This window comes from Saccostrea echinata, unplaced genomic scaffold (assembly GCF_033153115.1).
Source record: "Saccostrea echinata isolate AGI-Se365-2 ecotype Australia unplaced genomic scaffold, CSIRO_AGI_Sech_v1 ptg000016l, whole genome shotgun sequence".
Taxonomy (NCBI): Eukaryota; Metazoa; Mollusca; class Bivalvia; order Ostreida; family Ostreidae; genus Saccostrea; species Saccostrea echinata.
The window spans coordinates 18,181,123-18,253,211 of record NW_026889765.1 but is presented as its reverse complement, the minus strand read 5'-3'; the positions used below and the strand labels follow the sequence as shown (position 1 = coordinate 18,253,211).

The 72,089-nt window shown below is 32.5% G+C and overlaps 1 long non-coding RNA gene across 2 annotated transcripts; it reads left to right on the top strand.

Moving 5' to 3' along the window:
- Positions 1-34,487: 34,487 nt before the first annotated feature.
- Positions 34,488-49,337, top strand: LOC133188973 (uncharacterized). 2 transcript variants are annotated; one of them, XR_009721362.1, is made up of 4 exons: positions 34,488-34,743; positions 35,272-35,345; positions 41,066-41,479; positions 48,756-49,337. It is a non-coding gene; the product is annotated as an uncharacterized LOC133188973 (long non-coding RNA). The 2 variants fall into 2 exon arrangements; XR_009721363.1 differs by lacking the exons at positions 34,488-34,743; positions 35,272-35,345 and adding an exon at positions 37,925-38,005.
- Positions 49,338-72,089: the final 22,752 nt, after the last annotated feature.

Below are 72,089 nucleotides of genomic sequence, written 5' to 3'. Positions count from 1 at the left end.
TATTTCCTTAAAGTTTAGTGTCCAGCAGTTGAATACATGCAATGGGATTTTCCAAATAGATCTTTGAACAAAATAAATGATTTTTCCTTATTTTGAACGCCTCTTCAAGAAAATTGATATTTTGTTCTAGGTTACACATTTTTGCCAACAATCGATTTTAAAATTTGACTGAAAAACTGTTTAAAAACAGTCTGGCTGTTTTTAATTTTTTTTTTTAAATTTTAGAACAATTGAATTACAGATGAAATATAAATGCCCCAGCACCAACTGTTTCAAAAAGGTAAGGGCAAGGATAAAGTTTTCAAAAATACCTTAAATTCCAAGGTCAAGTTCATAACGTTAGAAGTGTGAAATATTGGTGTTCATGAAAAGGTCTTGTCACAAGAAATGCACACGTAAATCAAGAAAGCCCATGCTCCTACCATTTAAAAGTTATTGGTAAGGTTAAAGTTTTTGCGGACAAACAGAAGGACAGAATAAAAGCTACATTCCACGAATCTTTGATTTATACGGGGGCATAAAGATGCATAATAATGAAAGCGACAATAGTGACGAAGGTCTAGAAATTAAAACTGCATAGTTCTAACCAAATCTAAAGGTAAATGTACATTTATACACAAACATGAAATGAAGATAACAAACTTGTTCATGTCCTACATTTTCTGAAGGTTAATGAATGTTTTGACATTAAAAACATGTTTTGCTTCAGAAAAATTGGATAGCAAATTAAAAAAATTTAACATATTCATATTGTATCAACTAAGATCAGACACGTCTTTTCAACTAAAGATCGTTCTTGCTAATCATAAAATGTCTTCATAGCATTGTTACAATTTATAGATAATTAAATTATACGTACATTTATTAAATGTTAAAAATGATTGGATACGTCCGTCAATGATATTCATTTGAAATTTCCTGAATGTTAAACAATTATAGTTTAGAGAAAAATATCTTTTTTTTAATTAGTAAAAGATAAATAATTTTTTTTCTGCTTAATTGCGCTCATAATTTTTTATAACCTAAAGACTCCCTGTGAGTTGCCGACATATTTTTTTTTTTCAAAAACAAGAAAAGTTTGAGAAACATATATGCTTCTTGTATGGCAATATTAAAAAGGGGACAACTTTAAATTTTGAATGTATGTAATGATAGTAAAAACAATTGGTCATCTACTTGCAAGGGACAAAAATAATACTTAGTTTGATTTCTATAAGACAACATCCTTTAGGGGTAATTTTATTTTTGGAGGATATCAAAATTGATGTCTGTAAAGCAGATACTTCTCAAGAAACTGAGCTGACAATATTCTTATGTCTAGTGTCCATGTTCTTTGACCCTTTGACCCTTGACATTTGACCTTGTGACATCAAAGTTAGCAGGGGTCATCTCCTTGCCGGGTGGAACCATTGTTCCATGTTTTAGATCTGTCATGCAAAGGGTTCTAAAGATGAAATATGAAGATAACGAACAGTATTCAATCTCGAAAGTCCACTGAAACGATACTAATTTGGAGCAGAGCAAACACGGACCTCAAAAAACAGAGGTGGGATCAGGTGCCATACAGGAGTGAACATCCCCTGCAGACCGGTCACACCCGCCATGCACTCCTTGTCATGATCGAAAAAAAAAACCGGAAAAATCCATAGACAGTTCAGTGTATAAATAATGGCCTAACAATTAGTATGAAAAAAGTCAGTCAGCATTTGCCTCAATGATGGGTTGTATGTGCTGTCAAGGTCAATGTATTAACCATAAAACTTGCAAAATGATGACTCCAAACGAGACTGTTGATATCCTTGTTTCATCAAGTTGTTTGTCAATAGCTTGCCTCCTTTAGAAATTGTCCGTACGTAGAGCATGTTCTTGCGTATCGAATCAACTGAAAGACATAAACCCCATATGCAGGTGATAAGGTATATTGCTACATAAGTAAGGGAAGTTGACGATTGAAAAGTTGAAGTCATCACGTTTATCATAAAGCTTTGTTGTTAGGTTACCATTAACGTTTTTTTTTTCTAGTAAAATATCTAAATATGAAAAGGATGTGTCAGACTCTGTGGTATCTTTTATTTCAAGCTCACTGGGATATATCGAGTTGACATATGAATGGAAGTAATTTTGTTAATTGATAATACCTCCTCGACATATCGAAATGTTGAGTTGAAGGCCGCAGCAATTGTTTTCTTCTCGTGAAGAAGTTTTTGAATAAATTCTGCTTCATATATATATACAAATTAGGTCTGATAAGAGGGCACAATTGGTACCCATGGGAATTCCATCAGACCTTATCTCCAAAAAACACATGGATATTGTAAATCAAAAACTCAAGTCTCTTTAATATCAACTTCAGAGTACCTGTGTGTACAATCAGAATGTTTTTTTTACAAAAATAATCTTTCAAATGACCAGTGACAAGTAAGTATACATGTATTTATGAGTTCCATTTTTATTGAAAAAGCAGCTGTCTAAAACGTCAAAAAGTCTGGGGTCCGTTTTACAAAAGAACTTATGACTAAGACCAACAACTTAAGTTGATTGTAAAATTCTGCAAAATTAATGATTCTAAAATTGCTAGCGTAAAAATAACTCACTACATTCCTTTTAAAAAGATTAAAACCACTTTTAATATAATGTAAATTAGAAAGTTATAAGCAGAATTAAATTTTGGTCCTAGTCGTAAGTTTTGTTTTTTTTTTTTTTTTTTTTTTTTTTTTTGTAAAACAGACCTCTGGACTTCAATTTATTGTGGGAAATGATTGTGTAGTGTTGAAAAGTCGTACGTTTTGATGTTATTGATTTTAGTATAATTTTGCGATTTCAAACTTTCTAAAAGTTCCTTTAAGTTTTTAAGTGTCCACATGTGATTTACACGAGTTATTGAGCAGTCAGTGTACTCCTTTGTCCAGTTTGACCACTGACCTTTGACATAATTCTGACGTCAAAACCAACAGTGGTCATTTACTCCTCAATTGAAACCAGTGTACTAAGTTGGATGTCTGTCAAGCAAAGGGTTCTGTAGATATGGAGCAGTCAATATATGCCATGTTCACCTTGACCCTCGACCTGTGACTTTGTGACCCCAAGATACATGTAGATAATGGTCATTCTATTCCTATGGACAACCTATGTTTCAAGTTTTTATGCCTGTCAACTAAAGGGTTCTATAGATATTGAGCGGATAACACTTGGTCAACTGAACGACAGAAAATCAGAATGCTGCTTTATCTATGAAACAACTAAAGTAAGTACTATGATCTCCTCTGTTTCAACCAGCATGTCACTCATAAGGTATGAAAAATGTTGTTCTTAGCATCTATAAATTAGAATGCAACCCCCTAAAGACCGACATTTTTGGTCCGCTCTTGTGAGAGGATAAGATATTCGATCACATCTAAGAAATGACAGACAAATGCACAGACCACTATACCCATGATGTCTGTATGTTGATAATGTATATCACCAATTATATTTCACAGCTTTATTTTTGCGAAATAGATACTTGGAATTAATCACCATCGCGAGTTTAATTATGCTGTATATATAATTTTAAATAATAATATAATATAAACATTTATGAAAAAATCTACTTTTTTTCAAACCTCACGGTTAAAATATGTTGTACAAGATTGTCATATTTGTATATCAATAACAATTGAAATATTTTATCTGCACAAACAAATAAATGAAAAGTCACGTCATGATTCTGTAACGTGTGAGAAACGTGCTCTTCTGCTTGAAAATTCCAGGGAGTGGATAAATACATACTTATGATTTTGTAGTTGTGTAATAAACCACCACAGACATTTCTGAATAACAATTAATTCTTTCCTGTTAACGACTTTTAGAAGGTGTGATATATGATGAAAACAATACATTGTTTTGATCTTATAATTTGATTGTAATTCACACGGGAGTGTATGGCAAGAACATTTTCCTTTGATACAGAGAATCCCCTGATCAGATTTCCCGGCAACAGAAAAATTTATTTGACAAATATAAAATGAACAAAAATAAAATAAAATGATTTATATGGGTAACATCGAGACAGACAGTTCACTAGTACTATATTTAGGAGAAACATTACATCAGATTGTCAGTGTAAATCAACAAAATTACGTATAGAGGGTCGAATCGTTATTTGTTGTAACATGTAAGTGTTTAAAATATTTTTGCTTCTGGGCAGATGTTACAAAATATTTCTTTTTTCTCAAAACCGAAAGTCTTATGATATTGGACAATCACAAAATATTATCATTTTACATCAGCCGTTATAATTTTCTCCACATTGTTTAAAATAGACAATAACTGCTACATGTATTTTTTTCATTTGCAACATTTCATGTGTACACATGTATATTGAGTTAAAAAAAGATATATGCTCCATGTTTTTCTGTCTATTTCAAAAATAAAAAATAATTGACATTCATATTAAATGTCAGACACATTGCATATGTGCAAATCAAAACAATGATAGGTTTGTCTGCAAGACTATATTTTCTAAAGCAAGCAACAAAGTTTCAAGTCTCCAATTTTAGATAAAAAGGTTTAAAAATTTCAAAATTCTTTATATTCTAAGGTATGCCGTAAATTAAAATCATCACTACTTTTAATTTGAATCAGCCATCAGTTTAGGGTTACAACTATGTTTACAATCTTTCAAGCATATTTTGATTTTTAGGGATATACATGGGGAGTGGGGGGTGGGTGGGGGTTGGTGGGGGGGTGTTCATATCACTTTGTCCCTTGTCCAATAACTACACACTTTATTTTTTTTTCAGCTATGTCCATATTTTTATGTGAAGATAAATAATATAGGGGATGCATGTACCAGAGTTTATGAAGTTGATTTAAAAACACGACTAGTACACACACAATGATTGGTTATTTATCACGTACAAATGTAGTGTCTATTGACTAATATAGAGAAATATATTAAAGAAAACATTTCTGTTTTCAAAGCCTATTCTATAAGAGCTAGATCCGTTTGGTGTACATGTACTTAGTGGAAATTGTTGATTACATGTATAAATTTATTGGGTAATACTTACGCAATTGCACTATACCTGTGCATTCAATGTCCTTGTGTGTTTGCTTTTCTGATAATACAAGATGGGACATCTTGAAATTGTTCAAAGTCTAAGACGTGAAAATAAACCCTTAAAACTTGAGTAAAGTATTTACCAAACATACTCATCCTACTTGATATTAAATCATATATTTTACCGAATATAACTTTTTTATCCGGTGATAATAGACTTACATGTACATGTAATATTTTTATCTGAATAGATAATATCGATAATAATGTCAAAAGAAAAACAGTTAAACGTTTTAAAAATTAAAATAAATATTTTAAAATTTAAAAAATGCAAGAATATTGATGGCTTAAAAGGTAAATTAGATCGTAATTTAAGTGCATCAGCATATATAGGACTGGGATTGGTTTCAGTCTTTACAAAAAGGCTATCAATCTCCGTTCCGGTCAATTACTTTAGGCTACAGACATACAGTTTTTCGTTTCTCATATATCATTCTATTTCTAGTCCTTGCTTGTAGTATGTCGAGATAGGATGGAAATTTCTATAGACATCAACTGATATTGTCGACTTATTTTGAGTTTGTTATCTTTATTTTCCATTGTAATGGTTATGAATCTATTAATTCTTTATGTGGACATATACATTTTTGTGAAAAATAGAAAAAAAAAACATGTATTAATGTATATACAAATCGTATAAATGAAATCAAAATAAGTGCAGCTACTGTACTACTGTTTTAAACTTGGGAACTGAATTTAGACCATTTCCTTCAAAGGTTCATGTAATTGTAAAATATTTTAGCTCACATAATACAAGGACTACGTATACGTTCCAGCTCAAAAACCCAGACAAGAGCTTAGTAATATAGACGGAATAAATACAAATGCACTGAATTAATCAAATTCTAAGGCATTAAATTCATCAGATGTATAATCAAGAGAAAGCCATGGCAGCTCACTGTAGAGAAGAATACCTGTATCCAGTACCACAGCGTGAATAATTCTTGTCTTCCAGGAGAGCTTGCTGTACACTGACTCTTCTGCCTGACTTCGATATGCAAGATGTTCCAAGTACGAACAATTTCTAAAGCCAGACAAGCTATTAAGAAATAAGTTGATGATACATGGATATCCGAAGTCTCTTTCGAAGTCAACATTTCGCAAATTCTATGGTAGATTCAACGACCTTGTTAGCAAATACGAGGGTTCATCCAAAGGTTAGGTCACAACTGCTATAAAATCTTTAATAATCAAATATATCAACTAAATTTAACCTGCTTATACCCCTACATATTTTGATTTTCGCCTTAAAATTTCATTAGATTATGTAAGATACTTTTGAAAATATCAAGCTGAACACAACTCTAGGTTAATATAGTCTATCGCTCCATGGCAAGAATGTTATCGTCGTCGTTATGACTTTATTTTTCGGCACTCGTTTTCAGTTTATATCTTTTTAACCTCTAATTTCATTAAACTTTACTGCTATTCTGCTAGGAAACGTCTTGTTTTTAGTTGTAATATTGAGGTTATTTGAACTTCGTCCAAATGTTTTTTAATCCCTTTTTGCGTAAACCATATGTATCATCATATTCAAAATGAGTCTAGATCTCGAAGAGAAACGTCATAATGACGTCGGTACATTATTGTCGGCGACAGACAAGATCCAAAGTTTTGTTTATTTTAACATTTTATAAAGTATTCCATATATCTGGTTGAAATTTTAGAACAACAGTCAAATTAGGTATATGAGTAGTATATAAAGTATTATCCAAGTCTTTCAATTATTAAAGATTTTTAGCAGTTGTGACATTTCTATTGGATCAACCCTCGTACAATCTATTGTTAAGTAGAAAGTTGACTGACATTTTTCATACAAATTTCCTACGGATATTCCCGTTTACTCGATCATGTAAGGAATACACTGCAGATGTGACCGGTGGACAGGGGATGTTTACTCCACCATGGCACCTCATTTAACCTTTGATATTTTCATTGGTCCGTTTTTGCTTTTCTAACTATACGTATTGTTTCAATTGACTTTTGAGCTTGATTACTTTTGTTATCTTCAAATTTCATTTCAAAATGGTAGTGGAAAATGTTTCCAGTCGTATATAGCTTTGGCTATTTTAGATTTTTTTTTTTACCTGATGGATTCAACCTTCTTAACAAGGATTACTTCCTGTTAAATCAGGTTGCCAAAATGTGTCACTTTCGAAATACGATTATACATAGATAACAAGACCGATTAAGCTGACTGATTATAAATTAGCCAAAGTGCCCCTGATATGTGGTATTGAGCGTTATTTGTTTGTCACAGTGTGCCCCCTTCTGGTCATACGCACTTTAGGGTAGTCACAAGAGAGCATAGAGATTATTTCGAAGAAGGAAAACTTGGAAAATGTATTTGTCATAAATAGAAGAAGTTTAAAAAATATAGCAAATTATGATTAATAATTTATTTATATAAATAAATTTATTCATATAATGTTTTAGTGTACATAACTATTTGCTATATTACAAAATGTACATATGTACCAAATTACATTACATACAAAAACATGCAAATATGTACCATCATCATTTCTTTACTTCAGCATATTTTTGGGTGTATTGTTTTATTTTGTTGGTAGATAGACGCAATTGCTTTCAATGATTTTGATTTTGTCTCTGTGTTAATGCTGACTGACTTTTTTCATACTAATTGTTAGGCAATTATTTGCACACTGAATTGTCGAAGGATTTTTCCGTTATTAGGAGCACACGGCGGGTGTGACCGGTCTGCAGGGGATGCTCACTCCTGCATGGCACCTCATCCCACCTCTGACGTCTTAAAGGTCCGTGTTTGCTTGCTCCTGTTTTGTATTGTTTAATGGACTTTTGAGCTCAAATACTGTTCGTTATCTTGACATATTTCTTTTGACTAGAATATATTAACAAGTAGTACTTTTTCGCTTTTGATTCTTGATAATCTCTGTATTTGATAAAAGAAATGGAAATAATTAATTTAAGTGAAGGAAATAAATTAAATGTAAAGCAGGGTTCTCCATCATTTCGACTTTTACTGTGGGTCAAGACACGCGAAGTGTGATATATACAATATATGAAATATTCGCTGTCTTTTCGCGTCACCGAATGCGCAAACATACCACTAAATAAAAGAAAATCACAACTCTCCTGAAATACTATATGAAGTTTGATACACAAATAATGTTAATTACTTGGCAAATTGAGAAATAAATCTATTCATAATAAAAATTATAAATGGAATACGTAGTGGAATACATAGTGTAAAAAGTGTTTTAAAAAAACTCAGAATGTTTCCACTATATATTTGTACTGTGAGACACCCCTACCCCCTATAAATACGTACTCATGAATAAAAATATGTGTACAGAGTATAAAATAATGGTACCAGTATTAACAAGTTTAAAGTATTGAGAACCAATTTTGAAAAAAAAGTTTGTGAATGGTAAATTTTACAGTGTACATTAAGTGCAGATGAAATTAAGTCACTATCTATAAATTTGCAACTATTGATGTCAGTTAACTGTAATATTGTAAAACTTGTGAATTAATAACACTTAACTTGTTAAGAGACATCTTAAAAATACTATGGTTGATTGGATCTATCCTTAGTTTTTCAATATTACATCTTCAATACTTGAATACAATACATATATGTACGATGTTTAGCTCACAGTGCAAAAGCAATTTCAGAGAACAGTAATTTATAACACAGTATCTAATACATGTACATGTATATAGTAAATAATAGTTTTTTTGTTTGTTTGTTTGTTGTTTAACGTCACTCTCGAGAATTTTTCACACATATGGAGACGCCACCACTTGCCGGTGGAAGGCTACAAATTTTGACCTATACTCGGCACTCAGGGCCATTGAGCAGTGAGGGATCTTTTTCGTGCCAACACCTACTGCGACACGGGACCTCGGTTTATACGGTCTCATCCGAAGGACCGGTCTCCAAGTCCCGCAGTGGGATTCGAACCCGCGACGTAAGGATCAACTTCTTACTCCGCGACTCTAGAGCAGACGCTCTAACCACTGCGGTAAATAATAGTAATGCTAGATACAGGTAATTAATTGGTATTTCAAAATTTCATTTGCAAAGTGTAAAATATAAGTCTTGTATCTTTTCATTCTTAAAGTGTAAAAGGTGAAGATAAACAATGATCATTCTCATAAATCCAGTTAACAAAGCAAATCGTGAACAGGGCATAAAACACCGACCCCTGGAAACATCAAAGGTGGGATCAGGTGCCTAGGAGGAGTAAGCATCCCCTGTTGATCGGATACACCCGCCGTGATCCCTGTTCATTAATTAGACGGAGTACTACGTAGTCAACTTCAGTAAACTAATAAATGGTATGAAACATGTCAAACAAAATATGAAATAACGATAGGTTGTATTGACAAACAAGGTAAAAGCTCCCGTAAAAAATGCGAAAAGCCGCCTTTAAACGGAGTTGTTGAAATCCTTGTATAACACCAATTATCTATCAGTGGCTTGCCTTGGATTAAAATTTGATCGTATTCAGAGCATGTTCTTTCCTGCGTATCGAATCAGATGGGAAACATAAACGTCATATGCAGATGATCCTGGCTACATAACTAAGGAAAAGTTAACGATGGAAAAGCTGAAGTCATCCCTATTGTCACCACAGTTTAGTTATTAGTTGGCCATTATTGTCCATAGTCAGTAAAACATCCAGATATGAAGCAGATATGGCAGAATGTGTAGTTTCTTTTATTTCGAGTTCACTTGTATATATTGGGTCGAATATGTACGAAAGTAACTGTTGTTAATTGATAAAACGTCGTCGATACATCTGAATGTCGAGTTGAAGGCCACAGGAAGTGTTTTCTTTGTGTTATGTTGATTTTTTAAAATAAATTCTGCTTCAAGTAGGAGTACAAGAGGCACAAGGGTCTTAACGTTCAGCTGAGTATAATACAACAAAGAGGATCCATAGAGTATAAAATAAACTGATAGATGAAGCCCTGTTGCCCAAAAGCAAGAGGAATAGGATGATCAGGATCAACGAAATGATTAGTTTTATTAGTATTCAGTAACAACTCATAAATTAAGTTCTGATCTGTCCCCCATCTAGCACTATCACCATGCAGACTATTATCGAACTATTAGTACTTCTGTACTCTTTTTAATCCCATATTATAACCTCTCACATTAGCCTTTCTTTGACTTTAAAGAACATTTAATAAGATAAATTATTTTTGTCTAATTTTTATTTATCTATTATTTACAAGTCTACCTGATCATTAAAACTATGAAAGTACTTTTTGTATAATACAATAAAAATTTTTGCATAATTGTCAAATACATAATTTACAGTGAATAATTATCAAAAGTGAATGGCAAAAAGGAATAACTTCTCTCAGTAAAATACAAATCAAATTCAAAGATTTTATGCCTTTTCAATATATAATCAATAGAGCCCCTCCCTAACACCAGAACTACTGACCCAGGGGCCATGAAATTTACAATTTTGAAATATGCACCCTTGCTTATCATAATTATATACTTATGTAGTTTGTTTAATACCCAGGAGCAGAGGAGAAGATTTTTAAAGAAAAGAATGCATTTTCACAATATAATCAATAGAGACCCGCCCTAAAAGCAGAACTCCTGACCCAGAGACCATGAAACTCACATTTTTGTTTTGAATAGACACCCTTGCTCATCATAACTATGTACTTAGTCTGTTTTATTCTCAGGAACAGAGAAGATTTTCAAAGAATTAATGCCTTTTCACTATATGATCAAAAGAGTCTCGCCATAACTCCAAGACGGCGGGGCCAGGTCTCCAGTGACTACATAGGTTTTGTTTATGAGGAAAACCATCATCTTTTAATATTAACTTCAGAGTACTTGTATGTTGAATCAGAATGATTTTGAACGAAGTAATTTTGTAGATGATCAATCACAAGATATGAGCCTTGATGACTTCCATTTTTATTGAAGAATGAGTTGTCTATGATGTCAAAAACCGTGTTCTTAAATTTATTGCGAGGAATGATTCATAAAGTGTAGAAAAGTAATATATTTCGAGGTGATTGATTTTTGAAAAAATCTGAGATTTTAAATTTTTCAAAAGTTCTTTGAAGTTTTTTAAAAATTCGAAATTAATTATTTGTGCAAGCCAAAGACTGGGCGCTAATTAGAGTATATTAACGGTTTAGCATTTGAAACTGAAAAAAGTTAAAGGGTACTAGTATATAATTTACAGTTTCATTTTGAAATTTATGAATTTATAATTTCATGTTCCTGAACGAGGACAATCTTACTGTGGCACTATTTTTTCAGGTGGCCAGAGGGAATTTGACTGTGGCGGGGCAAAGTGAAGTGGTAAATGGAGAACCCTGCTATATAGGTTCATCAATGCGGCAAAAAAAATCATCATTAACTGATTCTTTTAACGTCAATGACACAAAATTTACACCTACTTTGAATACATCGATAAAGAAAAATAAATGTAAAAAGCTTAATTAACTACATTGCAAAACATTGGTCTGGCAAACAACGTCAAGGTTAGTTGATACTTTCTACGTCAACGACACAAAAATTATATTTAATAAGTAAACATTAAACCTTACAAGGGTAGCAACGACACATTCAGGGAGAATTCAGAGATTTTCATATAAATCACAATTCTTTCTTTGTGTGTAAAAGAGATCAAATTGGTCAGATAACGCCAAAAGATTTTATATATAACATATTTCTTTCTTTGTGTGTAAAAGAGACCAAATTGGTCAGATAACGCCAACTATCTCGCATTGAACTGACCAATTTGTTTGGCAATTGAGATACTTGATAAAAGTATAAGTGATACGTGCAAAATTATATGTTATTTCTTGTCGTATTTTGAAAGTTGATCCCGTCGACCTTTTTTCCCCATGTAGCGTGGTTTAACACGAATAAGAATATGTGCCTCTGCTTAAGTTTGTAGTAAGTTAGTAGTGTCTTCTTCGTCCGTAAATTTAGTGAAAATATAAAGCAAAATTTTTTAGTTCAAAAGAAACTTAGAATTTCAACAAAGATGGTGTTTAATCCGTATCAAATTGCATTTCCTGATGGAATGTAACTTAAAATATACACTAGAGTACATTTATTTGACTATATAATGTATGGGCTGTTAAGGCTAGATTTTTTTCTTCCTGGTTGATGAAAGCCAAATGCATCACCAAAGACAGTATAAACTGGCCATACATCTTACATAAATCCACCGAGAACTTTTACAATGCAGTACAAATTTTAACAAGCAAAAATATATCCTCTTATAATTTTTGTTAGAAAACTTCTAGATAAATCAATATACTTTTATTATGTAGAAGGAAGTAGAGTGTCACCGTGCACGTGCTTACAGTGCTTATATCACAATGTTTTTGCTGATTTATATGTAAACTATATAATATCTTTACTGGAAAATCTCAGTTGTCTGTATATGTATATATTTATACGAGTTTAAATGTTGGATTTAAACTTCTTAAAAATCGAAAATTAAAAATATTGAAATGTTTTTGCAAATGTTTTGATCTCACTACAGTTATGCCCTATTTGTTGAAAACATTCAAATAAGAATTGGGGTAATTATGACACAAATTAATCTGGACCTCCTTTGGAAAGGAATTAACCATTTAATTTATTTTATTAGAAACACCTCATAGAAATAAAGCTCAGCAGATGAAATGGCTTATATAAAAGTTATTTGACATATGTAACTTCACTATTTGTTTTATGTACTGCAATGGAGAATTTCCTTTCTATGATATACCATGTACATTATCAATTATTAACAAATAACAGAAACAGGAACTAGGCTTCTCAATTACTTCTTATAGATATCAATCTAATTAAATTTAGATCCTTTACGCACCTGAATTTTGTTATGTCAATATGATTAAAATTACAGCCGTACAGCGACATAACAAAATACAGGAGTGTAAAGGATCTAATTTTAATAAGATTGTAAAAGTATTTACAAAAAAAGTCGATGCCCGAAGCCATTGTACTCCTTTTAACTAATCAAAACAGTTGGCTCACGGCGGATGTGACCGGTCAACAGGGGATGCTTACTCCTCCTAGACACTAGTCCGAAATATCTGACGTTTTCCAGGCTTTTTTTCACGATTTTGATATTTTACGTGCCAGGATAACGTCAGAACCGACGCCATTACGAAAACTGGGAATTCGCCGCCTCCAACCAGAGGCGGCATTCTCGGGTTGATTTTCGATACTTGCGAACCGAATGAAATGTCAAACTCAAAATTTATTAATAGTACAATACTTTTAGTACTCACCGACATCGTTTTTATGGCTTGTTTATAAAATATACAATCCGATGAAAACATTTTATCTGAGTATCGAGGTTTGTTTTCATTTCGTGCATTTTAAAATCTTTCAATTCATGTATCGAAATGTGGAATGATGTTTTCTTTTCATCGATATTGTTGAGTACTAGAAACAGTGCTATTGATAAATTGTGAATTCGGCATTTAATTCGGTTCCCAGGTATCAAAAATCAACTCCGATTGGAGACGGCTTAATTTCCAGTTTTCATAATGGCGCCGGTTCTGACGTTTTCCTGGCACGTAAAATATAAAAATAGTAAAAAAGCCAGGAAAACGTCAGATATTTCGACTACCTACACACCTGATCCCACATTTGATGTTTCTGATGTCTGTATTTCGATCTGCCCTGTTAACAATAACGTGTTCTTTAGAGGAATTATATGATTGATAACAGTTCTCTCTAATATCCTTGTTCATTAATTAGATGACAAGAACTAAATGCAAAATAAATTGTAATATTATGAAAGTGGTTTGTATGGCTAAGTTTCATTTGATTGTAATTTACTTAAGACCCAGGAATACCTTCCTGGTTCACGCATCTTCAGGTCAAAAGGGACAAGCCCAGACGACATTTCTCTGTGTAAACAATCATTGTCCTAACAAAGGTACTTTTCCACCTAGCTTCGTAGGTATTTAGTTTTGACCCCAGGAAACATTGCAGACTTTAGACGGAATTTTAAATTGCATTGCAAATGTTTAGAGGTCAAACAGTTCAAAATATCAAGTTCTTTGGGATTAGCCATCGCATTTGATTGAACATCGCCGAAATATGGCTGAAATATTGCCGACTCGACGTTAAACAATAATAATAATCAATCAATCAATCAAATGAATAATTTTGACTTAAGGTTGGATAGAAGAATGTCTAAGTCACATGCAATACTGAGATTAACATTTCAATACTTTTTTTAAAAAATGCAATTTGCAATTGTAAAAAAAATCCTTCAGTGAAAAAAAAGTATCTAAATAACAGAGTACATGGATAGTTTTAGACTAGGTTATTTTGAAAAAACAACTTGGAATAATCGTTAATTTTTTTCTTATATATTGATTATACATTGACACAAAGAGTATATACGTTTCTGCTTATATGTAAATGCTATGCTCATTTCTATCAATTTGGAAAACCTATTTTACCATTTCCTAAGATTGTAGTATCTGATTAACACATGTTTCAAATATATGTTTATCATACATTCTTAATATGTTTAAGACATATTTTCTATTTTTAAGACGATTTCTACACACTAATTTCAGGGTACTTTTGACCCACCATTCGCAATCTGCAATGTTTTACAAAATTCATAATTACTACAAGTATTCTAAACATTATTTTAGACCAAGCTAGAGTTATTAAAAACACAAGTAAATTTTGAATAGACAAAGGCAATTTTCTTTATCTGTACTTCGTTCAAAGAGTTTTCCAGAGTAAAAAAGGAATGCACCCTATATTAAAAATGAACCATTCAGTTAACGATAAAAGTAAAATATGCTATTTTTTTTCTTCTTCAAATCATCTTACATTGTCGTCGCCCGCGTGGCGCAGTGGTTAGAGCGTCTGCTCTAGAGTCGCGAAGTAAGGAGTTGATCCTTACGTCGCGGGTTCGAATCCCACTGTTGGACGTGGAGACCGGTCCTTCGGATGAGACCTATAAAACTAGGTCCCGTGTCTTAGTAGGTGCTGGCACGAAAAAGATCTCTCACTGCTCAATGGCCGTAAGTGCCGAGTATAGGATAAAATTTGCAGCTCTCCACCGGCAAGTGGTGGCGTCTCCATATGAGTGAAAAATTCTCGAGAGGGACGTTAAACAAATTACAATCAATCAATCAATCTTACATTTTTTCATTATTTTGACCAGTGTCAAATGGATAGTAGTTGTGATATTTATGTACTGGTATAAAAAATCTTCTTTATTTATTTTCTTTGTGTCACATTTGTATCGGTCATAGTTATTGTCAGCTCACTAAGATAACAATTCAATTCAGTTTTAAAATTATTTTTTGCAATTACATTTATAACATTTCCATCTTAAATAAATCGGATCTTTGATTTATGAGTAATGCTACCTCAAATAATAATAAAGGATCATTTACAAGAATTATGTTTTCTGAAGTTCTTAGTTCTTAATTTTACAAAGCTACACACGAACTAATTCTCTCTCTCTCTCTCTCTCTCTCTCTCTCCATATTACTAGTATCTGCACTTATACAGTTCTTATGATTCCAAATCCTTTTTAATAGAAATGGAAAATTATCTCTTTTTATCGGTACTGACTTTACAAAAATAGACTTCATAAAGAGTTTATCTGACACCCATGCAAATTAGTTTGGCATTCAATAAATGAAATTTAAAAAAAATCAAATAGAATAGGTAATCCGTTCTGAATAATGATAAGCAATTTTTCGTTTGCTGAAGTTTTTATTTCCACCCATAAATACAAACAATCGATAAATGATACAGACTTCGCAATATCTATATAGTCTACAGATAATTCAGTGCATATTATAATCTGATATATATAACTCATTTGATACTTTTTTTTGAAAAATAAAATAATGATTTTAATTCCTTTTATTTGAAACAGTATTGTGTTATTTACACAAGAGGTCTAAAACTTAGATGTTCGGGCCTTTTAATTGTTGAACCATTAATTCAATACAATTGTTTGTTTCTTTGCTTTTCAGATATAAATACACTATGTACTAGAATGTCATGAACATTTTTCTTATACCATTAAAAATTAGTTCCTATTTAAATCTATAAATAAAAAGTCTAACATTTTCAGCGTTTTACTGAGCGGTCATAAAAAAATATCGATGTTTGACTGTAGAGTGAGATATTGGACCAACTAACTATTGTATTTCGTGCACTGTATTCTGTAAACAATAAAAGACGAGAGTGAATAACCTATAGTGACCCTGAATGTCTTAACTGAAATAAACCATATATGAGAATGGAAAGTGCCATAACTCTTTTCATGTGTACGAAACATACAGAGATTTATAATCTTTCAAATAATGATTTCAACAGTGATTGAAACAATCATTCTAATAGTTTCTGACAATGATTTCAATACCAAAACCACACTGCAAGCCTTATTGAAATAACCCCACTACTGATAAAATAAGGAGGACTTGTTTATTACGTTTTCCAACATAATAAATTAAATTATTGAGTTTAAATTATGATGTGTAAATTAATGTTTTCCTTTCTTTTTTAGAAATTATCATAAATACACGGACATCTTTGATTTAACTGACGTACCTAAAATTCATACAAAGTATGCAAATGTTATAAGCTAGCTTCCATTGAATCTGGTAGACTCGGCGAAAACAAACGTACAGTCAATCAATATGCAAGTTTTAAGTAATTTTGCTATATATGTATTTCATACATATATCATATATATGTATATGTATATGATTCATTTTGCCATTGATTTGGAAAGGAAAGGATCATAAATACAGATAGTAGTAGAAATTCGAATATCTACATTGTAAAAGAAAAAAGAAAACTGACATAAATGTGTACAAATTTCTGATGAAGATATAGTTATTTTTAATGAAAAAGAATATAGAATGGAACTAAATTCTTGCTCATATTCATGGAATTACCTACACTACAAATACGGGTATTAAATCCAAGGTCTACTCGTCAAGACATTAAAAAACAGAACTTCAAGGGAAGCTAGTATAAGCGTTATTACAATAGTAATTGTTATTTCATTAGTGGTCACACGTATTCAACCAATATTGAAATAACGACCACTATCGAAATAATTCTTTCTATAGTGGTTGAAAGTGCATTTCAAAACCAAACACAGGTTGCAATCACTATTGAAATAACGTTCACTACTGAAATAATTATTTCAATAGTGGTTGAGAGTGCATTTCAATACCAAACACAGGTTGCAACCACTATTGAAATAACGCTCACTATTGAAACAATGATTTCAATAGAAGTTTTGAATGCATTTAAAAACTTAAACAAGTTTGCAACCACTATTGAAATAATTCTTTTTGAAATATTAATTTCAATAATGATTGAAATAATGATTTCAATAGTGATCATAATAATTATTTTACTTGTTGCTGACGATGATTTCCATTCCAAAACCACATTGCGCGCCTTATTGAAATATCCCCACTATTGAAAAAAATATAAGGATGAATTGTCCATTCCGTTTTCTAACACAATAAATTGATATATTGAGTTTAGAATAGAAGTAATTTTATGTTTTTCTTTTTTCTAGAAATTTCAATTAATACACGGACATCTTTGATTAAACTGACGTACCTAAGATTCAAACAATGTATGCAAATGTTACATGCAAGCTCCCGCTGAATCTGGCCGACTTGGCGAAAACCAACAGACAATCAATCAATATATGCAAGTTTTAAATAATTTTGTTATATAAAGTTCATCTTTGCCATTGATTTGGAAAGGAAAGGCCGGGAAGTTAGTATAAACATTGTTACAATAGTGAGTATTATTTCAATAGTGGTCACACGAATAAAACCTCTATTGAAACATAATATTCGCTATTGAAATTATTTCATTAGTGATCGTTAATTCAATAGTGGTTGCAACCAGCTTTTGGTTTTAAAATGCATTTTCAACCACCATTGAAATAATTATTTCAACAGTGAATGTTATTTCAATAGTGGTTACAACCTGTTTTTGGTTTTTGAAATGCACTTTTAACCACTATTGAAATATTTATTTCAATAGTGAACGTTATTTCAATAGTGGTTACAACATGTGTTTAGTTTTGAAATGTACTCTCAATTACTATTGAAATAATTATTTCAATAGTTGTTGCAACAATGGTTTTTTATGTTTATTTTATGGGTTTTTATTTCAATTTAAAGGCCTATTTCTATACATGTGTATAGTGAGACCTTCATTTTTTTTCCATAGAAACGAAAATTAAAAAAAAAAAAACACAATCACAATGATCTCAGAAAGAAATGTTGAAATATTTCATCCAACATCATAGTTCCTGTTGTTCTCTTTTTTTCCCCTAAAACGTTTTGGGTTGTATCAACTACCACAGCGGCTGGAGTTATTCGTTTTGTATGATTTCTTTAGAAACCTGCGTTGATGATGTGTTGTTTATTTCACTGTTTTCGATGTCTTCAGAGGTGGGAATTTGTCGCCTTTTCCTTATTCGCCCTTTTTTCCTATTCTTCTTTTTCACCTTTTCACATCGGCCATACAGAAAATGGCGAATCATCATCGGGAAATCGCTGATGACGATAGCTCCAATGAAAAGTGCGAGAAGTAGTGGACCCAGTATAGTTCCAATGGCTGTGGCAGAAGGACGCGGATCAGAGGCGGATTTTCTTTTTCGGAGTCGTTTGTTTAGTTCTGCTTTGTTAATGACAAGATCCTTTTTTATCTGGACAATTTTGGCCTTGAGAATGTTTTCATCTGTAATGATGACTTGATTCTTCGTACGTTCACATGAACACATACACTCTAAAATTTGAAAAAAAGATACGCTTTGACGGATTGGTAAATAGGCATTTTCTCATCTTTGTTTTTTTCTAACAATAGATAATTATAAGTGTTTACAAGAGCCATTCTCAGATAAAAATTTTACAATAATCCTCTTATCGACACCCATACTTCAAATGAAATTTAATTTTTCTGTTAGAAAATTAAATCTTAAAAATACACATGTATAGCAAGTCAATTCCTTACGAACACAAACAGGCTTTTCACCACTCCATGTCCCATTAGAAAGGCAAATTCTTGTAAGATTACCATGTCCGTGGCGAAATTTGTCCTTGCACTGAAAACTCATCGACGTTCCTTCTGAAAACAAACTCTGTGACGAAGTGGTTGCGGCAGACCCTACCGTATCTCTGTATCGTGAAACCTTGGTTATGCCATCCAGAAGATGAGTGCTAATATCATCGTATTCTAGATCATCATAAGAACAGCCTAGAAATTACAAAGCCTTCAAAATAATTTCTAATTCTGATACAACTTTCGGGTTATTTACATATGACAAAAGAATACACATTTAGACTTTGGTAAACGACGTTTTTAAAAGATTATAGAAAGGCTAGTTTCAGAACAAAAGAATAACAAAGTGTGCTCGGCATTGAAGCAGACGATGAAAGATTTTTGGAATCATAAAAAACATCTAAATAAACAATTTACAATAGACTGAGGGTAAATTTCTTTGAAGGCAATGAATATAAACTTCAGCTGGAATTCCAACAACGCATTTTATGTATCATTTAAACCCATTGTATTGTTACATGTAATATCAAATATACAATACGAAATCATCATTTATCGGGCGTAACTGGTTGACTAAGAAAAGTCTTTCTTATTAATCATTAATGTATACATGTACACGTTCCTAAGCTTACTGGTTGTGCTGCTGGTATCAGGGGATGCTTTTTTCCTTCAGGCAAATACGAGTACATGTATTTAGAAAACTCAGACTACTTTGATACAGTGAACGGCAATGAATGCTTACCTTTGATAACAGGGTCAGACATAGATGACGACACTTGTATTATGGACGAATTAGTAACTGATGTCGAACCTTCTGTAATTTGTGCTGTTGTCAATGGACTATTTGTATCAGTGGGAATTATTGTCGAATTAGTTATTGTGTGAGCTACTGCTGTATTTTGTGTTGTCTGTCCTATGCTTGTATTAGAAGGCGGTTCTGGAGTTAGACTCTCTGATGAGGAATACACTGCTGTGGTGCTAGATGGATCAGATGATACCCTAACTTCTGTAGTTGTACCGATCTGAGTGGTTTTACTGTAGTACCAGCAAAAGTACTTGGGGATACTTCGATAATTGCTGTTCCGTTTGTACAAAACACTCTGGAAACGTGTCTTGGAAATTGACTTCGAAGTTCTGAAGTTCTGAAGCATAAAAACTAAATTTGTTATATATACCAAAAATTAGATATAACATCGTATGTCTGTTATTCTATAAATGTAAACTTGGCAGAGGCCAGTGCCGAAGAGTCTAAACTCCTTTTTTAGTAATAGAGACTTATATAGGTCTCTGTTAATCAAGGTTGAGTATTTATTGTTTTATACATGTAATATTGTTTTCCTTTTTAAACAGTTGTTTAAGTGTTAAAATATAATCATAATGTGTTGTTACACTTCACATTGTATTATAATTGTATTATGTAATATATTTGCTGGAAACAAGAATTAAAATGTCGAAAATGTCCAATTCTTGATTATTTAATAAAACGGTTACATGTATTGACTTTTGAATTCAGTCTACTCGTGACTATTCGGACTTGGTCGGGTATTGGTTAGCCTTCGGCATCACTCAACCAATACCTGAATAAGGTCCGTATAGTCACGAGTAAGCCTCATCAAAAGTAAATAACTGCATAATGAAAAAATTATAATTTCTTTTACAGTACATACTAAGTATATGGAATGTTATCCTCCCTTAAAATAGGGGTTTTCGCATTAATCTATAGCAACATGCAACTTCAAGACAGATGACGTATACATCATTTAATTAAAACGACAATGACAATATAAAAAAATTCAATGACTGGAGCGCATTTAAAATTCTGATTTAATATCTATCTATAATTTCAATAACTTTCTATAAAAAAAAAAAAGTAAAATAACAGCAAAAATCGTTTGACGACGTGTAAGCATCATGTGTACATGTTAAGTTATGAAAATCGTCTGCTATGTAAAGGATATATGTCGAATACAATTTTGTATGAAAAAATATCAGAGGGATTGAGGTCCGTTAGGGCCGAAAACTATTTTTTTTTTCCAGACAGAATTGTATAAGGTATATCGTACTTAAAATATTGCCCTTCAAATTTGATTTACGTGAGGTAGTGCGATATTTTGACAAAAGACATATGTGTTAATGACCATAACACATAATGTGTTAATGACCATTGAATCAATTCTTTCAAGAATGCAGGCCTGAATTAAATCTACCCGGTATTTTTTAAAATCATCTACATAGTTGCAGGTATTGGCATTTGAGTGGTTTGTTGGTTTTGATATGATCGTCGGTTTGTTTGTTTGAATGTATTTGATTGGTTTTTGTATTTGTTTGGAAGGGAGAGTGAGACGAAAATTTTCCTTCCTTAAAACATTGAATTTCATGGATCTGAAAGCAATGTATCGAATTATGATACAGACGATCTAATGAACTATATTTCAGGAATTGAAAGGAAAATGCAGATGTGACCTTCAGTTTAAGCTGATCAAACACAGATATAGAGCAGACGCTGAAGGTATATTGATTTCTAAATACAGACAGTTAGAATAACTGTAAGAAAGATTGCACGTGTATTGGATAGCTTTGTAATGAAAACAGAGGTAAAACTCCTCTATATTAACAAAATGACATATTTACCAGCCAATTCTGATTACAATGGTAACCTTTGATTATAATTATTTAAGATAGGTTATGGAATTTCTGAGCTTGCACAACTAAATGAAAACATTGCTTCAATTCGGGAGGATCTTGGCTCGTCTTTGAATCGTGGTCGTTTCACTCGAATTTCTCCCTTCCTAATGCAATATATTTAATATTTCATTTTCCAATTCTGCGTGATTAAAATTCATAATATTCTGCTTTAAAATTATCATTGTATATACATATAAGATTAAACTTTGCTGTTTGCTTAATGCAGTTGTTATTACGTTTTTATTTCTTTTGTTCATACAGTATGTCCATTTATGAAGTATGTCAGTACTGAGATCGTCTGATATTACGCTTAATATCAGACTGCTTACTAACATCGGACTCGTACCAAAGGTATATTTTAAGACTTAGCTTAAATAAAACTAAGAATGACATCAAGCAATGTTTTTATTTGTGTGATTGCATAATTTCGTGAAGATATACATTACATTTAAAATTAATCATCATGATGGTTGTCCTTGAGTTTGGAGTGACGGTTTTTTTAATCAAATATTTGATTCTTAATTCTCTTTGAAATCTTATTTCAAATTATGACTTCTGTAAAATCACAGTATCCTGGGGTTCAATTTTCGTGTTCTTTTTTTTTTGGGGGGGGGGGGGTTGTTCGTGGGTTTTTGATTTGTGCTGAGTTGTTACACGTATATATTTGAAATTTCACAATTCGTGGAAGAAATGTAAATATGGGTTTCATCATACCTCGAAAAGAACAAAAAATAATCTCCCACGAAAATAGTGATTTCATAGTATTAGAAATGTGTGCATTGAGTACCTTGCATGCCGGAAGAACAGACCACTGGAAATTTGGACTGACAATTTATTATTTGTATACTTTTTTCGTCTTTTGCTATGCAGTTTTCATTCATACTGATGAATATTTCTGTTAAGGTTTCCAACAGTTTTGCAATGCAGCTTCCTTCAGGTATACCAACCCAAACTTTTGTTTGAAAATGGGCTGTCCTGGAATACAAAGGTTGATACTGATATTTAAGCCACTCAATCCCTTTTTTCCCCATTCTTTTCTGAAAAAAGCTCATTAAAATATTTCTGATTACAGAGATAGAAAAAGAAAATTCGCATGATAAATGTTATGGCCACTTTACTTTCATATAAATATATGAATGAACTCCATACAACTGATTCTAGCATTGTCCAGGCCAATGACTCTTTATTCTCTTTGCTGAATGAAATATATAGAGATAACGAACAGTATTCAAGCTCAATAGCTATTAAACAATACAAAATAGGAGCAGAGCAAACACGGACCACCAAAACATCAGAGGTAGGATCCTTGTCATGATCGGGGAATAACAGAAAAATCCGTGTACAATTCAGTGTGTAAATAATGACCGTAGGCTAACAATTAGTATGAAAAACGTCATTCGGCATTTGACTCAATGATAAATTGTATTTGCTGACAAGGTCATTGTAACGACCATAGAACTTACGAAATGATGACTTTAAACGAAATTGCTGATATTAAAGTAATTTCTTCTTCAAATTTTATCTATCAAATTCAATGATGTCAATGTAAAAATGAATTTTAAAAATATCTTATGAGTTTTATCCTGCACAGAAATACAGTTAATTTCCTTATCTCAAACACCGACTTCTCGAATACCATGGATATTCCAAAATAATTTGGAAGTTCAAACCACTTTTCTTTAAGCAATTAATTTACCCTTTATTTCTCGAATCCTCGAATATTGAGAATTTTGTCTCGGTCCCTTCGAGTTCGATGCAACTAAGTTTGACCGTACTGGTATTATAGATGGGTTGTGTATTCTGTTAAGTAAAATGGGGCAGTATTATATACATAATGTAAATAGTAAAGAGTACTAAATAGAACATTTACCCGCTTTATGTTAGCTGTGAGAAAGTTTTCTAGGTTGTGCAGAGATAATACCCTTTTATAAGAAATATACTTACAATTTCGTGACTAAACTTATGGTTGATTTATCCCGTACTTCCAGAAAAGCAGCATTATATGACTGGCACAAAGTATCAGCTTCAGAATATAGTACATAGTAAATATTTAATTTATATGCTTGTTCTTTATAGGTTTTTATGAAATGTTCGAAAGTCTCTAAAACATAAAGTTATTCTTCTTATTCAAATTATTAGACTCTTTTGCTATAAGCTGAAAATTACATTTATATACACTATTGACTAAAAAGAACCACTTAGACGCAACATGATTAACCGGTTGATAGAAATTATTAACAATTCTCTCTCTCTCTCTCTCTCTCTCTCTGGATAATATAAGCCAAAAAAATGGAAAAAAAATCCCCTTTTTAAGCACAGACACATTATTAGTCAAATCAATTCGAAAGCATCTTCACATAGTGCAGATTGAAGTAGATTAATGTTGTCAATTTATTATGGCCATTTGAAAGATTTAATGAGAAAAACAGATCATCGCTGTATCCCTATTTTCTCAGGCGAGCATTTTGATCCACGTGTCTCTTAATTTATAATTCTTTTAATCTTCCTAACCAAAAATAAGAATATATTCCTAATAAAATCTACAAGGGGTATATTCCTAATAAAATCTACAAGGGGTATATTCCTATTAAAATCTACAAGGGGTATATTCCTAATAAAATCTACAAGGAGTATATTCCTATTAAAATCTACAAGGGGTCATTATTCTACAGGGGTCTTTTTTTCCTCACGTAGGGTTTGCAGCTTTGAAGGGTGAGCCACTTTTTCTAAAGGCACAAAGATCATTTTTCGACGTCGAATTGAAATATTGCTTTCAATATTTTTAGCAGTACTGGTCAGAGACCAGAGGAGCTTATGCGATAGTAAGGCGTCCGTCGTCCGTCCGTCTGTCTGTCTGTCTAGCTGTCTGTCCGTCTGTAAACAATTTTTCAAAAAGCTACTCCTCCTACAGTTTTGGTCTGATTTCAATATAACTTGGCACATAAGTAGACTACACTAAGATTCATAATTCTATGTACCGGTTTTTGATTTCAATGAACGGTTTTGCCACGGTCACTAAAAATAGAGATTTCTGGGTAATACTTTCAAAATGCTACTCCTCCTATAGTTTTGGTCCGATATCAATAAAACTTAGCACACAAGTAGACTATACTAAGATACATAATTCTGTGTATCGATTTTCGATTTCAATGAACGGAGTTGCTATGGTTACTAAAAATAGAAATTTCTGTGAAAATCTTTCAAAACGCTACTCCTCCTACAAAAAGTGCCCCCCCCCCCCGTTTTGTCATTTATTGAATCCAGTGTTAGAATGAAATGTACTATTTCAATTTTATTTATAATTGGTAAATATTCAATGAGCTTAAGGACAGATGATACGAACAAAATGCCTGGATTTATATATATTTCTGGACCTATTTGGATTGTAAATGATGAAAATATATCATTTCTAAAATATTAAGAAATTGTTAATTTTCTATGATGTTCAAAATTCTACATTTTTGCCGTCGCCCTTATAAATCTATATATCTATGAGGTTGGAATTATTCATTTCATTTATGTAAACATAGCTTAGTTGATATTTTCATGATTTAAATAAATGTTTGTATCATTTGTCCATAACTTGAAATATAACGAGATAAAGATACTTATTTCTTAAGCTAGACATACTGTGTTACAAGTTTAATTGTTTGCACAGTAAACTGTCTCACATGCAGATTACATGTATATTGCCATTTTAAAAATGCTGAATGCAAAATGGATGTACATTTATCAAAGACCTTGTCCGTTTCCAAGAAATAAAAATTCATGACCTCAAAAAAAAATTCATGACCATGAAATTAAAATTCTTGTCAACAAAATAATAAAAAATCGTGGCAATAAAAAAATATCATGAATCAATTAAGCAAATCTTGTTTTGTTTTATTCCATCAAAAATAAACGAGTTTCTGAGTTACTCAAATTCAACTGGATTACTCAACGGGGTATTTGTGCAAGGTTAAAGCAACATGAATACTGTCTTAGTGATCATGAAAGATATTTTCGAGGGGAAAAACATTAGGTACTGAGGTAGGCGACCTGATGACCTGTAATTTCAAGTCTTTGTCAGTGAATCAGGAAACAAGCATGTTTCGCTGACAGGTCTAACCGCATTTCCCTGTCCTATATACAACAATACTCTACTCATCATAAACAGATTAGTCGATGCCACCTTTTGTTATACAATTAATATCTTTCATTAACATATTTCATATCGCAGCATATTGGCTGCTGTCAGGAAAACTATCTCACTTGGCAGCTTCATGATTAAGATTTCAAAATAAAGTCTTTTAAATTTATTTATTGAGAATCACTCATTGAACAAAAAGTATCTTTTCCCCCTTATATTTTCACTATCTCATAGGAATTAAAATGTTCATTACACATTTCCTTTTGCTGATATTAGTGGAAATACAATCTTAGATCTAAAGTAATAAAATCAGGAATTGTAATGTTCTCATCAACATGCTCTTTGTGCCAGAAATCTCTTTATACCTTATCAAAAATTCCAAGACATTTTAGAAAATTTAAAATCGCCAAAGTTTTCTACAGTCAAAAACATCAAAACATATGTCTTTTCTGCATTTTATACATCGATTCCTCACAATAAATTAAAAACTAGTCTTGTTGATATCACAGACAACTGCGTCTTCAATAAAAATTGAACTCGGAAAATTTTGTATTTGTGATTGGTCATCAACAAAATTACTTTGCTGAAAATCACTCTGATTCTACAGAAAAGTACTCTGAAGTTAATATTAAAAGGAAGTTTTTTGTAAACTTTTTGTAGTCTTCGGAGATCATGTCTTCCAACAAACTGTTGGAATTTCTATGAGCTCTAGTAGTGCTCCTTTATTAGCTGACCTGTTTTTTATATTCCTATGAAGCAGAATTTATCCAAAAACGTTTTACAAGAGAAAAAGAAAACACTTGCTGTGGCCTTCAACTCGATAATATATCAAGAGCGTTTTATCAATTAACAACAATTAAAATGTCGACTCGATATATCCCAGTGAACTCGAAATGAAAAAAACCCCACATTATCTGCCACATCTGTTTCATAATTGAATATTTTTACTGATCATAGACGATAACGGCCAACTTACAACTAAATTGTATGACAAACAAGATGACTAGCCTTTCCTTCGTCAACTTTCCTTATATATTTATGGAGTAATATTCTGCATTTGGTGTTAACGTCTCCCAACTTAAACAATGCTGAAGACCGATGTGACCGATCAACAGGGAATGCTTACTCCTCCTAGGCACTGATCTGCCTCTGGTCCGTGTTTTATGCCCTGTTTACAGATTTGTATTGTTTGTAGGTTTTTTTTAGATCGACCACTGTTCGTTATCATCACTTTATTTATTTAAGAAATAATGCATCATTTTTAAACATATATCAGTATATAAATACGGGTTGGTCACGAGATCAAATTCCATGGTAAATTTTATCTCGTACCAACCCGTATTTATATCCCGAAAGATGTTTAAAAATGATTCATTATTACTTATATTTACATTTATGACATTTATATTTTACATTTTTCTGATTTTAATCTTTAACGCTTGAAATGTTTTATTTTTTAATTCAACGGCACATATTTGATCCATTGATTGCGCGTCGACCCTTTATGACGTCAATGAGAAATTACGTCGAACATTAATGATGTGAGGAACCCGTGTTTATACGGATATATATACTTGTTGCTTATAATAGTGTTATCTAAAAGAAAACATTTGCAAATGTAAATATAATCGTATAGTCTTGTAATTTCCAGAATTTATTTGATATATTCAATACTATATAAGATGCTAACATCCAAAATTTAGATAATTTAGTCCTCAAATATTTCAAAGCCATTAAAATTAATTGCATTCTTACTGCAATGCAAATACTGTAGATCATTAATTTTTCGCAACACCTTGTTTTCGCGACAAAGTAAATTTGGTGTTTAAAGCGAAACGAAATTTTTACGAAGATGCAGAAAATGCCAGTTTACAATCAGGGCCATGTTTTGAATTTGAATTCATACAAGATGTAATTGTTCAAAAAAAATTTGTCCGTGTATAAGGAGTGTTCGTTTACATTTTTTCTACAAACATGACTTTGAGCACGAATTCCTTTTAAGACAAAAATAATATTTGTACAGAGTTTGATTTGAATGACAAATTGACATGTGTTACCTCATTGAGATGATTTTAGATCCTTTTTTATACTTAAGGAAAACATGTCCTGGGCAATGAATAAGGATATTTTTTTTTTTCAAATAGGATTGGTTGCTTTTCTTATTTTGCACAAAAATGTGGCATATTATAATTAGCTACCGCACATATTCTTTTCATTACGTGGATTTGATGACTTTTTTGGAGGGAGGGCTATTTTTTTTTTTTTTGTTTTTTTTGTGCAAACTAGAAGAAGGAAGACGTAAACATAGGTAGTGTCTGTTTCTTCTCCAAACGCCCGGCATTAAAAGTGAAAGTCACGGGTCTTTCGGATGAGACCTTTAAAACCGAAGTCCCTTGTCACGGTAGGAGTTGGCACGATGAAGAACCCTCACTGCTAAATGGCCCTGAGTGCCAAGTATAGGTCTAAAATTGAAACCCTTCGCCGATATATGGTGGTGTCTCTACACATGTATTAGTAAAACAATTTCTCGAATTGAATGTAAAACAACATAAATCAATCAATCATTTCACGAAGCATCTTCTGGAACAATGATTTATAAAATAAAGACTATAGCGATTGTAAACTTAAACTATCTCTCTTTTATTCACTGTGTTCGGTAACAACATCCTTATACTAATCGAATCAAAGATGGAAAAAAAAATCTATGTTTTTTCTTTCCTTTCTTTTATGGATAAAATGTATTGATTTAAGAAAAATGACGACTATATACTTTGTAACAAAAGCAATTTGAAAACTCTCTCTAGCCTCTCTGTCCATAAATTTAAATAATTAATGTACATTAAATATAAGTTTTGTTAAGTTTTGTCGAGAAAGCGGGACGGAAATCTACCTTCTGGTCCTTCCATCATTTAAAGCAAATTTTATTCAATTCACTTGAAAAGGATCAAGGATCTAAGATCTGAAATGAATTTGAGAAGAACCTGGTAAAAAGATATGTAACTGTTTTAACAATATTTTTGGCATCAGAATGAATCGCACATATAAGTATAAATAAATAAACATAAAAATAAAATTTACGATTTAAAAGCGAAAAACAAGTGCCTACTTAATTAGAATAAAGTACTTTACATTACCTTTTTTTTTGTTTAAACTATTATTTGTACTTTATTATATAAAATGACTTTTGAAGAAGACCATTAAGGTTGTGATCAGATTTGACATTTCAATAATTGTTTACCATCAATCACGCGCAGACCAGCTTTCTGTCTATATCAGATAATAAGTAAATGACTCTTTCCTGTGTACTTTTACATATCTTTACTTGACTAATAAATGCATTGTTTAAAGATTATTGTGTTTTTACCTATGAAATATTGACTTCTTTATTATTTATTTTCATAATTTATTATTCTTTTGATAAAAAAGTACATAATTTGTTGTCATATAACCTTTGCTGTCAAAATATTTTTCGTATAAGTGATGTAACTTTTTATACTGTGAAATATATCATACATGCTTTATCATGTTTTTTTCATTCTATTTGTATCAGTTCTTATGACTTTATTTTGACAAAACTATGAGTAAACAATTTGTTTTTCTCTTGATATGTTATCAGGAAACTTAAGATAATCTTGGTATTATGTTCATAATGAGAATTAAGAAAAAAAAAAAAAAAAAACAAAAATAGTTTTAAAAAATGATTTCTAAATAATTTTATAACAGCATATGAATAACAGTACGTTTTATTATTTAAAATATATCATATTTTAAAGTATAGGACTATTAACATTAGAACATTCTTATGATTTTCCCACATATTGGTATAACCCCATCCGCTCTAAGCACAATTTTGCAAATCGTTCTGTGAATTGTACTACTAAGACGTTCCTTATTCTTTGAAATAGATAGGTTCATCAGTTTAACCGAATAATCCCAAATGGAATATAAATAATGGCTTTACAATATGTCAGTCAAAATACAATCCAGTATTAGGTCATTATATCGACCATACAATTTGCAAAATGCTGACTTTCAACGATATAGTTGAACACCCTGTAATTTCGACTTATTTGTCAGCAGTTTGTCTAGATTTGAAAAGTGATCCTACTCAGAATATGCTCTTGAGTATCAAAGCAGTTTGGAGACGTATCAGATTGTGGAACTTTAAAGAAAAATGACGAAGACGAAGCTAAAGTCTTTCCATTTGTCTTATACTTTATTGCTAGTTGTTCATGTAAAATTATAACTAGTAAAATATCCAAGGAAGTCACAGATGTGGCAGACCATTTTGGCATTTTTAATGTCAATTTAACTGGTATATATGGAGATGACATATGAAAAAAATAACTATTTGATTAAACATCGTCGATACATCAATACATCAAAATGTTGAAATGATTGATTGATTGATTGATTGATTGTATATTGTTTTACGTCCCATTCGAGAATTTTTCACTCATATAGAGACGTCACCATATACCGGTGAAGGGCTTCAAATTTTGACCTTTACTTGGCACTCAGGGCCATTGAGCAGTGAGGGATCTTTATCGTGCCAACGCCTGCCGTGACACGGGGCCTCGGTTTTTAAGGTCTCATCCGAAGGACCCGCAACTTTCACTTCAAAGTGCCGAGCGCATGGCGAAGGAACAGTTGCTACCTATTTTTTATCGACTTAGGTCTGTCGCGGCCGAGATTCGAACTCACGACCTCCCGATCACGGAGCGAGCGCTCTACCAACTGAGCTACCGTGAACGGTCTGTTGAAATGAAATGAAAGCAGTAGCAAAGTATTCTTCTTCTCATGTTAAAGTTTTAAATAAATTCTGCTTATAAACATATGAGGTCCGTGTTTGCTCTACTCCTATTTTGTATTGTTTGATGGACTTTTGAGCCTGAATACTGTTCGTTATCTCCATATATTTCATGAATATCAAAAGAAAAAATCAGTAAAAGGAGCACAATTTGCGATCACAGAAATTCCAGATTGTTTGAAGACCAAAGACTGTACAGATACATGTAAATGAGTATAGTCAATGAGGAACTACAGTATCTTTCTAATGTCAACTTCAGTACAATCTTTATTTCATAGTGCTATTGTGATCTCCTATTTTACGTTTTGATCGGACACATATTTGGGTTTTTCCATAGCAAAACATGGACTTTGACATTATACTCGAGCAAGCTGGGGGGTGGGGGGTTTAATTTTTTAGCTTACAATATCTCTGCTTAGGTTTACACTACAACAAGATTCTGCCCGCATGGCGCAGTAGTTAGAGCATTTGCTCTACAGTCGCGGAGTAAAGAGTTGATACTTAAGTCGCGGGTTCAGATCCACTTTAGGCGTGGAGACCTGTCCTTCCGATGAGACCGTAAAAACGAAGATCCTTGTCGCATAGGTGCTTACACGAAAAAGATCTATCACTGCTCAAAGGCCTAATTGCCGAGTATACATGTCTTAAATTGCAATCGTACACAAAAGTGGTGGCGTCTCAATATGAGTGAAAGATTCTTGAAAGGACGTTACCAAACAATCAAACAAGAAACAAACAACAAGCAAGATTCTTTCTGTGGCCTTCTTAAAAAAAATTGTTTCATCTTTTCGAAAGCAAAATACAATGTAAAATTAATCTTATTCCTCAATCATAAAAATAAAAATATTTTGTCATTATAGCTTTGTTATATGAGATGAAATCCAGCGCAAGTGCGGGGAATTGAATTTTACCACTACTAATTTAACGATTCCAAAAATGCAGCTTATAGTTTCTACTGAGTTAATTACTGTCTTATCGCAGGAAGAAATACTGTATTTAAAATCCCGCAGTTAGTTAAGGTGCAGCGGTAGATATATACTCCCTCCCCCTGCTCTCCTTTTTTGTAAAGAAATGGAAAATACCAAATTCATTAGTTGACATTTTTTCTTTACATGTTGGCAAGTTTATTTTGATTGTATTGTAAAAACATATTGTACTTCCGGTGCCCTGTTTCCATTTCAGTCAAGGATTAAAGAAGCGAATTTACACATTAAACTTCATCTTCGCTATCCAAGGGTTTGTGATCTGTACTGTTTCTCAAACCCCTAGAGGTGCCGACAACAAATCCTGGCTAGCTTCTCACGCCTTATGTTAAGGCCTAGTATATAATACAAAATAGTAAATAAATTCAGATTTTAAAAACACTGAAAGGTTTGATTTTAGCACAAATTTTTAACGGCTTCAGTAAATGTGAAAACTTTGACTTCACTTGAGTTTGAACAAGACCATTTTCATTCTTTGACATTTTTTCTAAACAAGTAAGCAAGTACATTACCATAAACATATTGAACTTTGGGTTTGCTGGCATGACGCTCTCATTGGAGAGTATGCACATTTTACTTATAAATTTATCAGCACAACTTACTCATTAGTCTTTCGATATTTTAAATATATTCAATACTTATAGTGATATCAATTGCTTTACCATGATTCCAATGCCCATTCACATCAAAGCTTCTTTTAATAATCTAAATATCTAATTATATTTATGTATAAGTTAAAACAATATGACTTTCTAGACATCTCCATCAAGACTATGAACGGGGACTGGAAAAAATGTATTGGCTCATTTTTTAATCAGAAAAAAAAATTATTTCTTGTATATCGCTTAAATCGAGTTTTGATTGAATCATTCACTAATGATGCTTTATAAAATAAACGATTCCTTGTTGTCAGTTTCATAAAAAATTGCCAGTAACTGAGATCCGCCAACCGTAACCACCACCGTACTTTCTTTTTTGCTATTAGTATTTCATGGCTGTTTATCGGAATCGAAAGTACACTTTTTATTAAAATTATGAAAATAATTATGCCAGTGAAATCTGAATATAGTTTACGGACATAACCTCAAACCTAGAGTAATAATTATTAGAGGAGTAAGTATGACCTTTGGTGCTGGCATAACGGAGTTTATTTGCAAAATTTATTAGTTTATAAGTATAGATTTGATCTGTTATATTTGTAGTATTCCACTTAACAATCGGGGTTTTTGAAAATTATTTTGTCACAAGGATAATTACACGTATATATAGAAACATTCTCCTTATTAATTCCATTGTGGGTTTTTTTCCCCATTCAATGTACTTTTTTTTTTTTAAATTTTTTACTTTTCTAACAGTTCAAATCTTATTCAAATTTTACTGATGCAATAATTACTAAAATATCAACATAATGTGAAAATTATGACATGACGTTTTTGTTATTTCAAAAAACCGAATTAGAAAGGTCATATGGAGTTCATGTATCACAGCACTTTGTAATTAACACATATTTCATGCATTTAATCAGTATCTACCCCAAGATGTGCGTCACCTTTTGTCTGAATCCCTCACTTCTGATTGACACGCAAAACCGTATATATATATATATAATGTTTCAATGTTTCGGGAAAAAATTTTTTTTTTTAATTTTATCTTAAATATATCTACCACAAATGTATTTGTGTTAGAGTGCTAACAAGTATTATTTGTAAGTTATGAGACCTGAAGAGTGTTTTAGTTGGCAAAAATGGATTGCTATTCTAAACTTTCATATCTTAAATAAAAAAATCTAAAAGGACAAAATAACCATTTTATAAATAAATATCAATATTCGATAGTTTCCATTCTTTGTGTCTGTGTGTGGGTGTGGGTGTGTTTGTAAACCCTGTCAATTGGACACGTGCTTTAGACTGCACACGTTTAAATGAACACGGAAAAATCCAAATGAACACGAAATGGTGGTGTTCAGTTGGATTTTGTCATAAATCAACTAGAAACTGTCCTAGGATGCATCCGATTTCGAAAAATTGAAGTGTTAATTTGACCGGATTCATGAGATCTGTGTAATGAGTGTGTATACGATGACCACCGATCCATCATTTTTTCTTCTCGGCGAGACTTACACACATTGCAAGTGCGCATGCTCGTTACACAAATGACGTCGTAAATGACATCATAATAAAGTACCCGTTTCACACTTAGTCATGTACATGGGGACGAAGTCAACTTTGTAAAAGGTAAGTACAAAATCTGTAAATAAATTAAATAAATTTAATGTATTAAATATGGCCTATGAATTAACAGTAAAGATGTGTCCATTATGACATTAATTGTCTACTCTAGAATTTTCCTACGGTATGTATACATGCATGTATATGCTGTATAGTTACAATGTGCATCGTTGCATAATTGCAGTATAAATGGTAAAAACCAATTTACTAAAAGTTATTACTATTAATGTTAGTAAAAACATGAAGAAATCTTTTCTATATCTGGATGTCTGTGGGAAGGTAAACACGTACATTCCGTATTGACCTATGTACGTTGTACCCGCGGAGAGAAATTATTTCTGTATCTGTATCTGTATCTAATAGCATATTTCAAATCAACGTTGATCTTTTGCATTGTGTACCACAATATACTGTCAGAAATTTTAAATGTTTTCTTGTGTTTCGCATCTTGTTTGTGTCATGCAAAGTTCGAAGGTTTCATATTAAAAACGAAAGTAGAGTCGGTCACGCCATGTGTTATGGGCCGATTTCAAATCAACGTTGATCTTTTGCATTGTGTAGCACAATATACTGTCAGAAATTTTAAATGTTTTCTTGTGTTTCGCATCTTGTTTATGTGTCATGCAAAGTTCGAAGGTTTCATATTAAAAACGAAAGTAGAGTCGGTCACGCCATGTGTTATGGGCCGGGGAAACGTTCAGTCTGCCTGGCTTATATATAGGTACGTGGGCTGTTAAAATCATTGTTAATATTGTGTACATATTAAGCTGTCAACTAAAAACACATGTACGACTGAGGCGTAAACATTAGAAATAATTCCTGCAAGTTTAAATGATGAAAGGGGGGGGGGGCGCTGTCTACTTCTCCCAGGGACATAATGATATAATTGTTAAGCATGTAGAGGTCCCTGCTTCAACGTGGTCTTCTAGCCCTTGCAAACTGAGGGTATAGTGCAGCTTTATAAGTTGATATTAATGTCAAAGACATGCTGTGCATTTAGACAGTGACATGTCACATGCCCTAATTTTAATGTGTGAGAATTTAAAGATTGATACTTGTCATTTTTATTGACATGCACTCATTATTGCATTGGGGCAATTTTGAGAGAATATGTAAATATAGCTGTGATGATTCATGAATATGATGTGACTTCTACTAATTTAAGTTACAGTAATTAATTTTTTTTTCCTATTTATCATGGAATTCATGCATGTTTTAAAACTTACATGTATATCATAATACATTTCAGGTAGAAAGATTGATTTCAGATGAGAAATTATTAATGTTCATGGCTACTCAGAACACAGCAGGGAGAAGTTTATGGTATGAATGCAATTATATAATATTCATTTAATAGTGAAAAGCTACATGTCAGGAAAAAAACAAACACTACCTGAAGTTCTAATGATCTGTGTTCATGATGATGTGTTTGTGTATCAGCATGATCTGTATACCTTTTCCTGTCATGAACATGATGAATCAGTACTGTTTTACATGTAATACCTTAATGACAGTCTGTCGGTCCAAGACCGGCAAATATTTGGGAGGATCAATGAATTCAAAATTAAGTCTGTATGTTATCAGTTAATTGTGCCAGTATCATAAAAAAAAAAATTAAAGGTTCAGTTTAAAAGACAAAGAACTTCACCAATAATAGTCCAGATAAAAAGTAAAATAAAATTATCTAAATAGGATTAAAAAAAAAAAAGATGTTTGCAATTGACTGTCATACCGATAATTTTCATCATTTAGCTATTTTCCATTTTTATAAACATGTACAGGACAGATAATTAACACTATAACACCATTGGCTATTGTTGTGGTCGGGGCATACCATGTAATATATTAAACAAAATAATACGAACTACTATAAATTCTCTTTTATGATGTGCACACTTTTATTTTCAGCAAAACAAAAAAAAAAGACAAAGAAGGAGGGGTACACACTATACAATCATGTTTTTATTGGGGTATAATTCAACCACTGAAATTTAAAATGAAGAGATTTACTTCCATTCAGGGATTTTTAAAAAGATCTAAATGAAAAGATTTTCCAACTGCAGAGAATACAATTATGTTATATGGAATTATGATTGAACATTTACAATATTTATAAATCCTTCAAAATGTTTCTGTCATCAAGGGTGTCATAGAGACATAAATAACAGAGATTTATGTAGCATGTGTACATTGTAGCTGTTTGAAATCTTGCAAATTTTCTAACTCCCTCCCATTCTAACATGAGGCACTGGAAAATGCAGGGAAAAGTCATTTTTGTTTTTTGGAATATGGTATTAATCGTGCATAAATTACTGAAGCTAACATTGGCAGTATGTAAAACTGGATCTATTCATTCTTTATGAAAACTCGATCACTGGTCTGAGGCCATATTCCTATAGGATTAATTAGGGGCAATTAAAATTAAAAAAATCAAAAACTTCAACAGGTTTTATGATTCTTCCCCTCAAAGTAATAAAAAATGTAATCACACTAGATGACTTTGCTCACTTATCTACATTATCAGTAGAAAGGCCAGAGTAGCTACATTTTATATACATGTATATATATCGGTATACAATATATACTTTAAAAGCAGATTGAATTATATTCCTTTATTTCGACAGTTGTTTGTTGTTAACATTATCATCAGAATTAAATCCCCACATGAAATTTTACTTTACAATACATGTATAATGAGTCGGGTTACATTCGTAACAAAGAAATTTAATGCCCACAAAACCTTCTCGGATTCAAATCAACAAAATTTTATCCCCACGAAAATTTGTGCTTCGATCTACAGTATATAACCAACACTTTAATGTGAGTAAAACGTACAGCAGATGCATTTAGTATTTTTAAGTGCAGTGACTGGAAAGGCACAGTAATTTCAGACCAAACTCAAGTTTACTCATTATTTAGTATTTAGGAACAAGTTATTTGTAAGTGTATCAAAAATAATAAGACAAGACATTTAAATATACAACAAAAAATATAAAGGGCCTCATAATCTTTCAGAGGGACTCTATTAATTAATGTTTGATATCGATTGGCAGACTCTGTAAACCTGAGTGAACAATTATGTTAAGAGAAGTTTGTTAATAAAGAGAATCTAGATCTGTTACCACTTAACCAGATTATTAAAATTTAATTTAAAAGGTAAACATGTTGTTGATAGTGAAGAAGTCTGTGTGCCAAGAATATAATATGTTATTTCAAATGAGCAAGAAATGTCATCATCTGACAGTGTGTATTACTTAGATTGCATAAATTAAGTTTTCTTTATATATTTTGTGATGGAATTAGAAGAAATCTGAAAGATTGTAACCCCCCCCCCAATTTTTTACCCTCCATGATTATTTTAATTTCAGTTTTCACATACAAATTAATAACACTGTAGTATATACTGCACACCAAAAGAGCTCTGATTTTATGGTATTTTATGGAGATAGAGACTTATTTGCCCTGGGAAATCCTAACAGTCTGTTACTGAATTTCAATTAATGCAAGCATTCTTAACAATTGAATGAGAAAATCATATTGTATAAAGGTATAAATAATGAGCTAATCAGATCTATTTTATTTTCTTGAATTTCAACATGTTCAACATAGCTAGGGTACATGGCATATTTACACCCTAAGAAAAATATTCAAAGACATTAAAGTATTGATGAACAGAAATCTCTACACATTTACTTGAGTGAGAAAGCATGTAAATAAAGTGTTCAATTTATTTATCTTGGAATAAAAACATTTTTGATTTAGTGTATAGATCATGATAGAGGGTCCTTAACAGTCCTTGGTCTTGATTCTAATCGGGATCGATATTCAACTTAACGTTTACTTTCATTTTAATCATGCGAATGTGATTTTGACAGCTGACAAGAATATGTATGAACTGGTTGTGAAACTTTGATGAGGATGTACAGTATGAGATATGTACATTTAATGTCCTCTACACAAGGAGGGTTTTATTCCAATTAAATGTAAGTTACTGCAGATTAAATTTGGACCACATTCACACGGAGAATTTAAGGAGGAACAGGGCCTTGAGCTGAAAAAAATCTAGTCAATGAATTTTTTTCATATTTTGTATATTTTTAACTTAATATGTCATACACATTTTAAAAGTAATTCTGCGTTCAGATTTCTTGACTTATTTAAGTGATATCGCCATACAAAAATCGCTCCTCACAGTGTCTGTAAATAGTTTTGGTTCTTCGTCTTTACGGGTCCATAACTAAGTCTAAAATGGAAATTTTTAAGCACAAACAAGAAATATGTATAAGGACATGCATCTCTTCAAGAATTCAGAATATATATAGAATTAAAATTCTTTAAGCATTTTTGCTATTTTACAATGTATATGGATTGGATGAATACTTTTCAAGACATCTTCAACGATGAAAAATTCATTTGGGAAATAATTCTGTCAATAAATATTTGAAGATTTACGATTGAACTGAAGTCCTTCTTCATAGTACTGTAATCAACTGTAGCAATATCGTAAGGTGAAGATAATTACCTCATATCACAGAGGACACAATTGAACAATACATAAGCGTGGTAAAAACGCTTCATCTTTACATTTTCCGAGTACGGGAAAAACAACTGTGACGTCACAGAAAAAACTTATACAACCGAAATGAAATATTAATTCAGAGAATCTTTGCTACTAAACACGTAAAAATTATTTTTGTAGTTCCTGCTTCAAAAAATACATCACGATGCCTTGATTGTGATCTAGCTGTTATCATAGACCTAATAGGTATATGGTTTCTATGTTTTTAAACTGACTAAGTCTTACCAGGTAACCAACATATACCTGCATGATCTCATTGCACTGAGAGATCATATATGACATCACTGACTCGTTAGACTGTAGCATAAAGAAATAGATGGGTGGATCGATCAATTTCACAATTTTTAAATATTTACACGATCATTTAAAACTCTTAATTATTTTACATTAAATGTTTAAGCTTAACAAGTTGAACAAAAATTACACAAAAAATGCTGATTTTAACAACGTTTAGCACCTACATTAACAGTAACAAAGGGGATGACAAATCCCATTGCCCAACGCCCGTGACTAGTGAATTTTAAGGGTGGGCAAGTGAAATTTTATCAACTACTTGCCCGTGGGCAAGTGACTTTAAAAAATTAAATCCATATGTACCGGTAAGTCATAGAAATAGAGCTAGACACAGGGGCTTGCATGATCTACTCATTATTTGTCTTCCTATTTTTTGAAATATATATAAATATATACAGTATTAGATTATGGTCATGATGGTGGGGCAAGCAAAAATTCAGGTAGGGCAAGTAAATTTTGACCGTGCACTTGCCCTCAGACAAGTGCCTAAAAAATCTATTTGTCAGCCCCTTTGACTATGATGCAGTCAATTCAATCATGTGACATGTGTCCTGTCCCCCCTTAATGCGAATAATGCAAATTAATTTACTGTACATTAAATTTCTTTGCATTAACTCCATGTGAACACCAAGCAAAGCTATAATTAGAATTAAATTTTGATACATGCTTAACTATAGCACAATTAAGCCACATGCCATATGTTGGTGGTCAGGTACATTATTTACATGATTAAATATAATGAAACAAATGATATTATGACCTTAAGTTGAAAATACACTATTTTATAAATAATTATATTTTGTATTTCCTATCCTATACATACTACCGGTACATGATTAGATATATTATGTACATGTAAATATATTGATGATGCTTTTTCAATGGATAGTAATTATTCATTTTTATTCCTACATTAATTTATTCTGGTGTGACAGGTCAACAGAGGATGCTTTCTCCTCCTAGGCACCTGATCCCACCTCTGGGATTTCCAGGGGGTCCTTGTTTTATCCAGGCTCTCACAGATTTGTATTTTTTATAGATTGTTTGAGATTGATCACTGTTCATTATACATGTATTTAACTTTTTTTTATTCACATGTATATCCCTTTAAACTCAAAATTAAAGACACCACAGAGGCTGATGCATCTGTTTCATATTTGAATATTTTACTATATAAAGACATTAATGGCAAAGTAACAACTAAACTTTATTATAAACTTTCATTTTTCTATAATTATTAACTTACCTTACTTATGTAGCATTATCACCTGCATATGGAGTTTATGTCTCCCATTTGATTCAAAGGGCAAGAGCATGTGTACTATGTACAAACAATTACTAAAATGGGGCAAGCTATTGGCAAATAAGTTGTATAGCCAAGGTATACAGGTATAGGTATAGCCAACATTTTGCAAATTCTGTGTTTGCAGGGTTTGACACTAAGGCATGTCCAACTGACCCAGTCTAGTAAATGAGTGGTCCGGTCGTGTCAAATGTTCGTGATCTAGACTGACTAGTTGTGTGAATAAAATAATGTTATCTCACATTTCAGTCTTTCAAATAAATGTTCTATAAACTTTTTAAACAATATTTTTTAATTTTCTGATTGTAAACACAGCCATCGCTCTGAAAAAGAAAACTTCACAGCATGACACAATTAATCCTTATTTTTATCCTGGCTGTAATAGACAATTTGCGATCGAAACTAGCTTCATTCAGTATCAATTGGTATGAAAATTATTGAATAATATATATCGAATAATATATTCTTTAATTTATTTATATTTACGGTAATAATTTTTTAAAGTTCCTTGCATGTTCTTTAAAGCCAGCCCTATAATATTTGCATGTTCTGTTTAACCCGACTCAGTGGGCTGCGACCTATGGAAAAGTCTGACAAAATGTATTATTTTTATACTGAATTGTCAACAGATTTATCCATTCTCCCTATTATGACATGGAGCTCACAGCAGGTGTAACCAGTTGACAGGGGATGCTTATTCCTCCATGGCAACTGATCCCACCTCTGATGTTTTAAAGATCTATGTTTGCTATGCTCACAATTAGTAATGTTTCAATGCACCTTTGAGCTTAAATACTGTTTGTAATCTTCATATTTCAGTAAAGGTCTGCAAAATTCTAATAGATGGGAAACAATTTGTCTTTTCAGTTATGAACATTTCTTATCAACAAACCCTGTAAGAAGAAGGACCTCTGTTCTACAGCTTGTGGTGGATCATAGAACACATGATATCAACCAAGTTTAAAGGAAGCATAGATAGCCACAATAGAAAGATTTAAGGATTGTGAGAAACCAAATATGACACAATTCAGAATAAAGTCCATGGGAGTGTGAGAAAAAAGAATAGTAGAGTGTAATCCTAAGGACTGTCTTCAGACTTCCACAAAGTCAGAAAAATACTGTTGAACTCATGAGTGAGTGAGTGACAAAATTAACAAAACTCATGATTCTCAAAAATTCAAGGAAGATGTGGGAGTTGAGACTAAGACGGATTTTAGGAGTTTTGATGACAAAGAATCAACCATTGGAAATATGGCTATTTGAACTTGGATCTCATTATTGGTAAGTAAATTAAACATTTATATTAATTAGTTATCTTGATTGTTAATGACCTAGCAATTTTAATTACTACCATTTAATTTTAACTAATTTTTACATGTAGCTTCTCACATTGATTTTTTTTTTTAAAATACATGTACATATATTTTTAATTTTCATGAAAGCTAATGGACAAGGTGCATGTGTGACTTAACACCCCCCCCCCCCCCTCCTTTTCCAGTTTTTAGCTCACCTGAGCTGAAAGCTCAAGTTAGCTTTTCTGATCACACATTGTCCAGCGTCTGTCCGTCCAACTGTAAACTTTTCACATTTTCAACTTCTTCTCAAGAACCAAGTACTTGGCCAATGTTAAGCAAAGTTGATACAAAGCATTCCTGGGTAAAGGGGATTCTAAATTTTAAAATGAGGGGCCAAGTTTCCTTCCAAGGGGAGATAATCAAGAAATGCAAAAATAGGTTAGGGCCATTGAAACATCTTCTTTCAAGAAGCAACGAGCCAGAAAAGCTGAAACTTATATGTAGGCTTTCTGAGGTAGTGTAGATTGTAAATTATTCAAATCTTGCCCCTGCGGGGCATGATGAGGCCACAAATTAGGGGATGAAAATTTTACAATGAAATATATAGGAAAAATCCTCAGATATCTTCTTCTCAAGAACCACTGTGGCAGAAAAGCTGAAACTTGTATAAATGCTTCCTACAGAATATTAGATTATAAATTGTTCAGATCATGGCCCCGCGGGTGGAGGGTGGGACCACAATAGGGAATGGATGTTTTACATTGAAAATATTATAGGAAAAACATCTTTAAAAATCTTCTTCTCAAGACTACTGGACTATTAAGAGGGTTGTCCCTAAGTATTGAAAAAAGCAGGGAATATATAAAAAGTAGAACAGTCAGGGGCATGATGGAATCAAGTTATTTTTTAAAATAACTTTTTTAGGTTACTTCACTTATTTATTACTAAACAAAGAAATAACTCATTTGAGTTAATTCTTAAAACATAGAATGCCTATCAATTTTGCCAAAAAACATCAATATTTTGAGTTTGCTGCAGATTTAAGATGATGTAAGACTGAGAAAGTTGTAAATATATGTACTTCTATTAATATACTCAACAGACTTCATATCTCCTGAGCAGATATGATGATATTTATCAAAATATATATAACTTCCGCCAATTTTGCCAAAAGTGAGACTAATTTTCCTAAAATCCTTGGATATTACTGTACAATCTCTTAGTATGTCTTACATTTTTTGTGCAAAGCTGTAGATTTTTGTGCAAGAGTTCTAAAGTGAGGTTGGTTTAGGTTTAAATAACTGAAATAAGTTATGATTTGTTGAATTTCAACTTGTTAAATCTTAAAGATAGATTACTTTTACTGTCATGAACCTTTTCCAGCTACTTAATAACCCAAGTACAGCATGAATAAAGCTTTTCAGATACCAGTAGGTTTAAAATAATGAATAGTAAAGTATCAATAACTGGAATAAGTTGTATTTTTTTCAGCTTAAATTAAAGGGATTGACCCACTAAAATACCAGTTTTTTTTATAACTTGCGTATAAGTCGGATAATGAGTTTTGGACCAAAGTTTAACTCCCAAAAAACCGACTTATAGGTGAGTATATACGGTATATAGGAAAAATTTTAAATATCTTCTTCTCAAGAAATACTGTACTAGAAAAGATGAAAATTAGATGAAAGCTTTCTTAGGTAGCGTAGGTTTTAAATTGTTCAGATCATGGCCCCTGGGGGTAGGGTGGGGCCACAATAGGGATTACGTTGGATAAATCTTTAAAATGCTTAATTCTTCTCAAGAACAACAAAGCCACGATGAAACATAATAATGTAAGAAGCATCATGGTAGTGTAGATTCATTTTTTATTAAATGATGGCCCCTATATATAGGGTTGGGCCACAAAAGACAACAAAATTTTACATAGGAGTACATGTATATGGGGGAAAAAATCTGTGGCAGAACAGAAGGCCAAAGTGACTAATAGGTGAGTGTTGTTGCCCATGGGCCTCCTGTTTTGTTATCAGCAACTAGCTTTGTTTTGAGTCTTATCTCATAAATGCTTTCTCATTCAAAAACTTACACAAAGTCTAGAGTAAATATTCATTTAATTAAAAATAGGGATGAGTATCAAAATGCAAAAAAAATTAATCATGACAATATTTTGATTGATTGATTGATTGTTTGTTGTTTAACGTCCCTCTCGAGAACTTTTCACTCATATTGAGACGCCACCACTTGCCGGTGGAGGGCTACAAATTTTGACCTATACTCGGCACTCTGGGCCATTGAGCAGTGAGGGTTCTTTTCCGTGCCAGCACCTACTGCGACACGGGACCTCGGTTTATACGGTCTCATCCGAAGGACCGGTCTCCACGTCCCGCAGTGGGATTTGAACCCGCGACGTAAGGATCAACTCCTTACTCTGCGACTCTAGAGCAGATGCTCTAACCACTGTGCCACGCGGGCGACGACAATATTTTGACTTGTGTTTTATGATATATATTGATGCATATCACTTAATTTTTACTTTTGTTCTACCTGTTCTATAGCATATTAAAAAAAATTCCTAGAAGTTTCCACTGTAAAATTGTTAAGAATAAATGTATTCTTCAATCATTATGAAATATGGTTTGTTTATAAATATAATTTATCATGTTTATAGAATCAGTAATCCAAAATTCTATATCTCAAAAAAAAAAAATTACATTTATAAAGTACAGTGTAGTTGTACTTTAAGATGACTCAAATTCTTTTCTGATTTTTAAATTGAAAACAAGAAAAGTAAAGATAATTAAGATTGCCTTTAACTGGTAACCAACTTCAGTTGAAAGGTATCTCCATATACTGGTGTAACAATTAATACACCCCTAATTAAGAGACTATGTGCGACAAATAAAGGACATATAAATTTTATGAATTTATAATTGCAATAAAATCAGGAGATATTTTTAGATAAAATCTGTTGAAAGCAAGTTTACGTGTCAGTTAATCATGTTAATTGTGTAAGTTTAACTGATAAGAGGGATATGTTTAAGAGACCAAGTTGACAACATATTTAAAAAAAATGGTGAATGAATTCTAGCAATGGACAGACTTTCTACAGCACAGTGTATATATAATATAAACAGTGTATATATTTTATATATTTATGACACATCATGTACATGTACTAAGATCAATATTTTCATGATGTACATTTTAAAATTAATGAATATACTACTGTTCCAGAGTCTCCAAAATATTTGTACACCATATTATGTAATTATTTTAGTCCCCTAGCTACCAGTGAAACTGGAGGGGACTACAGGTTTCTCCTTTATCTGTCTTTCAGTCTGTCTGTCTTTGTCACTTGGTTTTCTGGATTTTTTTTCTCTAAACTATGGGCATTGGTGGCATATTTCTGTCCCCTACATGCAAGATAAATTATGTTAACATGCAACATAATTATGTAGATATGCGACTTTATTTATGCCAACATGCAAAATAATTATGTTGACATGCAAGTTACCAACTTCTCGAGAGAATCTAATTTTAATGTTGGTAAACTTACTTACGCACGCCATTATATGACATCATGCAAGCAATATGTAACAGAATTATGTTGACAAGCAACTTATTTATGTTTACATGCAAGATAATTATGTAGACATGCGACTTATTTATGTCAACATACATGATAATTATGTTAACATGCAACTTATTTATGTCAACATGCAAGATATTATGCTGACATGCGAGTTAATTATGTCAACATGTGAGATATGTTTGTTGACATGCAACTTATTATCTTGCATGCATATGTTGATCGACATATATAATTATTTTGCATGTTTAAATATAACTCGCATGTTGACATAAATAAGTTGCATGTTGACATGAATAAGTCACATGTTGACATAAATAAGTTGCATGTTAACATAATCATCTTGCGTGTAAAATATATAACTTGCATGTTGACATAAATAAGTCGCATGTTGACAAATATAAGTTGCATGTTAACATTATTATCTTGCATGTTGAGATTAATAAGTCGCATGTCTACATATATATCTCACATGTTTACATAATTATTTTGCATGTTGACATAGATAAATCGCATGTCTACATAATTATGCTTCATGTTAACATAATTTATCTTGCATGTAGGGGGCAGAAATATGCCACCAAATAAACACTCGCAGATCTATACGTGTATTTATGTAACCGGGTTTTCCCATGAATGATGAAAACACTGGTCAGTTTGTAATTTAGGGTTCTTTAATTCTGATGTGGATACTATTTTATAGATATATAATTCAGCCCAAATTGTGGACCTAGGCTGCATACATAGGTGTTACCGCTACTTTATCTAAACCATATCTGGACTGTGATCAGGTCTTATAGTCCAGTCAGGAATATATAATATCTAACTAGAAACTCATTACTAGTAATGAGAAGGTCTTCCGTTATACGACTTCCTGTTTGCATGAACATGTCTTTTCCAACGTCGGTATTAGCCTATAACTTATGTAGAAACAAAACAAGTTAAAAAATACTTTTTTGCTTCGTTTCCTGTCACGACTGGAAGTAATGACGACACACGATTTTTACACGAAGCAAATGAACTGATGACTGACTATAAGTCCTCAAAGTTTTAGACTTCAGTCTTTTACTGTTGCCGAACAATTGTGAGAACAAATTCTAATTTTGAAGACAGGAAAACACACGACCGGAAGTGAACTGAATAAAAATATCTGAATTTTCTCTTGACTTTTGCAGTATCTACAGCATATGTAAAAAACATTTCAAATACCTATCTATAAGTGATATTTATGAGAAAGTTAAACCACGAAATAACGTAGTTTATCTCTTAAAACCGGAAGTTTAAAGTTTTTTTCCCGGTGGAAACTAACATATTTCAAAACAGCGAAAGGGAAGCAATAAAGTGATGAAAGTTTTAATTTTGAAAAAGAAAAGTTGAAATTTTCGATTTCTTCGATCACTTCCTGTGATCACCGGAAGTGACGACTGACGCTTTTAACCCTATGTGGTTTGCCTTCTCACCAAGTTGTATTACTCCTATAAGTTTGGTGTCTTACTTTCATGCCGTTTCCGAGATCTCGCTGAAATAACTTTTCATTTTGAGGACAAGAAAACACGCGACCGGAAGTGAGTTTTACTAAAATATTTCACATCACTCTAGACATCTGCAGTCTCAATAACATATATAAAAATCATTTTAAGAACTCTATCTATAGGCGATATGTTGGGGAAAATTAAATACCCTATTATGTAGTTTTTCTCTTATAACCGGAAGTTGTCGTTTTTTGTTTCCGGTGGGACCAACACATATCGTAACTGTGAAAAAGATACAATTATATGATGCAAGTCTTATTCCAAAAGAGAAAAGTTGAAATTTTTTATTTCTTTGATCACTTCCTGTGACGACCGGAAGTGACGACTGACGCTCTTAACCCAAATGGTTTTGTCTACTTTTCAAGGTCTAATACTCCTATAAGTTTGGTGTCTAAATCTCTTACTGTTTCTGAGATATCACTGGGACAAGTTCTCAATTTGTGGACATTTAAACGCGCGACCGGAAGTGAATTTTACAAAGATATTTGACGTTACTCTAGACATTTGCAGTCTTGATAACATATTCAAAAATCAGTTCAATTACATTGTCTATAAAAAATATTTATGGGAAAGTAAAATACTCAAATTATGCAGTTTTTCGCTTATAGCCGGAAGTTGTCGTTTTTGTTTCCGGTGGGACCAACATATTTCGAAACTACAAATAAGATGCAATAATGTGATGCAAAAAAAGATTCAAAAAAGAAAAGTTGAAATTTTCGATTTCTTTGATCACTTCCTGTGACAACCGGAAGTGACGGCTGACGCTCTTAACCCAAATGGATTTGCCTACTCCTCAAGATCTATTACTCCTGTAAGTTTGTGGTCTTAATATCTTACCGTTTCTGAGATATGACTCGGACAAAATATTTCTGAAAAAAACGGAAATCGGACATATCTGACGACCGGAAGTGAATTTTGAAAAAAATCAAAGATACGTTTGTAGGTATTTTAATTCTCTATTATCTCTGAAAATTTCAAGAAAATCCGTCCAGCCATCTCTGAGAAATCGTGAAAAATAGAAAAGGAAAAAAAAATAATAATAATAATAATAATAAAAAGAAAAAACAGTAGAATCACTATAAGGTCTTCCGACTGAAACGGAAGACCTTAATTAGACAAGATCCCAGCACTTTGGCTTGTGGCTGGATTCAAAGTGAATTTTAAAAGAACAAAGAGTAACTCACTACGGAATGTGACCTCAATGACCTACCAATAAAATCTCTGCAAAACAAGAATAGCCAATCGACTATTCCTAACCTCTAAACTGGTTCTCATATATACTAATGAATAAACTAGAGAGTTCTAACTATGAAAAGATAACTCTAAATCTAAAATAAGTATTACCATACAATATGTGCAGTAAGGTTAGTAAATGTAATTATCAAATGGAGTTTAAGTTTATATTTATTTATTTATGGCAATGTGTTCATTTATTAAACTATTTTATATTCAATTTATTTACAATTTAAAATATAACATATAACCCATTACTACATTTAGCTGATTTTTAGTATATGTGAGTGTACCTTGATAATTAAGTTACAGATCAAGTTTGCATTTCATTCCACTTTGTTGATTTTTGACAGAATTATAGCCTTTTTAATTTTTAAGGGGAACCAGATTACACTTGCCAATAACTCCAAATTCAAATAATATACTGTTATATATATATATTTATCCCATGTTTACCCCTTTATCCCGTGGATATGACTCATGGGATAATTTTTTCATAATCCACAGTTGTGACGTCACAATGGTTTTTGCGTTAGCGCGATGAAGTAAAATAAAGTGGAGTCCTATATAAAACAGTGTAAAACATTGGTTGTGAAGTATTAAACATGGGATAAAAAGAATCTCCCATGATTTGTTGTTGGATATGACTTTTATCCAACTCGTTGTGTGTTTTTATCCCCTCGCCAAGGCTCGGGGATAAAAAACACAACTCGTTGGATAAAAATCATATCCAACTACAAATCATGGGAGATCCTATATATATATATATATATATATATATATATATATATATATATATATATATATATACATGTATATATATATATATATGCAGGAAGCATTTGATGATTTGAAGTGCTTTTTTTAAACATGCATGATTAAATGATCATTTAAATTTAATTTCAATATAGATGCATGCATGATGGTGAGCTGAAGAAGAATACCATGACAAAAGAAAGTTCCTAGTGTTCATCATGCAGCCATTTTGAATGCCCAACTGAGAGAGCCAGCCAGTGTGAAAAATTATTTCTTGGAAGTTAAACAAAATCTGCTGTGAATTAAAGCTTTAAAAGTACATTTAAAAACATTCTGATTCATCTATAAGTGAGACTAGATTGCCTTTGACAGTTGCCAGTGGAATTCGGATCTGAATTGTACCAATATTAATAAATTGAAGTGATTTGCCTTAAAATTACATTTGTATATGGTGTACATTAATTACTTCAAGGAGATATAATACACCTGTTTAAACAATGAGGTCCATAGCTAAAAAACATGGATTTGGAATTTAGCTCACCTTATCCAAAGGCTCAATTGCACAATTCTGATAAAAAGAAGTCTCTGGTATCCAACAATGCAACATTTATATGTTTGACCGTTTGTCCTCCATTAACTTTTAACATTTTCTTTTTTTTTTCTAACATTTGGTCAATGTAAACCACATTTGGTACAATGTATCTCTGCTTAAAAGGAATAAAGCTTATTCAAATAAAGGTGCTGAATCCTTTTTCAAGGGGAGATAATGAAGAAACATGAAAAATGAGATAATGTCATTAAAAATCTTTCATTTTAAGGTATTCAATGTATAATGAAGGAATGTTGAGCAGTTTTGAATCATTTTAAACTAGTTAAATATGTATTGCTAGATAATGATGAACGTAAAATGAACCAAATTCACATGACTGATAACATATTAGAAACTGACCATTTTGTACCGTAAACATTTTCAAGAGTTATCTGCCCGTGATGCAAAGAAGAAAATTTAAATTTTGTCAATATATCTGTAGCAGATGACTTATTTATTTCATATTTTATTAAGGAGAGAGTTTATGCATATTTTCACAAGAGATTTGTATGAAGTTCAAATTACCTTTTAGAATATCTAAACAAAACATGCGCTGCCCATAGACTTCAGTGTAAAATTCAAGGTGCAATTACATGTAATTGGACAATAATCAAAATTCTGTAAATTCCTTTGGTGGTGTACTTTTATTTAATAACATCTTCAAATGCTAACTTGATTAAAAACACTGGACAATTCATTTATTAGGTACAGAATATGGTCATTATACATTGAATACCTTAAGAACAACTTGGTCATATAAGACAAATGTTATCCAAGAGTTTTCTTAATGAACATAGGTTCAAGTTTTTTCATTGTCCGTAAGGTGAGGATAGAGCTGCAGAGGGGTTAAAAGTTTTGCATGAAAATATGTATAAGTGAAAAACTAGCAGGGTGACATAAAGCAAATTCATATGCCAACATTACAACATCATTATGATAGAGATTTAATTTTGTTCAAATTATAAACATTGGGGTTAGGTAAGGGCTAAAAGTAGGGTTTTCATTTTGCATGTATCTATGTGTCAATATTTAATTTTGTTTAAATTATGGACATTGGGATTAGAAAAGGACTAAAATTAGGGTTTAAATTTTACATGTATACAGGTGTCAACATTTTTCATGGGAATATGGAGGGGAAAAATCTTTAAAAACAATCTTTTTAAGAGCAATAGACACAAAATGACTCAGGCAAGCATTCTGGCTTTGGCATCTTCAGATTTCATTCTTACAATTTTAGGAACTTAAAAGTACACTCTATTTTGAAGAAACACAGCGAGTTTGATTTTTTTAAAATAATAAATGATTTTAATGGAAAAAGATGAATTAAGCCTATAGTCATAAAGGTCCAGTTTTCCTTTTGAAGTATTTATAAGGGGTTTTACCTATTTAAGAAGTAATTTGAATTTGTACTTGGTTGTACATGGCATACATCCATATCTATGTAACAGTATATTATATGCAAATATTGTTCAGAATTAGTCGACTTATTAATGAAATTATTTGTTAAGATTAAAGTGGGCCTTCTGGTCAGGTGGTTTTTTATTTTGCAATTACTTTTTCATCATTTTTTTTAAAATCAAATTTGAAAATATGTAAAGAGATAGGCTTTATTCACTATTTATATTTCAAATCTCAGTCTATTTTATTATTTGATCTACTAGCCTAGCCCGTCTTCTTTAATGTGCTAAAATATTCTCATTACATAAATGAATTAATAAAGTAAATTCATATTCATTTTATCAAATATCTATGTATGTTTGATTGTGTCGGTCAAAAGTTTTTTAGAACTTGTAACCAAGCTTAAAAAATTTGTTGTTTGCACATGCAATATCCGGTAACAATATCCGGTAACATGCCTCAAATTTTGACCAAAATTTGCCACACTCTTCCTGCGACCGCCCTACGTTCAACGAAGGAATCAGTGAAAATGTTATGCACCCCCTCCCCCGCTCCACGTTTTGGGTACTTATATGAGAATCCACCTCCCCCCCCTTTTTTCCAAAATTCCCGCTTTGCATGATATTGATGGAAGGGGTTAAGAAAAATAATATATTATTTAATAAGGTTGGATACAGGTGTGATTGAACCAGGGCTTTAGAGCAAACCCCATTAAAGAAATTTTGGAAATATTTAAGAAACCAGTTTTTCTTGATTATTTCTTTCTTCTGTGGAGAGCAGTTCATAAATCCACAAAACCTCTTTTCACTAAATTAATTTTCATGCTACAGGAGTTGAAGTGTCTTGATTTTATTCCTTATTCCTTATTAATAATTCATCATTTATTTATTCAAAATGAAAATTAAAAAAATGATAATTACAAGTTTCAGTGCCCCCCACACCCCCCCCCCCGCCCCCTAAAAAACAAAAAGTTCAACGAATGAACGCATTAACTGAAGATGGGTATTAAATTGTTGTCCTTCCTCTTTGAAATGTGTTCTATAGAGTGCATTCATCAAGATCATAATGGTATCTAAGAAATTTTATCGATGTAGATAACCACTACAACGTTGACTAGTGCAATTTTAATGTGTATCATGGTTTATACCTATAATATATGTTTTACAAGATTGGCGATATCGTGTTGCATTTTTGAACTTCACAGAAATTCTCTTTTTTTGTGACCATGGCAACTCCATTCACTGAAATAAAAAAGCGAAACAAAGAACTGAGTGTATCTTAGCGTACGCTAAATGTATTCCAAGTTTTATTTAAATCGGACAAAACTGTAAGAGGAGAAGCAATTTGAAAAAATACAAGTAGATCAGACAGTTGAAAGTCCAGACTTACAAATGACGGACACTACCATTGCATTAGATCTTTTTATCACATAAAATCGAAAAGTAGAGCTTAAAACTAATTAATGCATGCTTTGTTTTGATAGCATCAGTCACTTCTCTTCAAAGGAAGTACTTGTATTACTTCTCGATTTATTTGTATTTCTGGGAAGTTTTTTAATATTCAGGAAAAAAAAAACTGCTCGCCCGGAGACGTAAAACAAAGCATTAATGTGCCTTATGAAATGAGCTTGTCAGTCCAGTAGCGTTGTCCTATATATTATAGATTTTAGCAAGAGTGAGTATCTGAGGGCTCGGAAATACAACATCGTTATTTTGGTGTATTATACTTTCATGTAAATTACTGGAATTTGATTCGTCGAGAAACATTTGTTAAAAAACACCGTTACCCTCTGAATGATGAAACCGCGCCTTCCAGATAGAATTTAACAACAGTCATCATTGCTTGACGACAGATGGTATCATCCCCCCCCCCTCCAAAAAAAAAAAGACCGCCCGGAATCTATGCGCGAGCGCTTCAGCTTTATTTGTATTTGTATAAAACATTCAGAATAATATAATATAGAATAAAATAATAAATACTTCATGTAGTAGAGGGTAACATTTGAAAATTTACAATGTTACCCTCAACTATATACATGCAGTATTTATATAATATGATGTCCACGGATACTAAAATCAAAGATGTCACTTTTTTCGTTTATGCGGTATAATGACGGATCAAAATTATTCGTCCCTGGCACCTGTTTTACTTTGTATGCGGAGTGTACTGTATCTGTTAACAATAGTCTCAAGAAGTTCTTCAAAAGCGCGTGTGTAAACACGACAAGTTATGTGAATTGCTGTTTAATTTTAACAATTTCCCATACATGTATATTATACTTTCATGTAAATTAATTGAATCTGATTCGTCGAGAAACATTTGTTAAAAAACACTATTACCCGCTGAATAATGGAGCCACGCCCTCCAGCGTAGCAACAGTTAACATTGCTTGACGACGGGTGTTATTCCAAAAAAAAAAATATTGACTGCGCAGAATTCATGCGCGCAAGGTTCACTGTAATATGTATTTGAATAAAACATTCAGTATAATATAATAAATACTGTTTTTCTTGGGGTGAAAATTTTAAATGTTACACTCAACTACATGCAGTATTTATATAATATCTAATACCTTTCAATAAATGAAATATTCAAAGAAAATGATGAGATTTCCAGAGAGCAGTAGGCCTACGTCAAGCAAATGGCCTTCAAAGATCTATCAATTCTGTGAAGACTGTGTGTTTTATCCGTGAACAATTTCTCTGTTTTAATATTTCTAAAATGTTTTATTACATAAAATAGATTTTATATAAAAAGTGAAAAAAAATCTGCTCAAAGTCCTATATTCACTTCCCTCGTGGTGAGCAGAAAAAAAGGTCTTATACACGTGTTTGTTGTACTTGTAATCAATATGTACATAAAAAAAGCCGCTGGCTAATGAACGAAGCAATGTAGAGGTAATATAGCGGTAATGTAATCTTTTTTGTAGTGGTAATGAGTATGTAGCAGTAATGAAAATTTTGAAAATGTAGCGGTAATGATATGCAACCTCCAAAACATATGACTCGATCTACATCCCCCCTCCCCCCACTCCACCCCGGCCATTTGGCCGACCTATTTCAATACAAACCCCCTTTGATATTTTTTTTATTTGTAACAACTTAAGTTTTAAATTAAAACTTTTAATTTTATTTTATTATTTAAAGATCGGAGTTATTATTTACGGATTTGAATTAATTTTAATATTACACCAAATTTGTCTTCTTAAAAAAAAATATCCCAGGAACGTGTGTCGGTAGTAGTCGATGTTAGGGCCGGTACACACGGTAAGGCTTGTCTTATAAGTCTAAAACCTTACATTTTGCCGGACGGACGTAGCGTCCACACGCTAAGGCATGACTTACAAGATTATAAATAGCATTTCCATAAATTCCACGTGTTTTTGAGGCGTAAACAGTGCACATCATTAAAATAGAAGTATAGATTACTTGCTAGGACTTTGAAATAATTTTACAGACTAGTGCAATCACACTTCTTGAAAAAGAGGAGGTTGAACAAAAGCATTTGCGGATATTTGCATTATCTTATTCGAATATACTTAAAGTTCCCTTTAATCTACCCACGTGTTTGATAAAAAAATAGATTGAAATTTGTGTGAGTGGATTTCATTATTATAAGGCAAGTCTTACCGTGTGTACCGGTCCTTAATGATAATGAAAAGTATTACATGTATGACGATAATAAGTAGATATACATGTAAAAGGCTATTCGAATTAAACAGTCTCGTATTTCTTTATACCGAACAATCAATCATTTAAGACGACAATAGTACTAAGATATACATGTACTCCTAAGAGCAAGCCTATTTCCCGAGGCGAAGTCAGCAAGATTTCAGTTCCCCAAGAGCATTTTTTACAGATTCCATTCTGTATTCATAATGTGTACACTTTAATTTAAAATTTCCAGTAAATTTATCATTTCAAATATAACTCGTTTCATTCATCTTTGATTTTCTCTGTAACAGAGATTTTTTTAGCAAGACAATTGCATCATAAATAAATTATAAAGTAATCACGCTATAAAGAGAGAGACCCCCCCCCCCCCCCCCCGGTGTTTTAAGGGGGCCGACTGGGGTTTTCATTGCGCAATACTTCGCGCAGCATATATAGTAAAATAAGGCGTATTTCTTTATAAAATAGATGCTCTTGAAATTTTAAACATAGTAAATTGAGAATCTCGCAATCATTTTTATTATTTTTTATGTAAATCTGTGGTATCTGTCATGTTTTAATGTACTCCAGAAAAACAGGAAAATATCATGATTTTTGAGATGCCCCCCTCTGGAAACCAGATAGTAGAATCTTGTGTTTCTTGCATAAAATGTACAATATAGTATTACCCATCAAATAATATAATTTGGCAAAAAGTCTATAGTAGCATTTGTATAATTTGCGAAAAAATTGTATTTCTCTATATAATCCAATAGTAAATGTACCTGTATTTTGAGATGGTCCCTACAAAATTACCAGACGGTAGATTTTCACTAAACTTGGCATGAATACTGAAGTCAATGTAAGGTTCATATGGAATAAAATTAAAGAGTTTCTCTATAATAGTTTTTTTCACACAATAAAACCCCAGTCGGCTCCCTTAAATAATTAAAATACGAAAGAAAAAATACACAAAAATGCAATATGCAGAAAATAACACTTATTATAGTACACTATTTTATAGTAAAGGTTAGCCAGACAAGGTGGTTGGACTCTTCGTTGACAAATTCCCGATTGCAGCTTGTTGTAGAATGCACTGGATGTGACAACATTTGAGAACTGAGTTTTTCAAACTCGATCTCCTCACCTTCAGACAGGATAAGTGTTGGTCGTCCAAGAAGTATGTTCATCTTCTGGCATAGACCGAATACAGGTAGTTCAGCTTCCAGGTGAACATTGAATGAGTCTGATAAAGAGTTCCACCATATGTTTTACTGATTCACTAGGACCGAACAATATACTGTTGCATGTGAAAAAAAAAAACATTTGTAGTGGAGGGTTTTGTCACAATAAGTTGCAAATGAATATAAGGTTATGACCTGAATTTCGTTAATAAAACTTAGTTCATCTCGAACACACGCTAATCTAAGACGCTCCGTCTTATTCAAATAAAACAATGACCTACATAGCCGTAATTGCGTAGCCCATGCTTAGAGCTATTAACTAATGATAGCGAGCGAAATCGCAATGTTATGAAGGTTCATCCTTTAAAGTGACATAGTGTCGTTCATTGGCACATATTGTCGTTGACATAATGTGCCGATATAATAGTTATGCCTTATTTTTCTTCTGCTGAACGAGTGACATTGTGAGTAGTTACAATTTTGCACAATGACGCAGCAGGCTACGATGTGTGCCATGATGTGTGCCTTAAATTATCAATTAATTGATAAATAGTAAAAATAATTTTAATTGCAATCAGTGATTATCATCATGTAAACTCTGATGTTGAGGACGGCAATATGTGTCACAAGGTTCTGCACACTTTGTCGCCTTCGAGAGTGCGTGCAGGTATATTTTATCCCTGGGCGACAATTTGTACCGGTGGGCGAAAATATGTGCCAAAGCTCAATTCTTTATATAATGTCGCCAGCGACAATATATGCAAAGGCAACAATATGTGCCGCTACAGGTCTCTCTTGGCCCATTTAAATCTTATAGGTTATAACCAGTTTCCAAAAACATTCTTCAGAAAACTGCTATATGGTCTTTTACTTGTAATTTATAATGCTTATTTCCTTGAAACTACGTATGTAAGTATTTCTAAAAAGTTAAAAAAAAAAAATAAATAAAAAATAAAAATAAAAAATAAAAAAAGCATTATGATAGATAATTGAAAGTGAAAACAATTACTGATTAGGGGCCCGTTTCATCAAAAGTCGTAAATTTAAGGCTTAAGTTAGGTGTACTTCTGGGGTTTACGCCAAAATTTAGTCGGACGTAATTTGCGTTTCACGAAGTGGCGTAAGTCTAGTCGTAAACGATACGCTTAGTCTCAGGACTAAGTCCTTTACAACGCTGCATTGCACATGCGCAAAAAACATACATGCGTATTGTGTACAATGTCTGTAGAACAACACACATATACATTATCTTAAATGAAAACTTACGTGGATTTTTAGAGACCTTCTAGAAAACATGCAACTTATATCTAATTATCATAAAATATTAACTACCTACAACATACCACCTTATTAAACTCCAAAATTAAAGGTCTGAAAAAAGAAATAAATGTTCTTGCAAATGTATTAATTTTAGAATATAGACATATAAATTTTGGAGTATCTACAAACCACCCCTCCCCTGGATTTTGATAAAGGAAGAGAGGAAGAGACAGAGATCTAGACAGCGTAGGAGGGGGGGGATAATCCGTTACAATTTTATGTACTTGTAACTGGGCATATGATGGACTACTAAATAGATAAGATTCAATAAAATATTACAAAATATGCATTATTATGAAAAAATAAAGATTTTTTTCCCATTTCTTCTATGACAGTACCTTGTATGTCATTCCGTTTGTTCCTAAAAAAAAATTGTAGTATTTATTTTTTTTAATGCGGATTCTTTTTAATTTTCCCGATAAAGAAAGGCAAGTACCATCGATATTTTTGAAAATTTCAGAAATCTATCATACATTGTTTAAACACTAATATATTGTCATACATGGGCGTAATAATTGTAAAATTACAGTCATTTCCGAGTCAAGTTTCTCTTACAGCTGATTTTCAAAAGCTTTCGAGTGACTTTGTTGCCCCTAGTCCCTATGGTAAAATCCTCTTTAATTTGTATACAATATCAGGATATATTGACTTTCAATTATATTTACGAAATCACCCGGAATCTTTTTGTCTTTTGAACGTTAACAACTTTTTTCTGGACGCAGGCGGGTCCGTGATTTTCTTTTCAAGGGAGGGGGAGGGTAGGTCATCAGTAAACAAAAATTCCATCCGAAAAACTTGTTGACAAGCTAAATATCGTAATTTTCTTTCCCAAAGCTGAAAATCTTATTTCGGGGGGGGGGGGGGGGGGTCCCTTCGTCCTTCCCTTCAATTCTTAAACTTGATAAATATGGCTCTTCTTACCAACCTAATAACTTAACTTTTTAACAGGGGTCCAAGGTCATTTTCATTTTTTTACTTTCTTTAGTCTCAGATTTGTATACCTGAATAACTCCGCAAATTGCGGCGAAGAGGACTGGACCCTCTCCATGACCTCCCTTGATCCACGCATGTGGACGGGGAGTAAATAAGAAATGGTGTTTTTGAGCACGATAAAGTTTTTAAAAAGCCTACTTGCATGGTTTAACGATAAGTTAAAAAATATTTTTTTAAATATAGGCATTAACCAAACTTAAAGAAGATACAACTGTAACTGTGCTTTTTTTTTTTTTTTTTTTTTTTTAAATGTTGGGGGAAATAGCTTTTTTTTTTTTCAAAATAAACATTTTAATAGGTTTCTTTTCAGTGAATGACACAAAATGTATATACAATACCTCGTATACTCAAAATACAACAATCAAATGTGTATAAATGCAGAATTATCAAAACTTAAGAGATGGTGTAAAAATGAATCCCTGTTAATAAGACAATCTTTTACGAAGAAAGAGCCATAGCTGCCTCTCCGACGACACAACCGCACGGCCAGGAACACGTTAAGTTCCTAGACAGTACCGTTGTCAGAAACTTTTTAAAGTTAAGCACTGAAACTGGTTCGTTGTCATGAATATACAGGTGAGGTTATGGTAAAATCTGTCCGGTGTCATGATTTGAGAAGGCAGACTGTGAGAAGTTTTTCATTTTTCAAGTTAAATTATCTATAACAATGTCTGAAATTACAATGGGAAACAGGGCTGACACCCTTTTTGGTGTTGTATGAATTTCAGCCGTTAAAAAGAAGTAATAAAAGAAGAGTTTGCGTTGGCGACATTAACCCAGTTGAAATCACTTGTGGATTAGATTTATTTTCCTACTGAGATGTTATATTTTTCGTATATAGAATATATAATATACACACCAATTGGTGCAGACAGTATCAAGACATGTTGTAAGCCTTTACAGAAAAATGAGAACAAATTAAAACTGAAAATTTTGATTTATTTCATTTTTTGTCCGTTGTCATGACAAGATACGAAAATTCAGTCCGTTGTCGCTACTGTACTTTATACACTACGAAGGACGATCTTATGTTGTTTTAGGTATTGTTAAGCATGCCATCAAAAAGAGGAGTGTGACGGTACATATTGTCGTTTTATACATATTGTCGTCGGCGACGAAATGTACCTACCCTGACTTCACTTATCGTCGTCCATCAGTACATATTGTCGCCGTCGACAATTTGTACCGAGACGAGCCTTTTCTTCCTCCTACGTAATGAAATACAAAATGTACAGTCAAGCATGGGCACGTTTTGTCGTCGGCGACAATATGTACTGTGAACATTTGCACATTTTGTCGCCGATATATTGTGTTGAATATTTACTAAGGCTGGCTGAAATTAATTCTACGTTGAACGTCACCTATAAACTTCAAAACCTACGAGGGCGGGAGGAAAAAATTAAACAAACAGAATTTTCAAACAAATGAGTCGTTACTCATCTACATGAATTAAAATACTGTAAGTATTTGTAATCATGTACAGACTCTTGATTAAATAATCATTTCAGTAAACCTGTATCTTTAAATGATAGACCTCATAAAGGGCCCAAGTATTGTCTATCTCTATGGAATGTAGTTTTTAGGTGCTAAAAGTAAGAGCAAACTCGAACAGAAACATTAAAAAATGTGGATTTGTTTGTTTTTTCAAAGTGCCAATTTCTCTGAAACCTACGCACGCGGGTGACGTTAAACATAGAATTAACTTTGGACAGCCTAAGGTCGTGAGGAGAGACAGAGAGAGAGAGATTGACGCACATACACAGAGAAAGAGAGAGAGAGAGAGACAGATAGACAGTTAGACAGACAGAAGGATAGACAAAGTGTTTGGCTGATAAATAAGTAAACAGGTTGTATTTAGCATTACTCGCAATACTGTAGGGAGAAATGGTGTTGCTCAGAAAATTGTGTCCAGCATTGGTTTACATGACTATGATATGTTAAAATACCGTAGATCCTGAGATATCTGAAAAATCAGTCTATTCTTTTTTCTCGATATGTATAAATGGATATAAGATTGAAAGTTATTTGTTCAGTAGTAATGTTATCTGGAATTCATTTTTTTTGCTTAATTCTCATACGAGTACCGATATAATTGGTGTAGGGGTTGACTTTTTAGCTCACCTGAGCTGATAGCTCTAGTGAGCTTTTCTGATCACATTTTGTGTCGTCCGTCTGTTTGTCGGTAAACTTTTCACATTTTCAGCTTCTTCTCAGGAACTACTGGCCAATTTCAACCAAACTTGCCAGAAAGCAAACGTGGATAGAGGGAGTCACGTTTGTTCCAATTTATGGTCATGCCCTCTTTCAAGGAAGTATAGTTAAGAATTAATGTAAATTTAGTGACATCTTTAAATAATATTCTCAAATATCATTGTGTCAGAAAAGTTGAAACTTTTGTGAAAGCTTTATTATAAAGTGTAGATTCATTTTTATTCAGAACATATCTGGAGAGGGTGGGGCTACAATAGGTGATCAAAGTTTAAATAGAATATTTAAGAATAACTCTTTCAAAATTTTCTTCTCAAGAACTTCTGGATCAGAAGAAATTATACTTATGTGAAAGTACATAGTGTACTTTTAATTTTGTAGATTCTGGCACGAAAAAGATCCCACACTTCTCAATGGCCCTGAGTTCCGAAAATAGGTCTAAATTTTTGGCCCTCCACCGGCAAGTTGTGATGTCTCCTTATGAGTGAAAAATTTCCTAGAGGGATATTAAAACAACAAACAAACAAAAACAAATTCAATTTTGTTCAAATCATGACCCCCATGGGTAGGGTGGGGGCATAATTGATGATAAAAGTTTAACATTTGGAATATACGGTATACAGAAATTCTTTAAAAATCTGCTCAATAACCAAAGGCGGACCTAGCACCGGGCATACTAGCTAGGATGCAGGTTTCTTCAGAGAAAATGAATTGAAAATTAAAACATCGAAGAATAGTTAGCACGTTCGTGAAAGCTGCTTTAATACGACCCCTAGATCCAATATTATCTGTAATATGATTTGTATTCTTTTAAATTAAGCATATATTTGATCATTTCTGTTCCATTTTATTGATTTACTTGCATATTAAGAAAAATGACACCGGACCAGATAAACTTAACATGTACTGACAACGGACTTTTTGCTTATAAATTGCGATTTCTTAAAACATGTTAGCTACAAAAGGCTGTCAGTTGCCTAATACATTTAAAATGAAGTTTCTCTTCATATTTTAAAATAAAAGTACCATTTCGATGAATTAAATATAAGAAATATATGATTTTCCAGCTCACGACCATGCCCTCTCACATGGGCATGTGATCGCCAACCAAAACTCCTCAAAATGTATTAAGGATATCAAATACATAAATCTTTGTATGGAATATTGAATGTTGTATCTGTTTCCCAAAATTAATATTTATTCTTAGAATTTGTCCAAAACGTTAAAATTTAGGCATTATGTATAAATTCTTGTATCTTTTGCATGACACCGGACGTGTTCCTGGCCGTGAACCGACTCAAGAATTTAAAAGGAAGTCACCTGTTTCTATTTATAGATATACCTTTTCAATTCAAGATCAAAAGTTCTATGTAATATGGTTTGAGGACGAGTATTATTATATTTTCATAGTTGCGAGTATGTCAAATGACATTCATTTAATATGTTCAATACTCTAATTCTGAGACAAAAGATTTAGAAAATCAATAAAAATAAAACAAGTAGCTATGAATTTACAAAATTTAAAGCTATATATGGCGTATCTGAGCTAAAAAAAAAAAATAAAATAAAAATACGAGATTGAGTGAAGATAAACGTAATATGTTTTTTACGTTCAAATAAAAATTTTCACCGATTTTTACCTTGAATAACCTAATGTTTCCATAGATAGATTGATTTTAAACTGTGTCTGTTAAATCAATGCGGAGTCGTTAAATAAATCGGATATTGTATTAGATTTCTAATATCTTTGAAACGTGATTGATTTTTTGTGTAATTTACAGGAAAGTCCTATCTTTATATAAAGTGATAAAACAAATAGAAAGATCTTTTTAATTTTAGTTAAATACGCCATATATGACTTTAATAAAATAGTTTAGGACTGTCTTTTCCCGAGATACTTTCAAAGTGTAATGTGTATATTATAACTTTCTGAAATTATGCATATTATAAAACGTAATAAAGAAAAACGTAGAAAAGATACACAGAAAAATGGGGGGGGGGGTCAAACTCGCAATCACCATATTTACATTCCAGCAATCATACCACTGCGCCAACGAAGTCAATGACGTCGAATCGATATAAATTTAAGACAGGTTGCTAAATCTTACGATTATATGAGAAGAAAATTTGAATATATATTTTCATCATTTTCAATACGAAGACTACCTTTAACCAAAATTATCTAAATGTAATGAAGTGCAGTCATATTCAAATAAAATTATTCAGAAGTTGTTTTTCTGGTTAAGGGTGGTCTTTGGCAACAGTTTGTCATCTTTAGGTGGATATCTCAATATTTACTATACACTCCATACAAACTGGATAATTTTCATATTTATCATATGAAGGAACTATTAATATTGAAATATCATTATTGTGTGGGTTGGTTTTACGTATGTATAAACTAATATTGTATGACAAAATTTTGGTTAAACAATCAATTTAAGAAATCACTAGTAGAGTAGGCGAAAATGCCTATCAAATGCGCTATGGCTCTTTATTAAAGTTATGTAAATACTGCATGTCAACTACTTCCTCAAATGGGTGCCCCCCCCCCCCCAATATCCGCTCCCCCAAATATTCATAGTTTGTGAAGTTAAATAATGCATCGTTTGTATTAAAAAGACTTCTTAGAATTTACTGTAATTCTTCTTAAGGTACGGCTAAATTGTTTTCAGATCAGTAAAGTCGCTTTATTTTATGTTTACGCCCGAACTTACACCTACATGTACCCATGAGTAGACATAAAAATATGGCCTAACTTTAGTCCGGTGTTGGATACGCTGTTCAATGAAATGCAAATCTTTGTGCTAGTCCCGACTTCACGCCGGCGTAGCGCTAGGACTTGGCTTACGACCTTTGATGAAACGGGCCCCTGGGACATAAAGAACTGATTGAAGAAGTTTGCATGAGTACTCCAGAAAGATGCTCAGGTGATTTTGCAAAATGGTGAAAACTGAAACGAAATAATCTCCTGTTTACAAGTCATAACATGCTAGTCATTAAACATTACTCTCTAGCTACATGTTTATTTCCGTGAATAATTTATCTAATCGACTTATTTAATCTATCTAATTGGTAGTCTCGTTGTAGTCTTGCCAGAGTGACATGTATTGCTGATTCCTCGTGTATTATAATTTACTGAACACCGAAATATAGAAGGTCCCAAGCACGTTTGCAGGGATGAAATATGGAGCTCATTGAAGATATTGTACATGTTGTAGCAAAACGATTTGTGTCTCCACTTGGGATTGGACCCAGAATTAATCTCTAACATGCCAGTCCAATACTCTATCAATCGAGCCAAGGAATTAAGCCACTAGCCCAAGGAATCAGTGTATCACACAATACAAAACTGTACCCATCCAGAGATAGATGTGTCCTCATTTCTTAAGGAGTGCTAAAACATGTAGGGTAGTTCCGGAGTCGGGGCTGGGGGGGGGGGGGGAATCACATTCACCCGATAAGGAATACCCAATCACAACGTTGGGCATCAAATGTAACAGAAATCCGTTTGTGCTTGGGATTGAACCTGGGATGTCTTGTCTGTCCAGGCCTCCACTAATCGAGCTAATGCGTTAACCGTACAAACCCTTATAACCGTCTCTGTCGCAATATTGCATAAATATTGCATGTAGCTGAGGGCAACATTGAAAATTTTCACCCCAAAGAAAACCTCTGTCAACCGAGGCGCAATCGAGGTTGAACTTGGGGGGGGTAGGGTGAAAATTTTCAATGTCACCCTTCAACTACATACAATATTTATTATATTATACTAAATATTTTATACAAATACATCTAATGGTGAACGATTAACGGTGAACCTTACGCGTAGTAATTCCACGCATTTCAATATTTTTTATAGAATCACCCATTGTCAAGTAACAGGCACGTAGCATGCATTGGGGGGGGGGGGGGGCTATTTTTAACTGCTAATATAGTATGAAAAAAGTACATCGACTTAGCGGCCCACTCCCCACATTTTGTTGCAAATCCTCCGATGCGAATGTTATTTAAAAGAAAATTCTTGGAAAATACCCCCTAATCCCTCCCCCCACCACCACCACACCACCATCAGCGCGAAAGATGATATCGAGTTTGGACAAGTTTCCTTTTTTTTTTGGTCAAAGATTTTCAGGTAAGTTGTCATTTTTTCTCCGGCTGTCCCCCAGTTTCAAAGACGATGCTACGTGCATAACTAATGGTGACTGTTGCTGTTCTACACCATGCTGGGGGCGTGGTTTCATGATTCAGATGGTAATTCTGTTGTGTTTTTCAACAAATGTAACTCAACAAATCAAATTCAACTAATTAACCTAATTTACATGAAAATATGATACATAAGAATTATTTCAAGATATCAATTTAATTATTGCAAAAATATTTTCATTCTTGCAATAATTAAATTTAATTAACTTTTGCTCTCGTTAACTTATTTGATGCGCACATCAGTTTAACAGTTCAATGGTTGATCTCAACAATGTACATGATGGAATTATTGTTCGCCAAAAATATTTAAAAAAAAAAAAATCACAAAAATAAAATCAGAATTTGTAATTAATGATATTAGTTTTAATTCAGACAATTCTGCCCCAGAAAAACCCATTCTAAACTCAAACCAGTTACCAACTTGCGTAATCTCCGTCGAGGCCTTATATCCATAAAGAGCTCTAACAGAACATGTATACCTACCTTTTTTGGTCACTCAAATTTAGTGTTTTCATTATAGACGTTATTCCTCACTTGATTAGAAATATATTAGGGTTATTATAAAAGTTTGCGGACAGGTTCTATTAATTGTGAGCTCGCTATTTGCATGCATGAAAACAGTAAAACTCTGCAGATAAAAACTATTTCGTATATTCCAATAAATATGCAAAGATTTCGAATGATCCTTAAAAATATACAGCTATAATAATTAGATAAAACATACTTTATGGAGAATGTCACTTTTTCGCCATCTTCGCTAGCCAAGGGTTTCCGATCCGAAATCTACTCGGGTGGAGCGAATCGTAAACCCTTGGATAGCGAAGATGCTTTTTCACTCGTTTACAGTACATAGTCATTTTTTTAAATTAAAATTTCACTGTTGTACATTTGTAGCGCATAAAGATTTATGATATTTCACCTGTAGATACATGAAACGTCATTGGCGAAATTTTAAATTAAACTAGAGGGGTTATGACTGTTTTATCGGTAATTATAATTAGGCAATTCCAAGTTTTTTCTATGTTTAGCGTCCGCCTGCGCCTTGGTTTCTGACACCCCATATCAGAAAAACAAACAAAATTAGGGGTCCTAAAATTGATTATTCTGGTCGAAATCTTTGAATTCTTTCAATTTTTCTACATATTTGTCTACAATATGTCGTATTAGGTATATTTTAAGCAATTTATACCTTAGTTATGCAAAAGAATAAATCTTTTACAAGAAAAAAAAATCTTAAATGAAATTATATCCTTCGACAATGTAATTTGTATGACTTTAAAGTCTGTGTTTTTATTTTTTGGCTTGTGTGTTTTTTGCAAATAGGTAGGTAGGTTTTTGAAATATGGGTGGACGCTAAAACTTGGGAGAAAAAACTTGGAATGGCCTTATTACGAGAAAATGATCCCTTTAGCCCTCTTCATTGTGTGTACATGTATGCTATTCCATGGGCAAATGATTTCACTCTTTGTTACATTTTTGCAAATTGTTGAGATTTTATATTATAAGTATACTTTTATGTCAGATGAAATATCAAAGAAAATTTTGTTATAATTGAGGTTAATTTTTCACCTTTATATTTGTTTCACTAAAGGAATATCGCTCGCCCTATTAGCCCATCTTCTTTAAAACTTACAGTTAATGGTTGATTAGTAATTCCATCACATCCTTTCATAAGAAAGATAAATACGCATTTAGGCAATAATTTAATCAGGCGCATATCACAGTTTGCCATTTAGATAAAACAATTAAACATGTAGTTTTACACCCCCGCTTGAAGGGCAGAGTTAATAGTGATTGGGTGTATTATTTTATGTCAGTATCAGTTGGGGGCTCCCATCTCTTTTCTGCAACTCCTCATATACCACTGAATAAAATTTATGAGACTTTCACAGAATCTTTTTTATTACACTGTATCATTGTGCATCTCCTATTTCATATTCTGATTGACAGATATTTGGGGTTTCCCTCAGCTAAAAAAGGACTTTGCTATTATATATGCGAGGCTTGGTCGCGAGGGAGGTGGGGGGGGGGTGTTATAATTTTGTGAGCTCAGTTCCCACAGTACCTCTAGTGTATATGTCGTCCTCTAAACTGGGATAGAAGTTTTTGGACATAACTCACATGGTCAATTGACAAAGTAGGCGAACTTCAAATATTATTAGTAGTGACTTGAATGAACATGTAGACCTTCTTAATGCTCCACAAACGAACATAATTCGTGAAATTGTTTCAACACACAAACTTGTTAACAATATCATTGAATTCGAACCGACTATAACTTCGAGCACGCTTCTTAACCCAATTCCTACATCTGTTGACATTCAAGTATGCGAATCAGACACTCCAACAATAGGCGCTTCTATCAGTGACTATAGAGCAACTTATATTTCGCTTTCTTTCAGTATAAATTATAATCGTTCGTACAAGCATAAAGTGTGGGCTTATAACAATTCAGATTTCAAAAAGTAAATTCTCTTATTAATCGAAAATTGTGATTGGACAAAAAGTAGCAACGAAAATGAAACAATAAACCTTGCAGCTGAACATTTTACATTGGAATACCTTTCCTGTGTTCATGAATGTATACATGAACAAACTGTAACCATTCCTCGTTAAAAACCATGGTTTGATTCAGTGCTACGTGAAACAATAAGAATTGGAAACCGTCTTCGTAACAAAGCACTATAAACTAAAAAAGATTCCGATTGGTCCGCATATAGAAAGGTCCGAAATTTAGTCAACAATATGAAGAAGAATACGATATCAAATTGTTACGACAAAATAGAACCTACTTGGAAGATTCAAGTAATATAACAATAAGTTATATTGGAAGTTTCACTTATATCAATTGTTTTATTTTTCTTAATTTGCATGACATACTGTATTGTAATATATAAGGAGAGGGACTAGTAAGTTATAAGAACTTGTTTCTATCCTTGTGATATATTCAATAAAATATGTTCAAAACAGTGCTTTGTGAACAGTTAACGCGAGCGGATGGTAAACGCTGAACAAAAAACTGTGAATATTAAGCGCATGATGATCTCATGGTGAGCGGACGTTGAACACAAGGTGAACGAATAGTGGGCTAACGGAAAAATGGGAAAATAAAACGTTTCCTAATACATCTATTATATGTGTTTTGATGACAGTGTGTGTCAGACGTGCTCAGTTGATCGTGTGTATCAGCAGTGATAAGTTGACTGTGTGTGTGCTAAATGTGCTTAGTTGACTGTGTGTATTATACGTGTTTAAAAGACAGTGTGTGTCAGACGTGCTTAGTTGATCGTGTGTATCAGTAGTGTTCAGTTGACTGTGTGTATGCTAAATGTGCTCAGTTGACTGTGTGTATTATACGTGTTTAGATAACAGTGTGTGTCAGACGTGCTCAGTTGACTGTGTACGCTAGAAGTGTTCATGTGAAAGTGTTCAATTGGTTGTGTTTTAGTAAACTGTACATATTAGGTCTGATATTATGTTTATTGGTGTTGTAACGGTATGCAGTGCTAATTTAAAAAAATGGCCCCTAAAAAATTGAAGTTCAAAATGGATAGGAAAATCTTACCAAATTGTATTTAAATTTATCAGACCTATGCTTGAATGTGCTTCAGTTGTTCGGGATGGCTACTCTAAACCTTGAAAAAGTACAACTTTCCACCGCTAGAATTGTAACAGGACTACCTATTTTTGTGTCTAGAGAAGCACTTTATTCTGAAAATAGTTGGGAAACTTTAAAAATAACTACTATATTTCAAAATTCACAGGGGAAGAGTACCTGAATATTTGCATAATAGTGTTCCCAAAAAGCGTGATAATGTATCCATATACAATACTCGCGACAAACCAGATTATTTAATTCCAAGATGTAGATTAGAATTATTTAGAAATTCCGTCGTACCTAATGTTGCAAAACAATGGTATTTATTAAAAACAGAGGTCAGAAAAGCCATCTCAACATACATTTCGAGAAAAAAACTTGATAACAAAAAATTAAAAATCCACCATCTTACTTTTCTTTCGGTAAAGCGAGATACCAATATCATTCATACTAAGCTACGACATTACTGTATACTAAACTATGATCCATATAAAGGAAATTATTAAGAGTCCTTTATGCTCAAAAACATGAAGATGTATAATATTTCTTTTTTGCCTACAAAAATTGCTCTAATGCAAGAAGTACTCTTTTCAATCGCTTGTTCATGCTTTAATTGGTCACTATTGATATAAATCTATTATTAATGATGTTAATTTGCCTTTACAGATAAATAGCAGTATATTTGCTGCTGTTAACGTTCATATATTTATTGACGAAACATATAGATTCTCTAGTTGATATGTTATTTAATAGCATTTTCACTTGTATCAGTTGTATTATTTTCCTTTAATTTGCATGAAATATTGTAATATATAAGGAAAAGAACTAGTTAGTTATAAGAACTTGTTTCCTATCCTTTTAATGTACTCAATAAAATATATATTCAAAACAATGCTTTGTGAACAGTTAACGCGAGCGGTTGGTGAACGCTGAACGCAAAACTGTGAACAATGAGAGCATTATGAGCTCATGGTGAACAGACGTTGAACGCACGATGATGAAAGGTGGGCAAATGGAAAAATTGGAAAGTAGAATGTTCCTAATATATCTGTATACTTAAAATATTTCAAAATATGTTTATTTACATTTCTTGGCTGTGCTAAAATTCAGAAAAAAAATAAATTAATGGACTTTTTCAAAGTAAATTCTCAAAAAAGATCCATTTCTTTTGATATCATTGTGCTTCAATTGACAAAATTAAACGTTTTCCACTGTAAATGTTCTCACCATGAGAAACCAAAATACATGAGTGGGCACTTTTTTGTACGATTCGGTTGATCGGTGATCATGAATTCCAGGATGTGTTAAATCTTTTCCATAAAGAATATGTATACCTGACTATGTTTACGAGGTAGATCGACGTAATATTTCTATCTTGTTAAATTGTTTTATCTGGAGATGGTTTGTTTGTTTGTATGTTGTTTAACGTCTCTCTCGAGATTTTTTTCACTCATATGGAGACGCCACCACTTGCCGGGGGAGAGCTGCAAATTTTGTCCTGTACTTGACACTTACGGTCATTGAGCAGTGAGGGATCTTTTTGTGCCAGCACCTACTGCGATACGGGACCTCGGTTTATAGTCTCATCCGAGGATCCGGTCTCCACGTCCCACAGTGGGATTAGAACCCGCGACGTAAGGATCAACTCCTTACTTCGCGACTCTAGAGCAGACGGTCTAACCACTGCGCCGGGCGACTCTGGAGATGGTATTGTTAATAGTATACTTAAGATATTTTTAATTAGTTGACCGCGTGTATCAGATATGGTTATTTGATTGTGTGTGTCAGATGTGGTTAGTTGACTGTGTGTTGGAGGTGCACAGCTAACCATGCATTTCTTTAAGAAGTAATTAGTTGGCTGTATGTGTTGAACGTGCTTAGTTGACTGTGTGTATTATATGTGTTTAGATGACAGTGTGTGTCAGACGTGCTCAGTTGATCGTGTGTATCAGTGGTGATAAGTTGACTGTGTGTGTGCTAAATGTGCTTAGTTGGCTGTGTGTATTATACGTGTTTAGATAACAGTGTGTGTCAGACGTGCTCAGTTGACTGTGTGCTTTAGAAGTGTTCAGTTGATAGTGTGTAAATGAAAGTGTTCAATTGGTTGTGTATCAGTTAAGTGTTCATTTGGTATGTGAAAAATCAAGGAATGAAATAAACCTTTTTCGATACATATTAGGTCTGATTCTATGTTTAGTTGTTATTTTTAGTCAAACAGATAACATTTCTTCCCTCTAACTCCATTTTACAAGAAGTGTCCATTTGCATGTGGGAAGTTAAGGTGTTCAGTCGGCACGTCATACACGTATATGTGTGTGTGTGTGTGTGTGTTTTATCACTTTGCAAATATCATATGAGTTAAAGGTCGTGTATTTTTTCCCCAAAACATTGAATGGCATGCAACGAAGAATATTAAAAATAAATAATATTCTTCGTTGCATGCCATTCAATGTTTTTGAAAAATACACAAGCTTTTACTCATATAATATTTTAAATAATAAATTTTAAATAATATTAAATTAAAAACAATCCAGACAACATATCTTCAAAATTTGATCATTTAACTCATATAATTTGAATACATGCAGCAGACTGTGTAGAATTTGGGTAATAATATGCATTTATTGACTGGGTTCGACGGCAACATGCGTTTTGTTGGACCCAAGAAACCAAACTGTTTGCCTGATGCCGTAAGCAGAAGGCAAACAGTTTGGTTCGGGGGGGGGGGGGGGGTTTGACAAAACGCATTTTGCCCGAGAACACAGTCAATAAATGTTTTGTTATACCTTTTATTTATTTATCTATTTTATTATTATTTTTTTGACATACATGTATGTCGAACACCAACGAATGCAAATGAGATTTAGCTGACCCCGCCAGTTATGTGACGTTAGCGGTCCAACATCTCATCGACAGGTCCAATATCTCACTCCGCGATCGAATATCGATATTTTTATGCCCGTTCAGTAAAACATTGGAAATGTTAGACTTTTATTACTATTGATTTATATTGAAACAATTTTTAAAGGTGTAACAAAAGTAAATTAAGTTTTTGAATACTTAAGAGTTCCTATCATTCAGATGTTTTGCAATTTTAGTTTAATATAAGTAAAAAAAAATTTAGAAGTTTGACGAAGTAAATTTCGAACTCTAATTGTGTATTTATATTTAGCAACACTATATTTCATTTTCATTATATTAAATAGTTTTGATACTTGTTATATATTTGGGGATAAAAAAATATTGGTCATACTTTCAAAAATTGAGGAACTGTACGAGAAATACTCGTGATCCACTGGCGTGAAAAGTAGGTATAGATATTTGAAAGTGAAAACTCTGCTATCATAGGTCTACAATGTTCAAAAGATAGATTAAATGTTTAGACGGATGATGCATTCTTTCTCTGTCTTTTTTTTTTTTTTTACAAAGTTTCTGGAAAAAGAACAGTTACAAATGAAATCAGGGATAGATCCCTTTGGATATGAGAGGGTCAATATAGGATCATGTGATGATGAAATAGAAAGTAAGATTAACTACTGCAGAACAAATGATTACATTATGATTTCAGAAAAGGAAAATTTCATAGATACAAGTAATACAAATGAACCAATAGATCATGATTTTTGCCTTGTCCAGTTCAAAAAAAAACATTCCTCTCTCAAGGTCCGTGTAAGATAAAACTTAATCAAAATTAATAAAATCAGGAACCTTCTCTGAAATGTTAACGTATCATCTGATAAAATCATGTTATCGGTATAATTTGTTTATTACGGATATTATTAACGCATCCCAAATCTTTAACAAAAAATTCTCATAAATGATATATATATATATATATATATATATATATATATATATATATATATATATATATATATATATATATATATATATATATATATATATATATATATATATATATATATATTAATTTCTTTTCATTCTAGAATTTTATATCAAATCATTCACAATACATGTATCTATAAACAAGGACACATACACGTATAATGGAACTTGATAATTATTTCTATTGTATAATTATTAAAGACTAATGACCCTCTGCTCTAAATTTCACATTTTTTTTAAAAACTTCCCAACATTGATTTTCATCAAGAGCTCTAGCATTAGATTCAAATGTAAAAAAAGTATGAGGTATGATGCGCTGCTTATATTTTCAGACCATAATAAGAAGAAATTTTAACACAGAGAATAGGAGTAATAATTTATTATCAAAACATAAAATCAAAAATACAAGGTGTATAAGAAAATAATATTTAGTGTCATACCTACTAAATTCATATCAGAAAACATAATAAAGTTGTTTTTTTTTTTTTTTTTTTTTT